The 72089-nt window shown below is 44.7% G+C and overlaps 1 protein-coding gene across 2 annotated transcripts; it reads left to right on the plus strand.

The window, feature by feature from the left end:
* Positions 1-213: 213 nt before the first annotated feature.
* Positions 214-59036, plus strand: LOC120937549 (sulfotransferase 6B1-like). 2 transcript variants are annotated; one of them, XM_040350864.1, is made up of 7 exons: positions 214-466; positions 33149-33258; positions 38635-38724; positions 42882-43008; positions 46382-46476; positions 57373-57529; positions 58850-59036. In XM_040350864.1, the coding sequence occupies exons 1-7, from the start codon at positions 262-264 to the stop codon at positions 58978-58980; spliced, it is 915 nt and encodes a 304-aa protein (XP_040206798.1). In that variant the 5' UTR covers positions 214-261; the 3' UTR covers positions 58981-59036. The 2 variants fall into 2 exon arrangements, with proteins under 2 accessions (XP_040206798.1, XP_040206799.1); XM_040350865.1 differs by lacking the exon at positions 38635-38724.
* The last annotated feature ends 13053 nt before the right edge of the window (positions 59037-72089 follow it).

Consider the following 72089-nt stretch of genomic DNA (forward strand, 5'->3'; position numbering starts at 1 on the left):
TAAAAAAAACAATGTAAAATAATCTGTTTGTTCAAATAGAAAATACCTGGTTAAAAAAAAAAGACTTTGTGATGTATAATAATGTATGACGGATAATCTTTCATCAGTAATAGGGTATTTGTTACCTTGGCAAAAAGACAGCATTTTTGGCACCTGACCCTGGATAGCCTTGTCCACATTGTACAAACACACCCTTTGCCTGTATAAACAGGGAGCACCACGACTGCTGACTATTCCAGGTATTATTCACAACAGTAAAACATGGCTCAATCTAAGCAGAAAACAGATCGGGAAATGTTACTGGACGCATTGCAATCAACCAAAAAGACATCAGCTGAGGATTTGCTGTTTAATTATAAAGGGATTCTATACCCCAGCACCATCTGCAGTAAGGAGATGTTTGGGGCACTGGAAACATTTGAAGCCAGAGATGACGATTTATTGATTGTCACCTACCCCAAATGTGGTGAGTAGACTTTTTGAATGAAACGACATTACATTATAAAGGCTCAGTTTTACCTTTAAAGCAGTATTAAACCCATAAGCAAACATTTGTTATATTGCAGCTTACCAATTCTAAAGCCTCGTACACATGATCGGACTTCCTGCGGACAAAGCCTCAGACTTTTGTCCGAAGAGCAGTGGCCGTGAACTTGTCTTGTATACAAACGGCAAACGGTGTTTTTTCAGCTCTTTAGCGCCACCCTTTGGGCAACTTCTGCTAATGTTGTGTTATGGTTAGCATTGCTTCCGAGCATGCGTGTTTAGGGTTGCCAACTCATCCCTTTAAAACAGAACACATATTAATTACACAGGTTATGAGGATAATTAAATGCAAATAAGGCACCAAGTGAGTTTAATTACCTCCTTAACCACTTGACAACTGGGCACTTAAACACCCTTAATAACCAGACCAATTTTCAGCTTTTGGTGCTCTCACGTTTTGAATGACAATAACTCAGTCATACAACATTGTAACCAAATGAAATTTTTGTCCTTTTTTTTCCCACAAATAGAGCTTTCTTTTGGTGGTATTTGATCACCTCTGCGGTTTTTATTTTTTTTGCTATTAATGAAAAAAGAACGAAAATTTTGTAAAAAAATGAATTTTTCTTCATTTCTATCATATCATTTTGTAAAAAAGTAATTTTTCCTCATACATTTGGCCTAAAATGCATACTGCTACATATTTTTGGTAAAAAAAAAAAAAAAATTTGGATATTATTTAGTCTGGGTGAAAGTTATAGGGTCTACAAGCTATGGTACCAATTTCTGAAAATTGAACAATTTGATCACACCTGAATTACTGACAGCTTCTCTCATTTCTTGAGACCCTAACAAGCCAATAAAGTACAAATACCCCCCAAATGACCCCTTTTTGGAAAGTAGACATTCCAAGGTAGTTAGTAAGAGTCATAGTTAGTTTTTTGAAGTTGTCATTTGTTCCCACAATTCTTTGCAAAATTAAGATTTTATTTTTTTTTTTTTTTTCATACCAATATTGTCATTATAACAGGTTATTTCTCTCACATGGCATGTATATTCCACAAATGACACCCCAAAATATATTCTGCTGCTCCTCCTGAGTATGGCGATACCACATGCGTGAGACTTTTACACAGCGTGGCCACATACAGAGGCCCAACACCGAAGTAGCAACTTCAAGCATTCTAGGAGCATAAATTACACATCTAATCTCTCAACCACCTATTACACTTTTGAAGGCCCTGGAGCACCAGGACAATAGAAACGCCCACAAAGTGACCCCATTTTGGAAAGCTAACACCCCAACGTATAATCTATGAGGCATAATGAGTCTTTTGAACAGTTCATTTTTTTCCAGATGTTCTTGGAAAATGTGGAAAAAAATAAAAACGCATTTTTTTTTACAGAAAGTTGTCCATTTATAGGATATTTCCAACACATAGCATGTACATAGAAAAAATTACACCCCAAAATATATTCTGCTGCTCCTCCTGAGTATGGCGATACCACATGTGTGAGACTTTTACACAGCGTGGCCACATACAGAGGCCCAACACCGAAGTAGCAACTTCAAGCATTCTAGGAGCATAAATTACACATCTAATCTCTCAACCACCTATTACACTTTTGAAGGCCCTGGAGCACCAGGACAATAGAAACGCCCACAAAGTGACCCCATTTTGGAAAGCTAACACCCCAACGTATAATCTATGAGGCATAATGAGTCTTTTGAACAGTTCATTTTTTTCCAGATGTTCTTGGAAAATGTGGAAAAAAATAAAAACGCATTTTTTTTTACAGAAAGTTGTCCATTTATAGGATATTTCCAACACATAGCATGTACATAGAAAAAATTACACCCCAAAATATATTCTGCTGCTCCTCCTGAGTATGGCGATACCACATGTGTGAGACTTTTACACAGCGTGGCCACATACAGAGGCCCAACACCGAAGTAGCAACTTCAAGCATTCTAGGAGCATAAATTACACATCTAATCTCTCAACCACCTATTACACTTTTGAAGGCCCTGGAGCACCAGGACAATAGAAACGCCCACAAAGTGACCCCATTTTGGAAAGCTAACACCCCAACGTATAATCTATGAGGCATAATGAGTCTTTTGAACAGTTCATTTTTTTCCAGATGTTCTTGGAAAATGTGGAAAAAAATAAAAACGCATTTTTTTTTACAGAAAGTTGTCCATTTATAGGATATTTCCAACACATAGCATGTACATAGAAAAAATTACACCCCAAAATATATTCTGCTGCTCCTCCTGAGTATGGCGATACCACATGTGTGAGACTTTTACACAGCGTGGCCACATACAGAGGCCCAACACCGAAGTAGCAACTTCAAGCATTCTAGGAGCATAAATTACACATCTAATCTCTCAACCACCTATTACACTTTTGAAGGCCCTGGAGCACCAGGACAATAGAAACGCCCACAAAGTGACCCCATTTTGGAAAGCTAACACCCCAACGTATAATCTATGAGGCATAATGAGTCTTTTGAACAGTTCATTTTTTTCCAGATGTTCTTGGAAAATGTGGAAAAAAATAAAAACGCATTTTTTTTACAGAAAGTTGTCCATTTATAGGATATTTCCAACACATAGCATGTACATAGAAAAAATTACACCCCAAAATATATTCTGCTGCTCCTCCTGAGTATGGCGATACCACATGTGTGAGACTTTTACACAGCGTGGCCACATACAGAGGCCCAACATCCAAGAAGCACCATCAGGTGTTCTAGGGACATAAATTACACATCCAATTTCCTTACAATCTATCACATTTTTGAAGGGCCTTCATATTTCTAACAGCATGTACATACCAAGAATTACACCCTAAAATACATTCTGCTGAGTAATGGGTAAAAAAAAAAGATTACCTGTGGTTTTAGTAGTGCAATTGTCCACAGAAGGAGAGCCCCGATCCAGGCAGCAGGCAGGGACGTGGTCACTGGTCAGCGACAGTGAATGGAATTGTCCAGGCAGCAGGCAGCAGGCAGGAATATTGTCCATAGTCAGTACAGTGCCAGCAGTGGCAAAATATTTGTCCTGGTAGGAACATGGTCCAAGTAGCGGGCCATGGGTAGGGGAATGGGGACAGGGGTAGAGGCTTCTCCCACCCAAATCTCTTTGAAGCCTCCGGGCAACCAGACCCTAATCCGGGAATGAGAAAACTAAAAAATTAGTTTTTTCATCCAGAAAAACAATTCTGGAGCCCCTCACATATGTGAGACCCCTGTGTTCCCACTAGTATAGCAGGGTAAAAGATCAATCCAAGGGGCAGGCAAAAAACGTGGTCAAACAGTCCAGGGTCAGTTCCAGAGCAGGCAGAGGTAGGTACAGTTTAGGGTTAGGCAAAAGAGTGGTCGTATAACAAGCCAGGGTCAGTTCCAGAGAAGGCAGAGGTATGTTTAGGGTTAGGCAAAAGAGTGGTCGTATAACAGGCCATGGTCGGTTCCGGAGAAGGCAGAAGTATGTTTAGGGTTAGGCAAAAGAGTGGTTGTATAACAGGCCATGGTCGGTTCCAGAGAAGGCAGAGGTATGAGTGCAGTGGCATAAGGGGTGTGGGGGGGGGGAAAGTACAGGAAATTAGAATTGCGTTTACCATACGTCCCTAATAATGAAGAAACGTATGGTAACGGCGGAAACATGTTCCAATACAGAGGCCTGGTTGGGAAGGACAATCGGGACAGTAATATGTGGTGTCTTTTCGAATTCCTCTTCTGGAGCACACCCGGCACCTCTTCTGATGTCTGTTGCCTGTTTCACGGGAGGGGGTTTGCTCAGGAAAGTGACGCTCGTGCAGTCTGCTCACAGAATCAGAGCGAATATTTTCCGGTGGGTTTTCAGGGTACAAAAGGGCGGTGATGACTTCTTCTTGATAGTCCAGATATGATACGGGGTTCTCGGATGATTTTTTGTAAATTACATAGGAATTGTAGAAGGCCAAACTAAAAAAATAAATGGACACTTTCTTGTACCAGTGGCGGGATTTTCTTGTGGGCAGGTAGGGTTCTAACATCTGGTCGTTGAAGTCCACTCCCCCCATGAACAAATTATAGTCATATATGCATTTTGGTTTTTGGATTGGGCCGGTTCTTTTGGGGACTTCCACGTGGGTGTCATTGTGGATTGATGAAAGCATGTGGACGTTCCGTTTGTCCCTCCACCTGACAGCCAATATCTCCTGGTTCCTCAATGCTGCAGACTCCCCTCGTCTGAGCTTTTGATCCACCAGTTTTTGCGGGAAGCCTTTCCTGTTGGGTCTTATTGTGCCACATGCTGGGGTATTCTGAAGGTAAAGACAGCGAAACAGGGGCAAGCTGGTGTAGAAATTATCCACATAAAGGTGGTATCCCTTTCCAAAGAGTGGATACATCAGATCCCAGACCACTTTTCCGCTGACTCCCATATACTCTGGACATTCAGGGGGATGCAGTTGGGAGTCCTTTCCTTCATACACCATGAATGAGTAGAGGTACCCTGTGGCTCTGTCGCAAAGCTTGTACATTTTGACCCCATATCGGGCCCTTTTGCTGGGGATGAACTGCTTGATGCCCAGCCTGCCTGAGAATTTGACAAGGGACTCGTCCACAGATATGTTCTGGTCAGGGGTATATAATTGGGGAAATTGTTGAGCGAAAAAATTTAGAAGTGGCCGAATTTTATATAGCTTGTCAAAAGCAGGGTCATTTCGGGGAGGGCACTGGGCGTTGTCGTTAAAGTGGAGGAACCGCATAATTATTAAATATCGGGATCTTGGCATAAGGGAGGAGAAGAGTGGCATGTGGTGAATGGGTTTGGTGGACCAGTAGGAGTACAATTGTTTTTTTTTTGAAAGTGCCATAGTAAAGGTTAGGCCTAAGAACATTTTAAATTCGTCCACGGTTAGTTCTCTCCACTCAAAGGGGCGGGCATATCTGGAACCAGGGTTACTTCTTACGTACTGTTGTGCGTAGAGATTGCACTGGGCCACAATGGAGGAAAGGAAATCTTCGGTGAAAACTAAATTAAAAAAATTTATCATAGAAAAGTTTTCTGTGTTCACCTGGACACCTGGCTGGGCAGTGAAGGGGGGGATATTTGCTGCTCCGGAATTGGGGGGAAGCCACAGGGGGTTTTGAAGGCCATAGGGAAGGCTGGCATGGCCCCTATCCCTTTGGGGCTGAGATGACACCCTACTGGTGCCTGGGCTTTGTTGCAGTGGCACATCGCTTGAGGTGGACGGCACAGCTCTTGAGGTGGACGGCACAGCTCTTGAGGTGGACGGCACAGCTCTTGAGGTGGACGGCACAGCTCTTGGGGTGGACGGCACATCGCTTGGGGTGGACGGCACAGCGCTTGGAGTGGACGGCACAGCGCTTGGGGTGGACGGCACATCGCTTGGTGTTGTAGGCACAGCGCTTGAGGTGGACGGCCCTGCGCGTCTGGGAGTAGGCCGCTTCTCCACGCCAGCACCCCTTTTTTTCCTGGGCACATGTTCTTCTTCAGACTCTGAATCGGACCCACTGTCTATAACGGGTTCATAGGCCGAATCAGAATCGGACAGAGACTCCTCGCTGCTCTCATCGCTCATGGCAAGTAGAAGATGTACGGCCTGCTCGCCGGTAAAGAATTTTTTTGCCATACTGGTGGCTGGTGAGGCTGTACTGCAGAGTATTGTGGTGGCACTGGTGGACACAGGTGGGCACAGGTGGCACTTATGTGCACTGTAGTGGCACGGGTGTGGCTCTGGTGGGCACAGGCGGCACTGGTGGGCACAGGCGGCACAGGTGGCTCTGGTGGGCACAGGTGGCTCTGGTGTGCACCGATTAGCAGCACTGGTGGACACAGGCAGCACTGGTGGGCACAGGCAGCACTGGTGGGCACAGGCGGCACTGGAGGGCACAGGTGGCCGTGGTGGCACAGGCGGCACTGGTGGGCGCAGACGGCACTGGTGGGCGCAGACGGCACTGGTGGGCGCAGACGGCACTGGCGGGCGCAGACGGCACTGGCGGGCGCAGGCGGCACTGGTGGGCGCAGGCGGCACTGGTGGGCACAGGCGTCACTGGTGGGCACAGGCGGCACTGGTACGGCACTGTTGTGGCAATATTATAGGACTCTGGTGACTGGTGCGGCTCTGGTGACACTGGTGCGGCTCTGGTGACACTGATGCGGCACTGTTGGGCACTACTGGGCACAGATGTGGCACTGTTGGGCACAGATGTGGCACTGTTGGGCACAGATGGGCACAGATTGGGCACTTTAGGCACAGATTGGGCAATTTAGGCACAGATTGGGCACTTTAGGGCACAGATTGGGCACTTTAGGGCACTTTAGGGCACAGATTGGGCACTGATGTGACACTATGGGCAATGGAACACTCACACTTTATCTCCTCTTCTCTCCCGCTGATACTGTGTGAGGAGAGGAGAGGAGGTAAACTTTCCCTGACCTCCTGTGTTTACATTGTGATCGCGCCGTCATTGGACGGCGCGATCAAAAGGTAAATGACCGTTGTTGCTGGTCATTTAACTAGATCTGTGTAGCGCCGGGTCTCATAGACCCGGCGCGCACAGAAATTTCTGTGTGCGCGCCCGAGGCGGCGCGCATTGCTGCTTCTGCGGGGCGCCGTTTCAGAACGGCGACCCCCAGTTAAGCAACCACCTTGCCGCCGTTTCCAGACGGCGGCTGGTGGCGAAGTGGTTAATCAGCCACAGAACCTGTGTAATTCATATGTGTTCTGTTTTAAAGGGATGAGTTGGCAACCCTATGCGTGTTTGTACTTTGGAGTTTTGTGTGACGGACTTGTGTACACACGATCAGATAATCCGACAACACACATTTGTTGGTGGACAATTTTAAAGCATGCTAGCCCACATTTGTCCGTGGAAATTCCGACAACAATTGTCCAATGTAGCATACAAATGGTCGGATTATCCGACAACAGCCTGTCATCACACAATTTCCATTCGATTATCTCATCGTTGTGTACGAGGCTTAAGATTTAATGGCTGTATTAACCACTTAACGACCGCCGCATGTAATTATACGTTGGCAAAATGGCACGGGCAGGCAGAACGACGTGCCCGCACGTCGCTGCATTGCGGCGGGTCGGGGGTCCGATCGGGACCCCCCCCCCCGGTACATGCGGCGGTCGCTAAGCCTCAGGGAGCGATTCGGGATGAGGGCGCGGCTATTCGTTTCTAGCCGCCCCCTCGCGATCGCTCCCTGGAGCTGAAGAACAGGGAGAGCCGTATGTAACCACGGCTTCCCCGTGCTTCACTGTGGCGGCTGAATCGATCGCGTGATACCTTTTATAGGGAGACCCGATCGATGATGTCAGACCTACAGCCACACCCCCCTACAGTTGTAAACACACACTAGGTGAAGCTGAACTCCTTCAGCGCCCCCCTGTGGTTAACTCCCAAACTGCAACTGTCATTTTCACACTAAACAATGCAATTTAAATGCACTTTTTGCTGTGAAAATGACAATGGTCCCAAAAATGTGTCAAAATTGTCCGAAGTGTCCGCCATAATGTCGTAGTCACGAAAAAAATCGCTGATCGCCACCATTAGTAGTAAAAAAATAAATAAATTTTGCGCAAACCAATCGATAAACGCTTATTGCGATTTTTTTTACCAAAAATAGGTAGAAGGATACGTATTGGCCTAAACTGAGGAAAAACATTTTTTTTATATATGTTTTTGGGGGATATTTATTATAGCAAAAAGTAAAAAATATTGCATTTTTTTCAAAATTGTTGCTCTATTTTTGTTTAGAGCGCAAAAAATAAAAACCGCAGAGGTGATCAAATACCACCAAAAGAAAGCTCTATTTGTGGGGAAAAAAGGACCTAAATTTTATTTGGGAGCCAAGTAGCACGACCGCGCAATTGTCTGTTAAAGTGACGCAGTGCCGAATCGCAAAACCTGGCCTGGGCATTTAGCTGCCTAAAGGTCCGGGGCTTAAGTGGTTAATTTCCCTTTTTAGACTCCGTTCCCACCTATGTTTTTTTTTTATGCTTTTTGCTTTTTGGAGGAACACACTACAGTCCATTTAACATGGTTTCCTATGAGGCATGTTCACATCAATGCTTTTTTCAGCTGCTGCGTTTTTGGAAAGGGTCAGGGACTTTTTTTTAAAAGCAAAACGGTGTATTTTTGGTTCGATAGACTTCAATGGAGAAGCTGCAGAAAAGCATGTAGTGCGTTTTTCCCACGATTTTCCCACAATTTGTGTTTTTTTATCTGCTCAACAACAAATTGGCAAAAAAAAAAAAATCTCTCCTTAGCACCGGCATTTCAACTGTGGGCACCCGACTGTGACAGCTTGCGCTTCACAGCCTGGTGCGTGTCCTGAATGGTCCGGCAGTCATCTGGGACCAGATGACTGCAGGGAGGGAGGGGGAAAGGAGAACTTCTGCTCGGATTGCCTGGATGAGCCAAAAAAAAGTGGGAGTGGGTACCTGTGAAAAGGTAGGTACCTGCCCCCCCCCCCAAAAAAAAATGACATGCCAAAAGTGGCAGGGGAGGGGAGGAGGAGTACTTAATAGGGAACTTCCCCTTTTTGATGGAGCTCTGCTTTAACACTTGCAGGGGTGATTAAAATGATCAACTTTTTTTATTCATGTAAAACCTTTATCCCAAATGAAAAAACATGTTGCTGTAACTGATTACAAATGTGAGCTGGAGTTTGGTTTCAATTTTAGTGGTTTCAAATCTGCTAATCCATTTAACACCCCACACCCCCCAGACTGCCAATGCTGCTCTCTGCTGTGCCTCCTGTGTTCACTTATCCAGAGATGTGTCTCACTAATATTGGAGGTGTGTTAGTGGTCGGATCACCAAGTAAAAATAGAGGGGAAAAAAAACAAAGAAATTTAAACTATTGCAGCCACCACTTCTAATGATTGGTAAGCTGCAATCAGAGGCGGCTCTCGAATTAAGGCAAATTAGGCAGTCACCTAAGGCCCCGCACTCACAGGGGCCTTGCGACTGCCTAATTGAAGAGCCGCCACTTGTGGAAACAATACCGCTGCGGCGGCGCTGCATTCTGACGAGCAGAGGGTTAATGTTGTGGCTGCCTGTGAGCTCTATGGCCAGGCAGTGGAGACTGGAGAGAGAGGATGGAGCCATGACTCTGTTTGTGTCCTGGGGAGGAGGCGGGGCCAGCACTGTGTCTGGGGGAGAACAAGCGGAGGAGACTCATTCAAGCAGCAAAATGTTAAAACAATGATTCCCACTACTCTGGGGATGCAAATCGCCCCCGTCACCTCCCCCCACTGGAGTGCTGTGCTGAGCAATCCCCACACACCCGGAGGATGGCATACGGTGTCTGGTAAGCAGAGGGGAAGAGGAGGGCCCTGCCGGGAGGAAGCCTCACCAGTCACCAGGGCCGTATGGGAGGTAGGAGAGAAGAGGTGTCTGGGCTGCCCCTCTCTGGGGCTGTCAGTCAGGGTGTGGGGATTCGGGGCTCCAGCTGTAGGGAGAGGCACAGCTATCATGCCACAACCCCCTTCTCCCCTTCTGCAGCCAGCTACCGTCATCAGAGAGAGAGTGTGTAAAAAACGTAATAAATAAATACACATTTCTTTATCGTACATCACGGGACACAGAGCGGCATATTCATTACTATGTGGGTTATATGGAGTACCTTCAGGTGATGGACACTGGCAATCTCAAACAGGAAGTCCCCTCCCTATATAACCCCCTCCCATAGGAGGAGTACCTCAGTTTTTTCGCCAGTGTCTTAGGTGTTGGTCATGGAATAGCTTTGCCTCCACATCCTTGGGATCAAGGCAGGCTAACCGGATCTGTCCAAAGTGCCTCAGTGCCAAAGTGGACAGTACCCGGGCCCCCAAGCCGAGGGGTTTTGCCTATAACGCTTCTCTCTTTAGAGAGCTGGACCCTGGGCCCAGGACTTAGAGCCTTTTTTGTTAAAGTGCCTAAAGTAACCTGTTTGCCAGGGTGCTGTATAGGTCCAGGACAGTGGGTTCCTTCCAGGACCCCAGGGCCTGAAGGTCTAGTACGCTACCCACGGAGATGGGTGAAGGTTGGACCGCTTGCTGTGCAAGGTCCTGCGGCATGGAGCAGGTAAGAGGGGGGGCCTGCGGGACTTGGTTTAACAGCGGGCCCTCCAGGGATCTATGGGGAGGTTAGCCTGTGTATGCTCTGGCATTGGCAGTTGGGGCCACTATGTCTAAGAAAGACAGGATGGTCTGGGTATTTTACCCCCCAAATATTGGATTCCCTGGTCTGTTTGCAGGTAACCATCTGGCTGCGCGCTAGGTGGGTAAAGCAGGGGCTGTGGGCCTATACCTTTCCCAGAACTTAAGTGTTAACTTACCAAGAGTTCCTACCTGGCTGGGTGTCAGGCCGCAGGCAGCTGAAGATCTAGGCCGCTCTGTGTCCGGTAAAGGGATGCTTCAGAAACGTTCCCCTCTGGGCTGTAGCATGTATCCTGCATAGCAGGACTCCTGGTGTCTTCCAGCATGGCCCCCCCTGATGCGCGCACACGAGAATATAGCAAAATTTCGCGCCGTTTCGGAGGGGGGGGGGGGGGGGGGCGGGGACATCAGGTTCATAGGAGGAAGGGGCGTCCCTTCCTCTGTGATGTACAGCTCATTCAATCTGAGCTTGGACAGAGGACACAGAGCGGCAGCGCTGCGGCTGAGGAACAGTGACACCCGGTGGCGCAAGCGAGTATTGCAGTTCTGGAATTCAGAACTAGCTTAATTTTGTCCAGCCTAAAAAATCCTTATGGCAGCAGGTGGATACTAGCAATTTTTTTTGTGGGGGACAGTGTGCTTTAAAAAAAAAAAAAAAAAAAGAGAATATATATATATAATAATTGAAAAAAAAAAAAAAAAAAAACTTTTCTTTGAAAAAAAAAAAAAAAAAGGAAAAGGAAAAAGCACTGACTGGATCCCCCACCAGGTTTTTGGTCATCAGTAGTACTGCTGTTCGCTAAACCACATATATTATCCCCTGATTACAACAGTTAGTTGTTGTATACGGGGGTACCTCGGTATTGTACCATGGCTCCCAAAGGCTCGGGGTCAAAAGGGGCAAAAGGGGTCAAAAAACCAAAGGGTTCCCCCTCGGATTCTGAGGATACGAGTCAAGCTATGCCGGTACTCTCCCCACCTGTCAACCCAGTGGTGGGTGCCTTGGTTGAGCCAGTAGGGGGGTCTGGTGCTGAGGCTGGCCCAGATCCACCCAACCCTGTGTTTATCACAGAGGAGATGCTAGCCGTCTCCCTAGGAGGGCTAGAGGAAAGATTGGCAGCTATGATCACCAGATCCATGCCAGGCAAGAAGCGGACTAGATCCCCTTCGCCTAAGTGTGTATCCTCGGATAATGAGGTTCTCTCCCCGGAGGAGTTAGAAGATCAGGAGGATCAATTGGACCAGAACCTAGGGGGTTCAGAGATTGAGGAATCTACTGTAGAGGAACCATTTTCAGCCTCCCAAGCGGAGAGTTTATGGATACAGTATTTGACAGACATGGTCCGCTCGGCCTTTAAGATGCCCTTACCAGAGCCTCAGCTTCCGGAGGTTTCCTCTTTGGGATCCTTAAAAGCGCCCTTGAGCAACGCAGTTTTTCCGGTCCATCCTCTGTTAGAGGAGTTAATCTTCCAGGATTGGGTACGGCCGGACAGAGTTTTTCTGCCGCCTAAAAGATTCTCTATTATCTACCCTATGGAGGAGAAATTTGCCAAAAAATGGGCGCTCCCAGCCGTGGACGCAGCCATCTCCTGTGTGAATAAATCATTAACTTGCCCGGTGGAAAACATACAAATGTTTAAAGACCCGGTGGATAAACGTTTAGAATCACTTTTGAAAGCCTCCTTTGCTACGGCAGGAGCAGTGGTACAGCCAGCAGTGGCTGCTATCGGGGTCTGTCAGGCTTTAAAGGACCAGACAAAGCAGATGCTTAAAGACATTCCTGCCCAGCAGGCAGAGGAGTTATCTGATATTCCCAGAGCTTTGTGCTTTGCGGTAGATGCTATAAAGGACTCCATCCAACAGGCGTCTCGTCTGTCTCTATGTTTGGTGCATATGAGGAGGCTCTTATGGTTAAAGAACTGGGCGGCCGAACCACCATGCAAGAAACTGCTGGCGGGGTTCCCCTTCCATGGAGGGCGACTCTTCGGAGAAGATCTGGATAAATACATTCAGACTATTTCAAGTGGCAAAAGTACCCTTCTACCAGTAAAAAAGAAGTTCCGGGGGCCTGCCTTTAAAAGGCAGCTTTCCCCTATGCCGAGTACCTCAAATTCCAGGCAGTATCGACGGCCTCCTGCGCGATCCAACTTTAACAATAAGTCGCAGGGACAGGCCCCTGGGGGCAAGAAGCCATGGTATCGCAAACCAACAAAGCCAGCCCCTAAGTCGGCTTTATGAAGGGGCGCCCCCACTCACTCGAGTGGGGGGAAGGCTTTGTCTCTTTGCAGAGGTTTGGGAAGCCAACATCCCCGACAAATGGGTCCAGTCATCTGTGGCCACAGGCTACAGATTAGAGTTTCAAAAGTTTCCTCCGCCTCATTTCCAGGAATCAAGGGTTCCGAACGATCCAGCAAAAAAGGCCTTGCTGCTAGCGGCATTGGATCGTCTGCTTCGCCAGGGCGTGATAGTAGAGGTACCAGCCCAAGAGAAAGGGCTAGGTTTCTACTCCAATCTGTTTGTCATACCAAAACCCAAAGGCGATGTCAGACCAATTTTGGACCTAAAGAGTCTAAACGTTTACCTAAAGGTCCAGTCATTTCGGATGGAATCCGTTCGGTCAGCAGCCGCCGCGCTCCAGAAGGACGACTTTCTGGCGTCTATAGACATAAAGGACGCTTACCTTCATATACCGATCTTTCAGCCACATCAAAGATTTTTACGCTTCACGGTGGCCCAGCGTCACTTCCAATTTGTGGCGCTCCCTTTTGGGCTGGCTACAGCCCCCCGGGTATTCACGAAGGTCCTGGCTCCAATTCTAGCCAATCTAAGAATCCAAGGGATCACGGTCCTAGCATACTTGGACGACCTCTTAATCATAGATCACTCGGCTCCTTGCTTGGAGCGAGCAGTAGCCCTCACGGTTCAGTACCTGGAGAGGTTCGGTTGGATCCTAAACCGAGAAAAATCAGCATTTCAACCCTCAAAACAGTTGGAATATCTCGGCATGAGGTTGGACACGGCTCAGCAGAAGGTATTTTTGCCCCTGGTAAAGGTCAAAGCTATCAAAGAATTGATTCGATTGGTTCTAAGCAAAAGAGAGCCAACCGTTCGCCTATGTATGCGTTTACTAGGCAAGCTAGTGGCCACGTTCGAGGCGGTACCTTACGCACAGAGCCATACTCGCGTCCTACAGGCAGCCATTCTAACAGCTTGGAACAAGAAGGCCCAGGCCTTGGAGTTTCCTTTAACTCTATCATCAAGAGTCCGGCAAAGTCTGGGCTGGTGGTTAAACCCTCAGAATCTGCTAAAGGGAAAATCTTTCTCCCCCATAGCCTGGAAGATAGTGACCACAGATGCCAGCCTGAAAGGCTGGGGAGCGGTCTTGGATGGTAGCACTCGCCAAGGTACTTGGGCAGAGGCGGACAAGCAGCTGCCCATCAATATCCTGGAGCTCAGAGCTGCTCGGCTAGCCCTCGAGGCTTGGACAACCAAATTGCAGGGGTCCCCGGTGAGGATACAATCAGACAATGCCACAGCTGTGGCATATATAAACCACCAAGGGGGAACCAGGAGTCGCGCCGCTCAAAGAGAAGTGAGCTTAATTTTTTTATGGGCAGAAGCTTATGTACCCTGCATATCGGCGATATTCATTCCCGGAGTGGACAACCTGCAGGCGGACTTCCTAAGTCGCCAAACTCTGTCGCCAGGGGAATGGTCTCTACATCCCCAAGTCTTTCGGACAATCTGTCAGAAGTGGGGTGTGCCAGACGTGGATATCATGGCATCAAGGTTCAACAAGAAACTAGACAGGTTCATATCCCGGACAAGGGACCCGATGGCCTGCGGAACCGATGCGTTGGTGTGCCCTTGGCATCAGATCAAACTTCTGTATGCCTTTCCCCCGCTACAGTTACTACCCCGCCTGTTGCGCAGGATCAGGGTGGAGCACAAACCAGTCATCCTGGTAGCTCCAGCATGGCCCAGGAGGGCATGGTACTCACTAATCCTAAAGATGGCAGTGGGAGACCCTTGGACGCTTCCTCTACGGCCAGACCTACTCTCACAAGGCCCGATCCTCCACCCTGCATTACGGCGTCTAAATTTGACGGCCTGGCGGCTGAATCCCTGAGTCTCAGGGGTAGAGGGCTGTCTAGGCAGGTAACCTCTACCCTGATCAGGGCTAGAAAGCCGGTCTCCAGGGTGATTTATTACAGGGTCTGGAAGACCTACGTAGGCTGGTGTGAGTCCAAGAAATGGCTTTCCCGCAGGTATACCATTGATCGAGTGGTTAAGTTTTTCTCCAGCTAGGAGTGGATAAAGGCCTGGCATTAAGCACAATCAAAGGACAGATTTCAGCTTTGTCAGTGTGGTTTCAACGGCCGCTGGCCATCCACTCGCTGATTAAGACCTTCATGCAGGAGGTCTTGCGTATTATTCCTCCAGTTAAATCCCCGCTTTGTCCGTGGGATTTAAATCGTGGTCTGTCAAATTCACAGAAACAACCTTTTGAGCCACCCACTCGCTGGTTAAGACCTTCATTCAGGAGGCCTTGCGTATTAATCCTCCAGTTAAATTCCCGCTTTGTCCGTGGGATTTAAATCGTGTTCTGTCAAGTGTACAGAAACAACCTTTTGAGCCGTTGGCTTAAATTCCTTTGGTTTCACTGACAAGGAAGTCAGTATTTTTGGTCGCCATAGTTTCCGCCAGAAGAGTATCGGAGCTGGCAGCCTTATCCTGTAAGGAACCATATCTTATTTTGCATAAGGACAGGGTCGTTTTTCCGCCCTCATCCTTCATTCCTACCAAAGGTTATATCCAGTTTTTCATCTAAACCAGGATTTGGTATTACCATCCTTCTTTCCTAAACCTACTTCCAGAAAGGAAGGGTTGCTGCATACCTTGGATATTGTCAGGGCCATGAAGGCCTATCTTAAAGCTACAGAGAAGATTTGAAAAACAGAGGTGTTGTTCATTTTGCCAGATGGGCCCAAGAGAGGGCAGGCAGCTGCAAAATCCACCATCTCGAGGTGGATTAAACAGTTAAACACTCAGGCCTACGGCTTGAAGAGGTTGACTCCTCCTTTGTCAGTAAAGACTCATTCTACCAGGGCCATGGGCGCCTCCTGGGCAGCACACCATCAGATCTCTATGGCTCAAGTTTGCAAGGCGGCAACCTGGTCTTCTGTCCACACGTTTAATTTTTTTTTCCAGGTGGACGTTAGAAGGAATGCTGATACAGCCTTGGAGCAGGCGGTGCTGCAGGCTGTGATTTAAGACCCTCAGAATCGGGGGCACCCTTGAGTTAAAATTCAAATTTAAGTTTAATTTTTTCTCGACTAAGTTGGATTTATTATTATTATTTGAGTATATCTCTAAATTAAATCCTGTTGTCTTGGGAAGATGTCTCCCTCCCCTCATTAAAGCATTGCTTTGGGACATCCCACATAGTAATGAATATGCCGCTCTGTGTCCCGTGATGTACGATAAAGAAAAAGGGATTTTTAAATACAGCTTACCTGTAAAATCCTTTTCTTGGAGTACATCACGGGACACAGAGCTCCCACCCCTCTTATGGGGACCATTTTGGGAGGCATACTGCTTGCTACAAAACTGAGGTACTCCTCCTATGGGAGGGGGTTATATAGGGAGGGGACTTCCTGTTTGAGATTGCCAGTGTCCATCACCTGAAGGTACTCCATATAACCCACATAGTAATGAATATGCCGCTCTGTGTCCCGTGATGTACTCCAAGAAAAGGATTTTACAGGTAAGCTGTATTTAAAAATCCCTTTTTTTTACCTGTAAATATATGTGCATCTATTATTTTTTTACTTCATACGGTAATAAACCCAAAGACAAAAATTTTATATATTGCAGCCAGAGGCGGCTCTAGGCTTTGTGAGGCCTTAGGCAAAACCTAGACATGAGGTGATGGTGTCAGCGCTCTCTATCTCGATGGTGGTGTCAGCGCTTTCTATCTCAGTGCTGGTGTCAGTGTCTCTAACTCAGTGCTGGTGTCAGTGTCTCTAACTTAGTGCTGGGAGATAGCCAATCAGCAGGCAGTGCCAGCACAGGATGAAGAGCGCCTGGCCCACCACAACTGAGGATCAGCTATGGCCTGGGTTGGGACTAGGGATGAGCCAGATGTTCGAGTCGAACGTAAGTTTGACTCGAATGTCAGGTGTTTGCCTGTTCGCCGAATAGCGAACAATTTGGAGTGTTCGCTATTCGGAAGCCGCGGAACATCCTTTAAAGTCTATGGGAGAAATCAAAAGTGCTAATTTTAAAGATTAATATGCAAGTTATTGTAATAAAAAGTGTTTGGGAACCTGGGTCCTGCCCCAGGGGACATGTATCAATGCAAATATTTTTTTTTTTAAAACGCAGTTTTTTCGGGAGCAGCAATTTAAATAATGCTTAAAGTGAAAAAATAAATGTAAAATATTCCTTAAAATTTCATACCTGGGGGGTGTCTATAGTATGCATGTAAACAGTCCCTGCACAAAATGACATTTCTAAAGGAAAAAAGTAATTTAAAACTACTGACGGCTATAATGAATTGTCGGGTCCTGGCAATACAGATAAAAGTCATTGAAAAAAATGGCGTGGGGTTCCCCCCAAAAATCCATACCAGACCCTTATCCGAGCACGCAACCTGGCAGGCTGCAGGAAAAGAGGGGGGACGAGAGAGCACACCCCCTCCTGAACCATACCAGGCCACATGCCTTCAAAATGGGGAGGATGTCCCCATGTCGGTGGGGACAAGGGCCTCATCCCTACAATCCTTGTCCGGTGGTTGTGGGGGTCTGCGGGCGGGGGGCTTTTTGGAATCAACAGGGACCCCCAGATAGCAGCCCCCCTATTGTACATTGTACCCCTACCATTTCACCCAAAGAAGTGAAAAAAATGGTAAAAAAAAGAGTCCTTTAATAAAAAATCCAGCGATGTAATCCTTCCACGACCTGACATACACTCCGCCACGATCGATTCCGCCTTCATGGGAGACGCCTACCGAATGACGCGAGACCCGCCATGACAGCTCCTAAACAGCCGAGGGCGGGGCCGCCCATGACATTTATGGGTGACCTCGCCCCCTCTGACGCAACAGGGGTTTCCGGCGGTTTCCCTGTGGCCGTCACAGCGGGTCTCAAGTCATTCGGTGGGCATCCCCATTGAGGCGGAATCGATCGTGGCGGCATGTATCGTCGGGGATGCGCAAAGTGGGGGGGATAGGTAGGGGATGCACTGGACATCTAATCTTACAGATACAACAGGCCCTTTTGAGGGCAATCATAATGCTGATGCGGCCAGGGCTGGATTAACATAGGGGCTATTGGAGTTGCAGCTCCAGGCCCCTTCCTCAAGATAGGCCCATCCCCCCCCCCCCCCCCAAAAAAAAAGATTGACTTCAAAGGTTGTAGCTCGACGACCTGGGGTCACAGAGACCACAAAGTGGGGGGGGGGGGGGTTGTAGGTAGCTGACCTACCCCACAACTGGTCAAAATGTGGGGCTCCTATCATTTATGGTTCTGAAGATAGGGGGATGCTTGCGCAGCCTATCAAAAGCTACATACAGAGCGGCCAGTTAAAATACAAGCTGGCACACTCTGCAGCACACTAAAAGGATGAACTCACAGTGCTTATAATAATTATTTGTATATAAAACTTATACCCAGGCTAATTCTGACACTTCTGTCCTACACAGGGGCATCGGGAGGGGGTGGCTGAAGCCCCAAATGTGACCCCCGAAAAGCCCTGAGTCTCATGCTGGCAGGTCTGCATTGTCAGCCCCGAGTGAGCAGCGAGCGCTGGGACCGATCTGATCCCGAACGCCGCCGAATGTGGCCGAGTGCGGCTGAGTGCCATAGCAGGTCTCATCTTCTGGAGCCTGCGCAATGCCTATGATGGATGTCCCACTGGTCCAATGCCGGAACCGCGGGACATGTGATGTCCATCATAGGCGGTGCAGGCTCCAGAAGGCGGGAATTACAATGCGTCTATTGCACCACATCCCTTTCAGCGCTCGGGCGGCTCTCCTCTCCTACCCTCCTCAGCTCTCCTCCGGCTCCCCCCAGGCTCCTCGGCTCTCCTACTCCCCAGGCTCCTTGGCTCTCCTCCAGGCTCCTCGGCTCTTCTCTCCTCTTTGGCTCTCCTCCTCGGATGATTGACAGAATGACTGACTACCTGCAGTGACACTGCACACACCGGCTGAGCTGAGGTAGGTCAGAGACAGACAGTGTATGCAAATGTCAGTGTAGGTAGGTCAGTGTATGTAGGTCAGGTAGGTCAGTGTATGTCAGATAGTTCAGTGTATGTAGGTCACTACTGTCAGTGTATGTAGGTCAGTGTATATCAGGTAGGTCAGTGTTTGTAGGTCAGGTAGGTCAGTGTTTGTAGGTCACTATCGTCAGTGTAGGTAGGTCAGTGTATGTAGGTCACTACCGTCAGTGTAGGTAGATCAGGTAGGTCAGTGTATGTAGGTCACTACCGTCAGTGTAGGTAGGTCAGTGTATGTAGGTCACATTTGGACTTTGGGCTGAAGCCCCTGGTCTTTTTGCCACCTAGCAACGCCCCTGCTCCTACATGTAAAAATCATCTTTTTTTTTGCTAGAAAATTATTCAGAAACCCTCAAACAATATAAATAATTTTAGCAGACATCCTATGGAATAAAATGACAGTCATTTTAACTTTTTATGTTACACAGTATTTGCGCAGCAATTTTTCAAACATGTTTTTTTTTTTAAATAAACTGTTTCATTCATAAAAAAAAACACCAAAGTTAGCATGATTTTTTTGTATACTAAGCGATGCTTTCAATTATTTTTTTACAGGTTACATGTTTAGAGTTACAGAGGAGGTCTAGTGCTAGAATTATTTATCTTGCTCTAACGATTGTGGCGTATGTAACTTGTGTGTATCTGGCTCTGATACTAGCCAGGGCCTTCCCAGGGACTGACTAGTATCTCTCCCTAGCCTGTCCCTCACACACCCTCGCACCTGCTGACCTGTGAAAGGGGGAATCACTCCTGCAGTGTTATTGTGTTCTGCCAATAACTACAATGATCAGTGTTGCTAACTATAGCTGGCAGCACTGATTGTTTCGGGGAAAACCTGATAGGCTGGTTGTACTCAAGTCGATTAATAAAATGACTTGTGTAAAACAAGCTAGCCCATACATAGATCGACTATGGCTGGCCTCTTCTTAATTAACCTAATTTCAATCCATGTACAGTATGTCCCGCTTAACCACTACACAGTTCCTAAACATCCTTCCACAAACCTTTAAAATTTTCCTTCCCAGATTCCTTCATTCTCTTCCCCTGTACATAGTGCCCGCTGTCATACCCTCCACACTCCTCTCCTGTACATGCTGCTCACTGTCATACCCCCCCCCACACTCCTCTAGTATACATTGTGCCCGCTGTCATACCCTACACACTCCCCTCCTGTACATAGTGCCCGCTGTAATACACTTCTCTCATGTACATAGTGCCCACTGTCATACCCTCAACACTCCTCTCCTGTCATACTGCTCACTGTCTTACCCTCTACACTCCTGTCCTGTACATAGTGCCCACTGTCATACCCTCCACACTCCTCTAGTATACAAACATGTCCTTTACAACCTCTTTCACACTTATACGACTTGTCATACGATTTTGTACTGCAAAATCGTATGACAAGTCATTCTCCATGATTTTCAATGAACACCATTCATATTGGCACAACTTTAAGTAGTGCCAACTTCAAAGTAGTCCCTGCACTACTTTGATCCAACTTCCGTGCGAGTTGACGTCCATAGACCTCAATGTTAAACCCTCAAGTAGCATGCAAATCGTACCTGAATAATTTAGACACAATTTCAGTACGATTTCAGTACAATTTTGTAAGCACAAGCAGCTTTTTGACCCTTGTCCCACCCAATCCTTTCAGTATAGTAGCACCTCCCAAGCACATTTTTCCACCACACATTCACTTCCTGGTTATTCCCTTGGGAACAATGTGCTCCAAACAGGTAAAAAAAAAGAGACATCCTTGATAATGAGCAAATCATTCGATTTAATCACCAATATAAGAAGCATTCTTCCCACTGACCACCAATATAAGGAGCATTCTTCCCACTGACCACCAATGTAAGGACCATTCTTCCCACTGACCACCAATGTAAGAAGCATTCTTCCCACTGACCACCAATGTAAGGAGCGTTTTTCTCACTGACCACCAATGTAAGGAACATTCTTCTTACTGACCACCAATGTAAGGAGCATTCTTCATATCATTAGTCTGTATTGTGGTTTGAAAACTGTCACATGATATTAAAAAAAAGTATCAGTATTCTGTATCAGTGAGTACATGAAAAAAAGTATCGGTACTTGTATTCGGTCCTAAAAAAGTGGTATCGGTACAGCCCTAACACTAACCCCTATAAACCCTAGGCTAACCCTAACCCCCACAAAACCCTAACCCTAGCATAGCCCTAACCTCTTCCAAACCCTAGTCGATCCCCATTACTATTACTTGCCATACCCTATCCCTAGCCCTCGCCTAACTTTAACCCCAGCCTAATCCTAGCCTATCCCTAGCCCTTGCCAATCCCCAAACCCTAACTATAACCCCTGCAAAACCCTAACCCCTCCAACTATGACAGAGAGAGGCAGGTGTGGAGATAAAACTTACCTCAATGTAATAATTAGTCTTTCCACAGGTGGAATACTTATTCTGAACCTAATATTAAGTCGCTCTAGACGGCTAGACACCAAGCCAAGTAGCTCATCAAAACTGAGAATCAGAATAAGAAAAGGTGGCCATTAGCAACATTCAACGTGTGAACAACTAGTGCACATGGACACAGATGTTCTCACCTGTTAATTGACATCTGCGTATAGTTAAAAAAAATGTCATTATGTGCACAAAGATCATTTTAGAGGACCCAAAATTGACCCCTATCTTCACGATTGGCAATGATGGGATGTACCCAATATCGACGTCTTCTCCGCCTCCGCTTCTCCTCCTCTTCTTCCTCATGCACTGCTACTGCTGCAGCAGCAATGACAACTGCAGTTGCAATATATTGAGTAGCAAACATTTTCTGTCACAACACACCACACCACAACAACCAGGAAGCAAACAGGAACTGGAAACAACTAGGGCAATAAAAGAAATTGCCTCACACCATGTATGTTTTCATTGGTTAATGCCAAAGTTGTGGCAAAGTCGAAGTTGTACTGATCCCAAATCGCGGTAAAATCGCTGCCGCAAAATCGTGGCAAAATCACACAACTTTGAAGTCGTATAAGTATGAAAGGGGCCTAACTGGTCCGACACAAGTCAGTCCGACTTTGAAAAAAGTTCCTGCACTACTTTGGTCCGACTTTGATCCTATTTCAGCCTATTGAATATCATTGAAGTTGGATCAAAGTAGGATCCTTGTCCCAACCATCCGACTTGTGACATCCGACATTGTGATTAGAGCAGCAGTAAAAGGAATTTATCTCACACTGGGATTGTTTTGATTGGTCAAAGAACAAGTCAGACTATCACAAAGTTGGATCAAAGTAGTATCCTGTTCATGAAAGTCGGATGGATGTCCGACCAATGTAAGACCAATTTAGGACTGATGTCACAGAGCAAAGTAGGATGAAAGTAGTATGATTGTTGTGTCGTACCAGTGTGAAACCCGGCCTGATGCCGCGTACACACCATCACTTTATGTGATGAAAAAAAACGTAATTTTCTGTGAAGTAAAAAACGACGTTTTTGAAACTTCAATTTTCAAAGACGAAGTTGCCTACACACCATCGTTTTTTCACAATGCTCTAGCAAAGCGAGGTTACGTTCACCACGTTTTTCCATTGAAGCTTGCTTCATAACTAGCTCCTGGGCATGCGCGGGTTTAAAAACGTCTTTTTTTTAACGTCGTTTTTGCTACACACGCTCAATTTCTGTGAAGTAAAAAACGACGTTTTGAAAAACGACACATAAAATTGAAGCATGCTTCAATTTTTTTTTGTCGTTTTTTACAAGACATAAAACAACGTTTTCCCCCACACACGGTCATTTAAAGTGACGTTTTTAAAAATGCCGTTTTTTTTCATCACATAAAGTGATGGTGTGTACGCGGCATTAGAGTTGGTTGAGGCTGGGTTCACACTGATACAACACGGCAGTCATCCGACTTTCATCCTACTTTGCTCTGCGACATCAGTCCTACATCGATCCTACATTGGTTCCGACATCCATCCGACTTTGATCCGACTTTGTGACAGTCTGACTTGTTCTTTGACCAATCAAAACAATCCCAGTGTGAGATAAATTTCTTTTATAGCTGTTGTAATCATCATTTTGGATGTCAAAAGTCGGATGGTAAGGACAAGGATCCTACTTTAGTCCGACTTCAATGATATTCAATGGAGTGAAGTAGGATCAAAGTCGGACCAAAGTAGTACAGGCAGCATTTTCAAAGTCGGACCGACTTGTGTAGGACCAGTTAAGACAGCTCTCATGGGGAAACATTGATTTTCACACATCATGCGACATGAGCTCCCAATGTAGGAGCGTTTGTCTGACTTGTGTAAACCCAGCCTCAAGGAGTGCTGAAAATAATTATTCCACTAAACAATCATTCTTTATGTAAAAATTGTTTCTTGACTAGCTACAAACTTCATTAATTTTGTTTGCAACATTTGTTCTGCTAGGTATATGTGTGTACTATGTTCATTACTTTGTATATTTAACAGATATTGTGTGTTCTTGTGAATCGGTTGTTGGAACGGAACAAACAGTACTCAAGTTCATCAACTGGTTGTTGATGATGGGTTCTCTGCTCTGCCACAAAGTTGCTTTGTCCCTACTGACACACCTGGTTATAAAGAGAAAGCCCCTCACACCTGTGGAACTTAAAGTGTTTTTTATCTTAATACATTCTATGCATTAAGATAAAAAGCCTTCTGTGTGCAGCAGCCCCCTTCAGTCCTCCAATACTTACCTGAGCCCCATCTCGATCCAGCGATGTTGAATGAGAGACTCGGCTGTCTGGGTCTCCTCTCTTTATTGGCTGAGACAGCAGCAGGGCCAAGGCTCCATGTCATAATGGACACAGGGAGCTGTGGCTCGGCTCAGGTGCCCCCATAGTAAGCTGCTTGCTGTGGGGATACTGAAAAAGAGGGAGGGGCCGGAAGCACTGAAGAGGGACCCAAGAAGAGGATCGGGGTTGCTTTGTGCAAAACCATTACACAGGGCAGGAAAGTATATCATGTTTGTTATTTTTAAAGAATAAAAAAAAAAATTAGATTTTAGTATCACTTTAAGTGTTAATATGCTACCAGTACCACTGTATAACACTGCACTGGAAATAGGTCAAACAGTTGATGGTGAGTTAAATGTGGATGTATTAAAGCAATGCAGTAAACAATGCATAAATCATTGAACAGGCAATTAAAAACAGATTTCAAGAAGCTGTATTACATAAATGGGCACTGATCCATAAGCTGGCAGTCCAATTGAACATCAACACTCTGTGGATGTAAACCCGTATTTTTTTATTTATTTTTTTGCTGTCACAATGTAGAGTATAAGATTTCCTATCATCTGTGCCCAGTCTTGCCACAAAGAGTTAATCCAGCTCTGAGCAATCCTCTTTTCTTTTTTCAGTGAGATAAACCAGTGGTCATCAACCTTGTCCTGCAGGGCCCACTAACAGGCCAGGTTTGCAAGATAACTGAAATACATCACAGCTGATATCATTTGCTCCTCAGTGATTGCAGTATTCTAGACTCCATCTCCCCAAGGTAATACATAAAACCTGGCCTGTTAGTGGGCCCTGCAGGACAGGGTTGATGACCACTGAGATAAACGGACAAACTGGAGAAAACGTTTGTCCATTCTTCCCCCTTGCTGTGAATGACAAGTTATTTACATATCTCATGCACTAGCTTGAGACAGGCATTCTTTTTTTTAATTCCCACCCTCATTCGTTTTCTGAAGTCATGTGGTTGCTTTTCTAGATTTTGACTGGATGTTAGTGATGGTGGGTGGGAAGCCTACTGACATCACAACTCCACCCACCGAGCTCCAGACAACATATCCACCCACATAATCTGCAGTTTTTCAGTTCTTATAACAGACAGAGGGGAGACATTTGACAGGTAAGGATACATGCAGGAGGCATGTATATCCTTATAGATCAGCACTATGGCAGTAGTTTAGAAAGGATGAGAGTGGGTTTACATCCACTTTAAACCAAACTATAACTGGTGCAAAACAAGTTAAAATATAGGCATGAACTAACCTCAGGAAAGTAAAGGTACTCCTGTGCACATGCAGCCCCAAAGGCAGGTGGACGTTTGCGTTCCTGCCAAAGGGGTACCCTTGGATGTGGTTGCAAAGTATCTGGCACTTAATCATCAGTGTTGATTGGCTTTCGATGGGGCATTTCTGTGGGTGAAGCACAAGTAGCTGTCCCTTTATAAGTGTACAGATAGCCAGTGGGCTGCTAAACGAGGGAGCAGTCTCTATTTGATAAACTGTGTTATTTGTTGAGATAAGCACAGATGGTTCAGCTCAAACCCTCGTGGTACACAGGGATCTGGCCCAGATCACTTGGTGGTCTGCTGTCCTCTGAAGTCAGGTCCTGACAGCTCAGTCTCTTAGAAGATCCGGTCCTCAAAGACTTGCCTTTGGTCACTCAGTACACGGGACTTAGGTCCCTCTGGCCCCTGTGCGGATGGGTTACATTTGCTCAGTCCTCAGGCCCTGTCTCCCTGGTGCAGCTGTGGCAGGTCCAGCACAGGTCTGCTCACCTTCCCTTCTTATCGCAAAAGACCCCACTGTACTTCGATTTGCCCTGGAAAACTCTTTCCTCTACTCCTCTGAAGTGCAGAGGATCCTGTGTAGAGAAGTCCACAGTCAATTAGCTTCCCTTGACTTGTATTGTGTGGTGCTTCTTTAAGCTCAACAGTTCCTATGATCCCTGGTGTCTGCAAGGAAATTCCTCCTTCCCCCTAATTGGCTCTCCAAAGCTGCAAGATGGGGGGGGGGGGGGGGTTGAAGAAGCGAGCGGGTTAATTTCACACAGAGCCCACTTTAGCATCAGCTATCAGGGAAGCAAGGGGTGAGAGGAAAAGCCTGCATCTTGTAGACACACATCCTCTCTCATCCTTTGCCAGTGGTATGTGTTAGTGCTCTTGTAGTAGTTGCCCCTCCTTTGGTGATGAAGTTGGTGGGGTCAATGCCCCTTTAAATGCCAGTTGTGGGTGGGATACAGTGGAGTTGGGGTACAGGAGCAGCATACCCCTGACCAGTAAAGATGTAGTGCTTAACTACCAGGGTGAACACATTGGGGAAACCTTGCCACCCCTGACCTTCATCTAACAGGTCCTGTGGCTAGATTTGGAATGGCCTCTGGGCCCAGGTGAGGATTACCCCATGTGTGTGTGGAGGGAACACCCAACTGTGAACTATCTGCAAAAGGGAATACAAAATCTGGGAACGTGGCTGAATTGGTACACTATGATAGTATTAAGTGTTGTAGCACTACCCCGTAGGAGCTGCTGGATACAGTATCTTGATTCCCCCTATTCCTGCACAGCCAGGCAATATGAATTTCCAACTTACTCCTGGACACAAGTAATCAGTCCATTTGCTTGTTTTTGTTGTTTTATTGGGGAAAACAACTTGGATAGGGATTATGGGATGCCTAATTTGACGAACAGCAGATGAGAACAAACTTCCTTCTCTATGTCCAAAAATGAAGAGCTCTCAATGTACAAAAATTAAGATCCTGGACTGTACTCCCTCCGGTATAAATGCAGTCTGTATGGATCAGTGACAAGATCCTTTACGGACCAGGCTCTCTCGGTCCCCTTTGGTAAAATAGCACAAAGTTGCAAACTGTATGTAGAGGTATCCTGTCTCCTCTGTAGAACTTCACCCACTCTGAGGCTTGCAGATACTACCAGCCTACCTGGCTGCTCAGAAGAAATCCCAAGGATTAAGGGATCAGGATTTAGCACAACGCTTTCCTTGGAAAGTATGCTACATCTGGCAGTCTTTACCCTTGGTGTGCTGAGATACTCACACTGTCCTTTGCTCCCCGCTGCACTGGGCAAGACTCCTGTTCAGGCCTCTAACTGATCAGATCTTTTAATGCCAGCCCAGATGTTTAAAAGGTAATGGATACTCCTCTTAGACTCCTTTCACACTGGGTTGCTTTGCAGGCACTATAATGCTAAAAATAGCGCCTGCAAACAAACCTGAAACAGCCGCTGCTGTCTCTCCGGCATGAAAGCCCTGAGGGCTTTCACACTGGAGTGGTGTGCTAGCAGGGCGGTAAAAAAGTCCTGCTAGCACCATCTTTGGAGCGGCGAAGGAGCGGTGTGTATACCGCTCCTCCACCGCTCCTGCCTATTGAAATCAATGGGGCACCGCGGCTATACCGCCTCTGCAGAGGAGCTTTGTGGTAGTTTTTAACCCTTTCTCGGCCGCTAGCTGAGGGTAAAGGTGATGGACTGGCCAAGCATGTCTCCAGACCTAAACCCTGTTGAGCATCTGTTGGGCATCCTTAAACGGAAGGTGAAGGAGTGCAAGGTCTCTAACATCCATCAGCTCTGTGATATTATCATGGAGGAGTGGAAGAGGACTCCAGTGGCAACCTGTGAAGCTCTGGTGAACTCCGTGCCCCAGAGTTTTAAGGCAGCGCTTGAAAATAATGGTGGCCAAACACATCTTTTACACTTTAGGCCCAATTTGGACATTTTCACCTAGGGGTGTACTCACTTTTGTTGCCAGTTGTTTAGACATTAATGGCTGTGTGTTGAGTTTTTTTGAGGGGACAGAAAATTTACACTGTTATATACAAGCTGTAAACTCAGTACTTTACATTGTAGCAAAGTGTCATTTCGTCAGTGTGACAAACTTTTACCCTTAATCTCCATAGGCACCGTTTAAAAAATTATACAGGTTGCATGATTTGACTTGCAGAGGATGTCTAGGGCTAGAATTATTGCTCTCGCTCTAACGATCGGTGAAACCTCACATGTGTGGTTTGACACCGTTTGTCATATGCAGGCGCTACTCACGTATGTGTTTGCTTCTGCACGCAAGCTTGTTGGGAGGGGGCGCATTAACATTTAAAAAAAAAAATATAATTTATTTTACTTTTTATTTTAAATTTGTACACTGTTCTTTTAAAAAAATTGTGTCACTTTTATTCCTATTGCAAGGAATGTAAACATCCCTTGTAATAGAAAAAAAAGCATGACAAGACCTCTTAAATATGAGATCTTGGGTCAAAAAGACCTCAGATCTCATATTTACACTAAAATGCAATATAAAAAAAAATATTGTTTGAAATAATAAAAAAAATACATTGAATACAAACTAAAACTCGCACTTAGTGGAATAAATGTGAACTAAAATAAACAAACAAATAGAAGACCGCAGCAGCTGTTGCAAAGGTGTAAAAACCTTAATGAATGAAATATATAAATGATAACAACGCTAGCGGAATAAGATGCTAACATATAACAGAATAAACACAATGTGAGAAAAAATATTCATAAAGTGCTAGGTGCTTCCAACAGTAGGAGATATTGGTGAATATAGGTTTCCAGTTTTATGGTCTCCCCACTCATGACCCCACCCACCAGAGTTAATGGACCCTCAGTTTTGCAGTCCAGGGGTCAAACAGGCTTAGGATTTTGGGAGATCTAGTATGAATATCCAAATTTCCAAAGATAATTTCACAAATCTCAGAAGAATCGAGGGAGGTAGAACATACCAAGGCAAAGACAAAGGAAGGTACAAATGTGAAGTACTGTCTGTTTGAAAAACACTGCGCTGCTAACATATGTCACTCACGAGACAGCTTAGGCAAGACAGGAATCAGCGTGTTCCGGGTTCGCATCAACGGCGTGCGTTCCAGGGACAACGGAAGTAGCGTCACTGGTTCACAAAACCGGAAGTACATTGACGCGTTTCGCCCCTCCTCCAGGGCGTCATCAAGGACATCACTTCTGGTTTCGTAAGAAAGAATTTATATACATAGGGGCCGTCACCTGCCAGCTAAATAGCCAATGGTGTAAACGAGAACCTTCTGGTGTAATTAAACACCTACTTCCCTTCAAATACATCCCTTCCTGTTTTTGCCCCAAAAAAATAACAATTTAAAACATTAAAATTACATAGAATTAAAAATATGTTAAAAAACAAGAATTCATTGATCAGAATTATTCATAAGACTAAACAAAATCATTTCATGGAAAATGGCAGTCTCAAAATAAGAAAAAAGCAAAACAAAAATAAAATAAATAAAATAAAATGAAAATAAATAAAATTAAATTGAAATTAAATAAAATGTAAATAAATATAAAATTAAAATGAATAAAAATAAAAAATGACTACCAATTTGACAAAAACAATTTAGGTCACGTTTAATATTAAGGCCATGTGGACTTAAAGTACCCACCCTATGTATCCACTGGGTTTCGTTCTGTAAAATAGCTTTCTTAAGGTTGGAGCTCCTCCAGTGTGCCTCAACCCTATCGATTCCACAAAACTTTAAACCCCTTGGGTCACTATTATGGAATTATTTGAAATGATTGGACAAACTGTGGTGTTTAAAACCTTTTTTATCCTGTTCACATGTTCTCATAACCTAGTGTCTAATTTTCTAGTGATTCTACCCACGTATTGAAGCCCTTAACGGCAGGACAGAAGGTAAGTCACATGGTATCACAAGTAATACATTTTTTAATCTCATAGGTTCTGCCCTGATAAAAAGAAGTGAAATGTGTGGTCTTTCTGATCCTATGTCTAGAGGTTTGACAAACCACACATTTACCACAACTAAAAAAATGTGTCTGGTCCAAAAAGTGCAAGATTTCTTGGGGGGTTTACAACATTGTGTGTCAATTTTTTAGTGTAAATAAACTCCAGCCAAGCTGGTAAAACACTACTGAATTCTCTATCTTTAAGCAACAATGGCCAATGTTCTTTGATTATTTTCTCAAATTCTGTCTTCCAGGCTGCGGGCATCCATGATTCAAAAGCCGCGCCTTCTCCTCAGACTGTTCCGTGATAGGCGGAACACAAATTTTCCCAGCAGGGCCTCTGTTCAGTGTTCCACCGATCACGGATGTCCTCTCGTCCGAGGATGAGAAGGCATCCGTGATAGGCGGAACACTAAACAGAGGCCCCGCTGGAAAAATTTGTGTTCCGCCTATCATGGCACAGTCTGAGGAGGAGGCGCGGCTTTCAAAGCATTGATGCCCGCAGCCTGATGGAGTCACGAAGACTGTCCTCGCCGTATAAGACGACCCCCGACTTTGGATGCATTTTTTTGCATCCAAAAAGTTGTCTTATATGCCGGAAAATACGGTATGTAGGTCACACACACATATGTAAACAGTGATCTCAGCACACATGTGAGGTATTGCAGTGAGTGTCAGAGCGAGACTAGCACCAGACCTTCTGTTTAACTCTAAACTTGTAACCTGTAAAAACTTTTTAAGCATCACCTATGGAAATTTTTAGTTACTGTAGCTAGTCGCCATTCAATGCATGTGAGCAATTTTAAAGCGTGACATGTTTAGTTCCTATTTACTTTGTGTAACATTATCTTTTATATTTTACTAAACAATTGGGTATTGTGTTGTGTTTTTGTGCACTGAAATTCATCAAAGTATATTTTTTGATAAACTGCTGCCCAAATATTGTGCAATATAAAAAAAATTGCAAAAAACATCTTTTTTTTTCTCCAGGGCCATTTCAGAAAATATATCATGTTTGGGGTTCCAGATAATTATCTACTTAAAAAATACAAAATTCTATGGCCCAGATTCACAAAGTAGATACGACGGCGTATCTCCAGATACGCCGTCGTATCTCTGAGTTGTGCCGTCGTATCTATGCGCCTGATTCTTAAAATCAGTTACGCATAGATTTCTATTAGATCCGACCAGCGTAAGTCTCTTACGACGTCGGATCGTAACTGCATATTTACGCTGGCCGCTAGGGGCGTGTACGCTGATTTACGCCTAGAAATATGTAAATCAGCTAGATACGCGAATTCACGAACGTACGCCCGGCCGACGCAGTACAGATACGCCGTTTACGTTAGGCTTTTCCCGGCGTAAAGTTACCCCTGCTATATGGTGGTGTACATGCGGCGTACCGATGTTAAGTATGGACGTCGTTCCCCCGTCGAATTTTGAATATTTTACGTTGTTTGCGTAAGTCGTCCGTGAATGGGGCTGGACATAATTTACGTTCAAGTCAAAACCAATACGTCCTTGCGGCGTATTTGGAGCAATGCACACTGGGATATGTCCACGGACGGCGCATGCGCCGTTCGTGAAAAACTTCAATCACGTCGGGTCATGGTTATTTTACATAACACACGCCCCCCTGTTTCAAATTTGAATTAGGTGGGCTTACGCCGGCCTATTTACGCTACGCCGCTGCAACTTACGGAGCAAGTGCTTTGAGAATACAGCACTTGCCCGTCTAAGTTGCGGAGGCGTAACGTAAATCAGGTTACGCCCACGCAAAGATACGCGGATCTACGAGAATCTGGCCCTTAGTGTGGTCAGCAAGAGTCTGAACATTCAACTGAGGAAAAAAACACAGAAAATACATTTTGGTATTTGTACAATTCTACATAACATTTTAGAGAGCTTTGAAGGGGATGAAAATGTGATATGCCTGTGAACAGTTCAGTGTTAGAAGATGATCCTGATAATTATAGATGTCAAAAACAGGATTAAGTTTCTGCTTGGTAATGGAATAAGGTACAGGTGCGCTTGTAAAGCATGGAACGGTTATGCAATATTATTCCTTTTTTTTTTTACCACCCTTTGTATCCTCCTTGGGAACATTTCACATCCATTTTCCAGTCCTGCTCATCAAAAAGAAACAACTCCAATATAGCTGTGCCACTAATATCGCAAAGTAGATGATTACAAAAATCTGAATGTCCATAAACCCTAAACCTAACACATTTATAAAATACACAATGAAGTTGATTTTTTAAAATCAAATGGGCTGTTCACTCATATTTACTACAACCTACTATCCCCATAGTAGGAATAAAAGTTAGGCATACACTGGTTAGGACTATTAATTATCATTAAAATTGCCCTGATATTGTCCAATGTTACACTACTATATCCTCTACAGCATCTTAAAAGTAAACAACCTGCATGTACTCTTTGGGCCAGATTCAGGTAGAAGTGCGGAGGCGTAACGTATCGTAGATACGTTACACCGCCGCAAGTTTTCATCGCAAGTGCCTGATTCACAAAGCACTTGCGATGAAAACTACGCCGCCGGCCTCCGGCGTAAGCCCGCGTAATTTAAATGGGCGTGTGCCGTTTAAATTAGGCGCGCTCCCGCGCCGGACCTACTGCGCATGCTCCGTTTTGTAACTCCCGCCGTGCTTTGCGCGAAGTGACGTCATTTTTTTCAAACGGCGACGCGCGTAGCGTAATTCCGTATTCCTGGACGGCTTACGCAAACGACGTGAATTTTTAAATTTCGACGCGGGAACGACGGCCATACTTTATACAGCAATACGATTGCTGTGTAAAGTTAAGGCACCAAAAACAACGACTAACTTTGCGACGGGAAACTAGATTAGCGGCGACGTAGCGAACACGAAAATCCGTCGTGGATCGCCGTAACTCCTAATTTGCATACCCGACGCTGGTTTACAACGCGAACTCCCCCCAGCGGCGGCTGCGGTACTGCATCCTAAGATCCGACAGTGTAAAACAATTAGTCGGATCTTAGGGATATCTATGCGTAACTGATTCTATGAATCAGTCGCATAGATACTCTGAGAGATACGACGGAGTATCTGAGATACTCCGTCGTATCTCCTTTGTGAATCTGGCCCTTTTGTTTCTAGTATATTCCAACAGATACTCCCTTATTAAAAATACTCTGATACAGGTGGGCCACTATTAGACTGCTGTATTATCTGCAATCTTGGAATTCTTATAGAGAGTTTGTTAGAAATTGGCCAGAAGCAAGAACAGAGAAAACCTTAGCAAACTACTGGCCCAATGTCTATCTGCTGGTAAAAGCAGACATATTACCATTTGATGACAAGGTATGTGTTTTTTTTAATTTTTATTTTTGCATTGGTACATGTTCCCCATAGCAGTGCTCAGTTCCTTATGATTGTTTCTTTTTTACAATAGTTTGCCTGTCTGCCTTAAAAATGTCCAGAACTTACAAACAAGATTCACCTCTAGTAGACTTCATTGGGATTCACTGCTAGACCAGATGACTACAGAGGAAATAAGGAAAATCTTACCAACAGAGACACCAACAACAACAAAAAAGCTTTTAACTGTTCTCTATTCTACTTAAAAAGATTTTTATTTTATTTTTTACTGAGACCACATACTATCTCCCCAATGGCTCCTCCACAAAGGGTAATAAAAATATATAATTTAGTATTTTGATGTTGTTATTCCATTGACTTTAGGAACTAACTGGGCTGTCCAAATATTACATGAAGTTGTGAGCGTGATTAAAAATCAAGAAGTAGTCCTAGACCAACCAATGATTGAATTTGGAAATCCACAGACGATAGAGGTTGGTATAAACTAGTGATACATTTAATTATTTATGTAGTTAGATAGATGTACTGTAGAAAATAGTTGGAGGATGTGTACCTAAAATATATATTTTTCCTATTAATTGTTGCATGCTTTCATTTCTTCAGTTGCTATTTTTGCTTTTTCAGTTTAAGAATTTAAAGGGTATCTATCTTTTTTTCATTTTGGATAGAGTGGGAAACGTTAAAATCCCTGTCAGGATTTTATTACTGTCTTCATTTCCACTGGGGAGATTCACCCTTTTTATTTGTCCTGGTTCCAAAATAAAGAATCAAGGTGAGGGAGAATTTTTTTTTAATTTTGAATTGTCACTTGACCAGGAATAGAAAAGGAAAATCTTCCATTAAGGACACTTATTCTGGAGAAACATGTCTAAAAGAGGATTTCCCTTCCTTCAGGGAGATCTCTCGGGGGAGAATGTAAAGAAAATCCTCCCCAGTAGGACACAGACAGAAAAATGTATCACATGTAACAAGGGTTTAAATTTGAACCTTTACCAAAAAAAAAAAAAGTTTTGACATTAGATGGGTTCCTTTCACACTGCTGGACCGTTCAGGTCCGCCTGTCAGTTTTTTCTGCAGACCTGAACGTCCACTCCATGCCTCTCTATGGAGTGTCGGATGTAAGCGCTGACATGTCCGCTGACATCCGATCCGCTAAAGATACGTCGCCATCTGTCCATGGCGGATCAGATCGGGTGAGATCTGATGAAAACGGACATGCTGCCTGTTTTCGTCCGATCTCTCCATAGGAGACAGAGGCGATCGACAAGCCCCTCCCCGCTCAGTGAGCAGAGAGGGACCTGTCATCCGCTGGCTCAGCAAGGATCAGCAGATCCGCCCCGTGTGGAATGGGCCTTACTTTGAGGCATACAGAAACACATTTTTGATGAAGACATAATGAGAAATAATGAACCCTTATTTTATTCTATTAGTATCCATACTATAAGGATGAATAGCTTCTAACTAATTTAATTGTATTAATACTAAAATGATTTTATTATTTCTTTTATTTATTAATTATTATTAATATAAAAAGGTGTCCACAAAAATCTACAGTAAAGAGTGGGTACTTTGCAATGGGTTAAAAATGCAACAATCCTTTTTGCCTTAATAAAGACCAACCTTGTTGCTAAAAAATGCAACAATCCTGCGAGCCACCACCACTCAGCTAAGGTATAGAAATAAAATTGCTAGCGTGAAACGCGTCTCATAAATCGTGCCAAAGACTAAATAAAATGAACAAAACGCAGCGCTAATGAAATGATAGTGCACACACCACTATACAAAGTTAGGGGGATATGTGTCCAGTAAGTGATGTAGATATGTGCAAACAAATAGTACAAGTAAATACTGTATATATAAATAATGATTAAAAAAAATATAAATTACATCAAAAAAATCGTAAGATTAAATAAATCACATCACACTAAGGTGCATAAGTGCATAAACATGCATAATAAAAAATAGTGTAAAAACAGTTGAATCCTTAAAAATTACACACAAGTCCATATACAAGTATTCTAAGGTGCTTCAGTGTGGATAAAAAAATGAATGAAAAATTCCACAGTGCTTTAGTACATGTAATCAGTAGCAGAAATCCAAGGGTGATGTATAATACAGTTCATACAACAACACACGGCCCAGTGAGGGATTCAAAAGTCATGCCAAGGTGTAGTCACACAGGTGCTCCCCTATGGTAATGGACGCTCACCTTAGAGCGTGCGACCTTGCAACTAAGCTTGGTCTGTGCACGCTTATGAACCACACCTGGGTTCTAATGGATAATCCTGGGTTCCTGGTTCCTTGGCAGGCAGCTCCAGATCATAGAATATATAAGAAAAAAACCCGGTTGGTGCAAGTAACGTTTTAACAATATTTATTTAAATAAAAAGAGAGATCCCTTGCCGGGGTGCTCACATACTGCAGGTGCAACAGTGCACCACTCTATAACAGGCTCGTAGCCAGATGTACAGATCGGGATATGGTAAAAAGTCCTCTCAGCCTCACACAGACTCTCCTGCCATCCTGTCCTCTCCACTACGCGTGACGATACAGGGGGTGTCATATCTTCTTCAGAGGGTAAATGGGTTGCCATCTCCTAAATTAAATGTAAAGCCCAATCTGGGAAAAAAAAGGCTCCTTTTACACTGATACAGTGCGATTTGACCACACAGCGGGTGACGTGCAAGAGTTTGCATGCAGGAGGTTTTGTGTGCTTTCGGAAAGTGCACCAAAACCATGGGATATAATAGAACTCTATAGGAAAACACAGCTAACCCTCGTGAAACCTGCAGGTACACTTCTTCTCCCAGCTCCCCCCCCCCCCCCGCCTGCCTGGCTATGGGAACATATGCTTTGATGGGTCACAACTGATCTATATTAATACTCTGAGGGGGAAACCTGATGCAGAGGGATACAATGATGGGACCCCTGATGTAATGGGGCACTCTGATGGGGAGCCCTGATGTAATGGTGCACTTTGATAGGCACGCCTGATGTAGGGGGATACTCTGATGGGCACACCTGAAAGGGGTACTCTGATGGTGCCATTTGATGTAACAAGGCACTCTGATGGGAAAAACCTGATGTAAGAGAACACTCTAATGAGTGCAACTGATGTAAGGGGGCATTCTCATGGGCACACCTGATATAAAGGGGCAATCTGATGGGCGCACCTGATGTAAAGGGGCACTCTGATAACACAAACTTGAGATTCTGACCTTTGCTGAAAGAAAATTGTAGCGAAAGGACATCTTATTCAATACCCCTGTTCTAGGAGATGGTAAAACCACTTTTACTAACCTGATCCTCTGCTCCCCTAAGAAACAGTGCTCCCCTGCACTCAGGCACTGGACTTTCCCTTGACATCTGTCCAATACAGGGCTACGGTTCTGCATCAACCTTGATGACATCAGAGGCATCTGACTATAAGAGTGCAGGGGTAAATAGACAGGCCCGGAAGTGGAGGAGCTTGCAGGAGTGAAGGATCCGATAAATAAGACAGTTTTACCCAACTAAACACAAACAGGCAGTTAACCCTTATAGTGCAGGAGTTCACTGAGTTGTTTTTTTTTTAACAGATAAACTTTATTAGCACAATTACAGCATTACACGTGTACATAGTAATATGGACAATCATTACAGTACAAGTACATAGATCAGAATTTGGTAGCAAGTGAAACATCACCTGCAAGATATGGTTCTACACATTTCGTAGATCTCCAGTAGTCCTTCACATGCAAACAAAGAACAAACCAAACTTAATTCTTTAGTATAGCACCTCAAGCTAAACTTCAGTAAAACATATCTCAAATCTTTGAGTGAGGAGTAGCACACAAGGGGTGGGGGAAGAGATAGGGTAGGGAAGTAGGAGGGTGAGAATGGGGACCATAGAGGGGGGGAGAAAGCAAAGTAGGATAAGGGATGGGGGAGGGAAGGGGGGTAGGGCACCCAGACCACTGGTATTAAGAGTAGGATAATAGTGGGGTTCGGTCTAAGGGAGAGAGAGGGTATGTAGTAGGAAGGAGAAGATTGGACTCCACTCCGCTAAAAAATTGTGAACACCACTTATGCATCAAAGGTAAGACTTCTATCATCTACCCATGTTGACCAGATCTTGTCAAACTTATTTGGGCAGTTGTGCCCCATGTAAGTGAGTCTGTAAAGAGGAAGCACTGCATTAAGCATGAACCCCCACGCTGCCACTGTCAGGATCTACTAACTTTGATTTGGAGAGAATTGTTTTACTGGCATAATAAACCGTCTAGAATATAAACAATTTTTAGTGCACTGAAGCCTGCAGATTATCAGTTATACCCAACAAGAGAATTAAAGGGTCCAGTTTAATTTTAACCGCACCTAGGGTGTTTATGTCAGCGACCACTGCCTTCCAGAAATCTTGAATGTACTGTATGAGCAAGACCAAACCAGAATAAAACTTCCCACTTCAGTTTGACATTTGGGACAATGTACTTGTGAGGTATAATAAATGGCTGACAGACTCTGGGAGGTATAGTAGACAATATGAAGAAATTTTAGCTGCACCAGCCTATCACGGGCCGAGACTATCAGGGGTACGCACTGTTGGATACCTGTAGCTCAGTCCTATATGATTAGAGTGGGTAAATCGCCATACCACTTCTGAAATAATTGGTCCGTCTTAAAGTCATCATAAACAATAAGTCTAAGGCATATAGAGGACAATGGCTTATCAATATTACAAGCTGTTAACAGTTTTTCCACCTAGTGATAATTCAGGGAAATATAATTAGGAAACTACACCTGTACTGCATGCCTTAGTTGTAAGAACCTAAAGAGCATCCAGGAGGGTAATTGAAATTAATGTCTTATCTCATCAAAAGTTAAGAGATGAGGCTCAGGCATATTATGACGCAGGGTCCCGATGTCGTGCCTCTTCAGAACTGCAGATCTGGGATTGATCTGAAATGGGGTAGAGTTTGTTACCTCATAGTGGGGTATGAAGAGACATAGTATGGGCCTCGCTCGATGCCTTAGTCACTTGGTGGTCTTCATAGGGGGAGTAATATTAGGATTAGATCGGGTTCCCCTATAGACAAGATTACTGAGCTCCGAATAGGGACCCAACAAAGCCACCTTCAGGTTAACCACCGGGTTGGATTTGACTTTCTCAAACCACCACCGAACAGTTACTAAGACTGCCGCCCAGTAATATCTCTTAAAACAAGGCTGAGCCAAACCTCCCTCAGTCAAAGGTAACTGTAAAGTAATTTTGGCTATCCTAGGGACATTACCTGCTTAGAGAAAAGACATGATGGCTTGGTTCAGTTTCCGGGAAAAAAGCACCAGGCACAGGTATATGTCAAAAGATATATAGGAATTAAGGAAGATAGGACCTTGACCAGATTCATCTTACCCACCAATGTAAAAGGCAAAGACTTCTAGATCTCGCATTTCTGTATAAATCGATTTAAAATAAGGTATATTATGTCAGAGTTCACAGAGTTTAGCTTTATCCAGGCCATTAATTTATAGGCGATCATGCCCTAAGTAAATAATTATTCGGGCTATACAATCCACAATACAGAATATAATGAATGTGCATGTACAACAGTACAGTCAATGGCAATCAATTGCTACATGCAAACTGTACTAATCCATGGTAACAGATTATTAATTTACTATAGTCATAGTAGTTAAGAAGAATGTTGATGAGTTACAGAAGTTAAGATGAATACTTATGTACTGTATTTCCATGTAGTATGGCAGTTTGGACAAGGTCAGGGGACTTTGTGCTGCTTTAATGAACAATCCTTTACATTTGTAAACCAGAATATTTCACCTAAAATATTAACTTTTTATTATTTTGGTAGAGACTTAAAGAACAATCTTCACCAAGGATCATGACGTCACATTTGGGGTTTCATGTGATACCAAAGTCTTTCATTGAAAAGAAAACTAAAGTACGTGCTATTTTTTGTAATTAGCTGCTTCCTGAATTCATGAAGTGATGCACAGTACATTCATTTATCTTTAATGCAACTGTACTGGACTGCTTGACTGATACTGCCACCACATCTATATACAGTGCCTTGAAAAAGTATTCATATATCGTTTACATTTTTCACATTTTGTCATGTTGCAACCAAAAACGTAAATGTAATTTATTGGAATTTTATGTGATAGATCAAGACAAAGTGGTACATAATTGTGAAGTGGAAGGAAAATGATAAATGGAAAAATTATTTTTTTACAAATAAATATCTGAAAAGTGTGGCATGCATTTGTATTCAGTCAATACTTTGTAGAACCACCTTTCGCTGCAATTACCACTGCAAGTCTTTTTGGGTATGTCTCTACCAGCTTTGCACATCTAGGGCCAGATTCACAGAGCAGATACGACAGCGTATCTCCTGATACGCCGTCGTATCTGTTGTTCTATCTATGCGACTGATTCATAGAATCAGTTACGCATAGATAGCCATAAGATCCGACAGGTGTAATTGTTTTACACTGTCGGATCTTAAGATGCAATACCGCGGCCGCCGCTGGGGGGAGTTTGCGTTGTAAAACAGCGTCGGGTATGCAAATTAGGAGTTACGGCGATTCCCGACGGTTTTTCGTGTTCGCTACGTCGCCACTAGTCTAGTTTCCCGTCGCAAAGTTAGTCGGTTTTTTTAGTGCCTTAACTTTACACAGCAATCGTATTGCTGTATAAAGTATGGCCGTCCTTCCCGCGTCGAAATTTAAAAAATAACGTCGTTTGCGTAAGCCGTCCGGGAATACGGAATTACACTTCGCCTGTCGCCGTTCGAAAAAATGACGTCACGGCGCGCAAAGCACGGCGGGAGTTCGGAAACGGAGCATGCGTGGTAGGTCCGGCGTGGGAGCGCGCCTAATTTAAATGGCACACGCCCATTTAAATTGGCCCGCCTTGCGCCGGAGGCCGCCGGCGTAGGTTTTCATCGCAAGTGCTTGGTGAATCAGGCACTTGCAATGAAAAATTGCGGCGGTGTAACGTATCTATGATACGTTACACCGCCGCTCATCTACGTGAATCTGGCCCCTAGAGAGTGACATTTTGGCCCATTCTTATTTGCAAAATAGTTCAAGCTCTGTTAGATTGGATGGAGAGAGTCTGTGAACAGCAATTTTTAAGTCTTGCCACAGAATATCAATTGGATTTAGGTCTGGACCTCAAATGGGCCATTCTGACAAATGAATAAGCTTTGACCTAAACCATTCTATTGTAGCTCTGACTGTATTTTTAGGGTCCTTGTTCTGCTGGGAGGTGAGCCGCCGACCCAGTCTCAGGCTCGGCTCACATATGAGCCTCATGCGTCTCACAGCAGGGGGCTGAATTCGGACCTGAAATGGACCAAAATACGCACAACGTTTTTCTGCAAAACACACCGGACCTGCTGTGGAGATATGTGAACCGGCTCCATAGAGAGCCGGTCAAAATCCCACATCCAATTCGCAATGGTGTGAACTCAGTCTTAAGTCTTTTGCAGACTCTAAGAGGTTTTCTTCTAAGATTGCCCTGTATTTGGCTCCATCCATCTTCCCATCAACTCTGACTATCATCCCTGTCCCTGCTTAAGAAAAGCATCCCCACAACATGATGATGCCACCACCATGTTTCACAGTGGGGATGGTGTGTTCAGGGTGTTGTGCAGTGTTATTTTCCCGCCACACATAGTGTTTTGCTTTTAGGGCAAAAAGTTAAATTTTGGTCTCATCTGACCAGAGCACCTTCTTCCACTTTTTTTCTGTGTCCCCCACATGGCTTCTTACAAACTGCAAACAGGACTATTTATGTCTTTCTTCCTGCCACTCTTCCATAAAGGTCAGATTTGTGGAATGCACGACTAATAAATGTCCTGTGGACAGATTCTCCCACCTGAGCTGTGGCTCTCTGCAGCTCCTCCAGAATTATCATGGGCCTCTTGTCTGCTTCTTTGATTTATTACGTTCTATGCCCGGCCCTTTCAGTTTAGGTGGATGGCCATGTCTTAGTAGGTTTCCAGTTGTGCCATGCTCTTTGCAATTTTTCAGATGATGGATTGAACAGAGCTCCATGAGATGTTCAAAGCTTGGGATTTTTTTTATAACCTAACCCTGCTTTAAACTTCTCCACAACTTTATCCCTGACCTGTCTGGTGTGTTCCTTGACCTTCATGATGCTGTTTGTTCACTAAGGTTCTCTAACAAACCTCCTGATGGCTTCACAGAACACCTGTAAATATTCTGAGATAAAATTACACACAGGTGGACTCTATTTACTAATTCGGTGATGTCTGAAGGCAATTGGTTCCACTAGATTTTAGTTAGGGGTATTAGAGTAAAGGGGGCTGAATACAAATGCACGCCACACTCTTCAGATATTTATTTGTAAAACATTTTGAAACCCATTTATCATATTCTTTCCACTGCACAATTATGTGCTACTTTGTGTTGGTATATCACATAAAATCCCAGTAAAATACATTTACAAAATGTGGAAAATTTCAAGGGGTATGAATACTTTTTTCAAGGCACTGTACAGCATACCTCGTTTTTAGCAGTACAGAAGTGGCATGTATTTACAAAGTACAGTGTTCCATAAAAAAGATATTTCATTTTACTATATTCATCAAAATAGTTTGGGATTTTCTGCTCTGGGCTATAATTAGATCATTGTTGTTGGTGTGTTTCTTTTGTTCATACTAGCCCCTGTGCTCTTAAAAGTAGAAGGCAAGTCAAAACCCAACTAAACTTAAGGCCAGGTTCACATATCTCTGGCTGTCCCTGTTCCCGGGTTCAGGTGCGATTCAAGTCTGAATTTTTGCTTGAATTCGCACCTGAACTGGAACCAAAAGACATACAAGACCCTTCTGCAATCTGGGCTGCGGCCACCGGGAACCTGAGTGAACTGGCTCCATTGAGAGCCGGTCACACTCACGTGTCATGTGAATTGGATGCGGACAAAGCCGCATCCAATTCACATATATGTGAACTCAGCCAGAATCTACTCCCACCTCCATTCTAAGCCTATTCTATCCTGTAAAAGGAAAAATGCCTATGCTTACCTATTCTGAAGTCGCTCTGGTCCTATCAGATGATCTCTTCAGCACCAGCTTCAGTGAAGAGGACAGATCACTGACAATGGCTGCAGAGCCTGGTTGATGACATCACCCAAAGGCTTACTTTGGGGCTGTCTCTCCTCTACACTGAAGCCAGTGCTGGAAGTAAGTATAGACATCTTTCCTTTTACAGGGTTTACAGAATAGGCTTAAAATGTGAGTGGAAGTGGATTTAAGCTTAGTTAGGTTTTTGTCTTGCCTTCCATTTTAAGGCAAGCAAGCCTTAAAGTACTTGGTTGCTGTCAGGTACACACTGTTATGGTTCCTGGGTACATGACACCGAACCTGGCCAAAGTTAATAGAAAAGGGTACCTGTTGTCAGGAGGCAGGTTGGGCCTGGGCATGTGGCAGTACTGGAAAGTCAAAACTCAGGTCTGACTGCGGGCAAGCATATACTAGCACACATTACTAAGGTCAGGGCTGGCAGTGGGTAGGCATAATCCAGAAGATTCTTCCAAGGACAGGGCAGGTGGCATATAAGCATAGACCAGTATACAGTCCAGGGTCAAGGCAAGTGGCTATCTGAAAGTACAGATAATAATGCAAGCATTACAGTCATCACAGTGTGTGTGCTGTCCTCATTGCCTAGCAATAAGGGAGGGAGGACTGCCAAGAGTGGCCAAGCTATGGTGACCTAAGAACACTCATAATATGGGCTTTATAAGAATTCAGAACCATTGCAAACTATAAGCTGCTAGAAGTCATCATCTATCATCTAAATCCCATTGACACTAATCAGGTGTTAATAAATCAAAAGCAGGTGAGTTAATGACAATATACCAGTTAAAGTGGATCCATAGTGGGTAAGTTTAATGTGATTTCTGAACAGCAGACAACTTATAATACATAATTGACAAATGTTTATTTATTTACTGTTTGGCCTGTAAAAGCTGAATATGTTAAAGCTAAAGATTTTTTGCCCTTACTGACCGAAGAAAGGTTTATGGTAATGATAAAATACAAGTTAATTTACGTTATTTTTTTTTTTTCTACAGATATTGATGATTATTCGCAACCCAAAAGATACAGCCATCTCCTTTTTCAACTTTTATAAAAGCATGCCTGTACTTCCCACTTATGAATCTTGGAACTTATTTTTTAAGGATTTCATCCATGGGAATGGTAATGTATTAGTCTTAACATATTTAAAGTTTCCTTTTTAATAATAAAAAAAAAGTAAAGGCTAATCACCTTTTCCTTTTAAAATCAGTGGAAATTTTAACTGAATTTAGTCATCATAAATGTGTAACAACTAACAGGGAGATGCTGGTCATACTCGGGGGGGGGGAAATGGTGAAAACTTAGGTCCTCTTTTAAGTTTAGTTTTTACAATGGGAACGCTTTTATTTCTCGGTAAGGTAGATATGAGAAATATAATAATGTCTAGCTTCAGTACAATACATTTACTTAAAATGGAACTTTAGTTATAAAATTAAAGTGGTTGTAAACCCCTCCTTACAACTTGCACCTACAGGTAAGCCTAGATTAAGGCTTACCTGTAGGTGCAAGAAATATCTCCTTAAAGCGGGAGTTCCGTGGGAAAACGTTTTTTTTTTAAAGACGTTTTTGTAAAGCTGATGGTACAACGAAAATTGTACTCACCAGTCTCCTAGTCGCAGCCGCTACCAGGATGATTTCCCCCAAAAGTAGATTTTATAAAATCTGATGATGGACATTGCCATCTTAACTGCTGGCACCGTGAATCCCTCCTGTATTATCTTCCGGGATGCAGTGTTTCCTGAGAATCCCAGGAGACGCGCCGTGTTTGAAATCTCGCGATATCTCGGGGGTCACGTGACTAGTCACAGCGGGGAGTGTCCTTTTCAGGACGCTGCCGGACGTTGTCCTAGCGACTATGCAGTGTGATGGCGAGCCGCGCAGTCAACACTGCATAGTTGCTAGGACAACGGCCGGCAGCGTCCTGAAAAGGACACTCCCCGCTGTGACTAGCCAGACTAGTCACGTGACCCGCGGGATTTCAAACACAGCGCATCTCCTGGGATTCTCAGGACTCACTCCCAGGAGACATAGCGCTGATCGGGGATTTTTCGAAACCACGCCCACTCCCGCGGGGAAATGTGAGTGACAGCTCACAAAAGGCCCTCATTCCAAGGTAAGGAGGCCTGTTAAAAAAAAAAAAAAAAAACGGATAGATACAGTACAATGGCTGCTGGTTTTAACAAGCAAAACTTTACAATTAGGGTGAACCACCGCTTTAACCTACACGGTTAAGGAGATATTTGCAGTAAGGACTGCACCGATGTCTAAGGCCCCGTACACACGGTCGGACAAAACCGATCAGAATGGACCGAGGTTCAGTTTCATCGGTCCAAACCGACCGTGTGTTGTATAGGCCATCGGTTTGTTTTCCTTCGGTCCAAAATGTTAAAACATGCTTCAAAACCGAACCGATGGACCGCTGCCCGATCAGTCCAAACCGATGGTTAGTACAGAAAAGCATCGGTTCAAAAACCGATGCATCGGTTCAAAACCCGCGCATGCTCAGACTAAATGAGGGGACGGGAGCGCTCGTTCTTGTAAACCTCGCATTCGTTTTTGAGATGGCACATTCTACATTTTTAAAATGAGTGTTCCGTTTCTTGCTGAGCATTTGTTTCTTCGCTCTATAGCTAGAATAAACACGTTGTTTAGCTGATGCTATTTAGCCAGTGTTCTCCCATACAGAATTCTTTTCTTTTTTGCTTGTGATCTCCTTTTTTTTAATCCTTTTTCCCTAGCCAGATCTCCAAAATATTTCTTTGTAATCCACAATTTATTTTTGTTTTTTTTGTCAAGTTATCACACCAATGTTTTATATATTTTATTTTTTGGGTGAGATATTTTTTTTGGAGTTTTAGCCTTTTTATGTATTTATTTGTGTCAAGTTATCACACCAATGTTTTATTTTTATTTTTTTGGGTGAGATAATTTTTTTTTTTTGGAGTTTAGGCTTTTTTTTTTTTTTTTGTCAAGTTATCACACCAATGTCCCCCCCCCCCCCCCCAAGGAGGTTGTGTCCTTTGTTAATTACACATTGTATTTTGGAAATACTTGATGGCTATTCACCAGAAAAACACAATTTACAACATACATGCAGACTTTATGGATACCAAAGGCACAGTCCACCATGATCAAGGACAAAATAAACAACATCAGGAGTCACAATGTGCTACACAAATCACAGAGCTCAAAAGCACCAGCAAATGCCATAAATGACCCCAAGCTGTGATACTACACCAAGCTCAGTTTTTAGAAAAATCACGCTGCTCCATCATGGCTTCAAACCGGTCGGCTGGTCAGAACGCACTTCAAACAGAAAGCACCCCCAAATCCAGCAATACCTGTAAAGAACGCACTGCACACAGATACGAGCGGACAGGACGGCACTGCAAAGCAGAAACGACCCGAAAGCCAGCACTGAATGACAAATACGAACCCACACACTGAACCCGAGAATACAATCTGAAAAGGCATGGAGACTGAAAAGCGTGAATCGGCTCTCACCAATCTTTCACTAACACGCGGTTACACGGAATTAGCAAAAGCGGACTCAAGGGCGGCGACGAAGGCTTTGGCCTACCCCTTTATAGTGACGTCGTACGTGGTTTACGTGTCCGCGTTCTGACCCGATCGGATTTTGGACTGACGGTGTGTACGCATATCAGGCCGCCAGGGCACTTCTGCGGTGAACCGATGAAAACGGTCCGTCGGACCATTCTTATCGGATGGATCGACCGTGTGTACGGCGCATGCACTCTGGATACAACGGTGCATGTGCACTGAGCGTGCCGTTTTTGTGAATGGGGCAATGAGGGGGTTAATTCCGTAATCCCGCGCATGCACAGGGATCTGCCGGTCCCACTCGCATGAGCGGGAGTGTCGTCATCGCCGCTCCAGACAATCGCAGAGCCTGAGCGGCGATACAAGGAAAAAGATCGTTGGAGACATGGCGGCTGAGGAGACCGAGGAGAACTTCGGGGGCTTCGATCTCAGGTAAGTCAATCATAATGAGCTAGTATGCTATGCATATTAGCTCATTATGACTTTCTCTAGCAGGGTTTAAAAAAAAAAAAAGTTGAGGGTTTACTTCCTCTTTAAGTCCTGCTAGATCTCTTCAGGCTGGCCCCTTCTGTAGGTATAGCTATGCAAAACATTACAAATAAGTGCCTATACTGTTTAAAATCCAGTAATACGCCATCTTAACCTGCTCTGCACATGCTCAGCTGCCCTCTATTTTCAGGCACTGTGCCGCATTTGTAGAGGACAATCTTCTGATTTACTGCTGTTCAGGGACTCTGGGCTTTAGCAAAATGGCAGCATCTAGCAAGAAGAAATAGTAACAATGCTGAGGCACACACTAATTATGGTAGCATAAATATTAAGGTAAAATGTATGTTCCTTGCTAAACAGCATTATTTTTATTAAGTTGTTATGGTTAAAGTTCCACTTTATGATTTTATTTTGTGTGTCTCACAAGTTTTTCTATGCGTTTTAGTGTGTTTTGGATCATATTTTGATTATATAGTTGAATGGAACAAACACGTTGATGACAAAAAAGTGATGGCAGTTACATTTGAAGATATGAAAATTGTAAGTTTGATTCTTACACATTTGTTTTTTTTTGTTCTGGAGCAAATTGGATCATTCTTGTTTTTGTTTTTTGGGCTTCTATTGGATTGACTGTGGATATAGGATTGTGCATATGGAGGTTTTTGATTGTGTATTTTATTTCTCAGTTGGTTGAATGAACTTGTGTCTTTTTTCAAACAGATTAACTTTGTAACTATGTAACTATGTTCTCTCAAACTAATTCACTTCCTCACAACACATTCACTTCCTTGTGTAAATGTAATCATTGTTTGGGATGAAGGAATTAATGTACTAAAGGCATATAGGCCAACCACTTTGCGAAGGAATTTTCGCTTAGCTTAGTGAAAAAGACAAAGTTCTACTGGTTTTCTTGATACAATCAGATGCAAGCAAAAATATGTTTTCTAACATATATATCATATTTCCTGAACTAATCCAAAAAACAATGGCTCGGATTCACAAAGCACTTACGCGGCGTATCTCGAGATACATCGGTGTAAGTGTAAATATGCGCCGTCGTATCTATGCGCCATGCCCATAAACTGAGATACGCCTGAAAATAGGCTTCATCTGACCAACGTAACTTTCCTACGCCGGCGTATCGTTGGCGCATATTTACGCTGGTCGCAAGTGGCGCTCCCATTGTTTTCCTATGCACATATGCAAATGAGGGAGATACGCCGATTCACGAACGTAGTTGCGCCCGGCGCATAATATACGCGGTTTGCGTAAGTCGTACGTCCGGCGTAAAGTTATTCCCCATATAGGAGGCGCAACTCATGCAAAGGTATGGACCAGGGAACACAGCCGTCGTATTTTACGTCGTTTACGTAGTACGTGAATATGGCTAGGCGTAGGTTACGTTCACATCGTAGGCAGTGATTCGACGTATCTTAGGCAGTTGTTTCGATGTGATTCTGAGCATGCGCACTGGGATGCGGCCACGGGAAGGCGCATGCGCCGTTCGTTTTAAGTACTTCTATGGCGCTTGGCCCATCATTAGCATGGGGTCACGCCTCATTAGCATGGCTCACATCCACTTCCACCTACGCTGGCTTACGCCGAGGAAACCCAGCGTAGATTTGAGAGCGAGTGGGAGCAAGTGCATTGTGAATACTGCGCTTGCCTCTCTGCGCTGCGTCGGCGTAGCGTAGATTCGATACGCTACGCCGGAATAAATATGCGCCGATGTATGTGAATCCGGGCCAATGTGTGCTTGCATGTTTGCTCAAATAAAAATATTGGCTTGAATCTGTCAAGTGAAAACTGTCCTTTCTAGACCACAATATTGCTTCATGCATTAAAGCAGTAGTGAACAACATGTTATATACACTTCCTAATACAATTATAACTATTCCGGCACCATTACTGCTTTTGCCTAATTTCAAAAATGATCTACCGGTATCTTATCTTTTTATAAGGTTAAAAAGTCCTGTCATATGACCATATGTCTCCTTTTCTTGATAGTGGAGGGTGGGGTACAGGACACTTAGGGGAATTTACTAAAACTGGAGAGTGCAAAATCTGGTGCAGCTCTGCATAGAAACCAATCAGCTTCCATGGTTTATTATCAAAGCTTAACTGCTTGCCGACCAGCCACCGCAGTTATACGGCGGCAAGTCGGCTCTGCTGGGCGAGATCACGTAGGTATACATCATCTCGCTGTTCAGCCAATAGGGGCGCGCGCGCCCCCCGCTCGCCGCTGACGCCAACACGTGTGCTCGGCGGGCGCGATCACCGCCGGGCACCCACGATCGCTCGTTAAAGAGCAAGAACCGGGAGCTGGTCCTGTCAGGGGGAGAAATTACTTATCGTCTGTTCATACAATGTATGAACAGCGATCTGTCATTTCCCCATGTCAGTCCCACCCCCCCTTCAGTTAGAACACACCCAGGGAACATACTTAACCCCTTCCTCGCCCCCTAGTGTTAACCCCTTCCCTGCCAGTGGCATTTTTATAGTAATCAATGCATTTGCATAGCACTCATCGCTATAAAAATGCCAATGGTCCCAAAAATGTGTCAAAAGTGTCCGCCATAATGTCGCAGTACCGATAAAAATCGCTGATCGCCGCCATTACTAGTAAAAAAAAAAATATTTATAAAAATGCCATAAAACTATCCCCTATTTTGTAAACGCTATAACTTTTGGGCAAACCAATCAATAAACGCTTATTGCGATTTTTTTATTTTTTTTTACGAAAAATATGTAGAAGAATACGTATTGGCCTATCGGCGATATTTATTATAATAAAAAGTTAAAAATATTCATTTTTTTTTTCAAAATTGTCGCTCTATTTCTGTTTATAGCGCAAAAACTAAAAACCGCAGAGGTGATAAAATACCACCAAAAGAAAGCTCTATTTGTGGGAAAAAAACTGACACCAATTTTGTTTGGGAGCCATGTCGCACGACCGTGCAATTGTCAGTTAAAGCGACGCAGTGGCGAATCCCAAAAAGTGGCCCGGTCATTGACCAGCAATATGGTCCGGGGCTTAAGTGGTTAATTGAAACATTTGAAGTTAGAAGCTGATCGCCTACAATGCACAGCTGCCCCAGATTCGGAGTGCGCCAGTTTTAGTAAATCTCCCCTAATGTGCCTGTATTCAATAGACTGTTTAGCCTAAGGCAAGATACAGGCTGTGCTTGAGCAGGGGGCATGTTCAAAAGAAAGGCTGGGATTTGTAGGGGGTGTGTGACAGAGGTAGGCTGTGATTGGTTGAGGGGTGAACAAACCACTCAATGCAGGCATGCTGTGTGTCTGCACATTGTACTGTACCTCTGAATGGCCAGCCAAATTACTAAAACTGACTACGCTAACACAGATCAGCTCCTGCGCATTGTGTGCTCAGCTTAGAACAAGGGAAAAAGGTGACCGGCAGGATTAAACAGGTACTTCAGGCAGAAGAAGTACATAAAAATAATAGAGACTATTAAATCTAAAATTTGCATATGTGAACAGACAAAAAAAAAAAAAATATTTAAGGTTAAAATAATCTCCAATAATGGAACATAAACATTAAAGGGTAACTCCACTTTTGTGCAGAAAAAAATAGCAAATAAAGGAAAAATAATATAGCATGTACAATTGTTATACAAGTCATATTGTAATTAAATGTTATTAAAAATTACCTTTCCTTTTTAATCTGCAGCTGCTGTAATTTTCTGAAAATGCAATATGACTGCCTGGAGATGTTCTGGGCACATAATGTGTACTGACTAACCCCCAAAAACATAATTTCCTACTTGTGTAATTGGCTCACCAATTTTTGCAGAAGTCTGCCTAAGGTACAAGTCAGATTTGAGGCATCCCCTGCACCAAAAAAGTTCATTTTTGGTAAGATTCTCCCAGTAGGAGCACATCTAAAGAGATACAGGCCCTGCAGATTTCCTCATTAGTGCCCAGAAGTAGAGTTGAGCGGACACCTGGATGTTCCATTGAACCCCATTGAAGTCAATGGGGACCCAAACTTTTCAGTACTAAAATGTCTCTAAAAAACGAATGTGGATAGGGAAATAACTTAAAATAATATAAAATACATAAAAATAAAAAATAAATAATCTTGACCTAGGAGGACGAGGTCTATATGGAGTAGGAGTTTGAGGTGGCGGTGGATGTGGCGGTGTAGGTGGAAGCGGCGGTGGAGGACGAGGTAGACAACACAGGTTTTTGTTTTTAATTTATTTATTTTTTGAAATTAGGGTACACCCCAAAAGAGTGAGAAAGATCAGAAATACAAGAATGGCTGGGTAAGGCCAGTATACGTGTCTATTCTGCACAAGGTACGGACAAGTCCTGTGGGGTCCATGCCTGGTTCATTTTAATGAACGTGAGCTTGTCCACATTGGCTCTGAACAGGCGGCTGCGCTTGTCTGTGATAACGCCCCCTGCCGTGCTAAATACACGTTCAGATAATACACTGGCTGCAGGGCAGGCCAGCACCTCCAAGGCGTAAAGGGCAAGCTCAGGCCATGTGCCCAATTTGGAGACCCAGAAGTTTAAGGGGGCAGACCCGTCATTCAGTACGTGTAGGCGTGTGCACACATACTGCTCCACCATGTTGCTGAAATGCTGCCTCCTGCTAAAACATTCCATATCAACTGGTGGTGCTGTTTGTTGTGGCGTGCTGACAAAGCTTTTCCACATTTCGGCCATGCTAACCCTGCCTTCTGAGGTGCTGGCGGTGCCCCGGCTGCGTTGGCGACCTCTTCCTCCTCCTCTGCCTTGTGCTTCCACTGTGCCCCCGCTGTCAGGTAGGAATTCCACCAGCAGCGCGTCTACCAGCGTGCGCTTGTACTCGCGCATCTTGCGATCACGCTCCAGTGAGGGAATTAAGGACGGTACATTGTCCTTGTAACGGGGGTCCAGAAGCGTGGCCACCCAGCAATCAGCACCTGTTAAAATGTGGGCAACACGGCGGTCGTTGGGGAGACACTGCAGCATGTAATCGCTCATGTGTGCCAGGCTGCCCAAAGGCAACGAAAAGCTGTCCTCTGTGGGAGGTGTATCGTCTGTGTCCTCTGTATCCCCCCAGACACGCACCAGTGATGGCCAATGAGCTGGTCTGGGTGCCACCCTGCTGTGAACATGGTTCCTCCTCCTCCATCTCCTCATCCTCATCCTCCACCTCAACATCCTCCAGAACTGTGCCCTTATTGGACAATTGTGTACCAGGCGTTTGTTGGTGCAGGAACCCACCCTCGGAGCCAGTTGTGAATGACTGCCCTGAAAGCCTTGGAAATGATCCCGATTCCTCCTCCTCCTGTGCCACATCCTCTTCATCATCGCCCAAAGCCTTTTTTCAAGTAGGCATAGAACTCGGATAGTAACGCTGAGAACAACGTAATCGGCACTGGCCATGTTGGTGGAGTACTCGAAACAGCGCAACAAGGCACACAGGTCTCGCATGGAGGCCCAGTTATTGGTGGTGAAGTGGTTCTGGCCAGCATGTGCAAGGTGGAGTTCCACCTTGTGGGCCACGTCACATATGAGGCGGTGAGAGGGAAGGCTGAAGTTACGCTGCAGCGCTAACAGGCGATCAGCAGCAGGATGAGAACGCCGAAAGTGAGCACAGACGGCCCGCACTTTCTGCAGCAGCTGTGGCATATCGGTGTAAGTTTTAAGGAACCTCTGCACCACCAAATTCAGCACATGCGCCAGGCAAGGGATGTGCGTCAAACCGGCTAGGCCCAGAGCTGCTACGAGATTTCGCCCATTATCGCACACCACCAGGCCCGGCTTGAGGCTCACTGCCGACAACCACTCATCGGTCTGTTGTTCCATGTCCCTCCACAACTCCTGCGCGGTGTTGGGTTTTTCCCCCAAACAGCAAAGTTTTAAAACTGCCTGCTGGCGTTTACCCATGGCTGTGCTGAAATTGGTGGTGAATTTGTTACGCTGACTGGATGAGGAGGTGGTAGAAGATGAGGAAGCGGAGTAGGAGGAGTTAACAACAGGAGGCAAACTGAAGCGCCCTGCAATCCTCGGTGGTGGAAGGAAATGCGCCAAACTGCTATCTGCCTCAGGCCCAGCCGCCACTGCATTTACCCAGTGTGCTGTTAGGGAGATATAACGTCCCTGACCGTGCTTACTCGTCCACGTATCCGTAGTTAGGTGGACCTTGCCACAGATGGCGTTGCGCAGTGCACACCTGATTTTGTCCCCCACTTGGTTGTGCAGGGAAGGGATGGCTCGCCTTGAAAAGTAGTGGCGGCTGGGCACGACGTACTGTGGGACAGTCAATGCTATCAGGCTTTTAAAACTCTGCGTCTCCACCAGACGGAATGACAGCATTTCAAAGGCCAGGAATTTTGAAATGCTGGCATTCAGGGCCAGGGATCGCAGGTGGGTAGGTGGGTACTTCCTCTTCCGCTCCAGTGTTTGGGAGATAGAGAGCTGAACGCTTCCATGGGACATTGTGGAGATGTTTGGTGACCCAGGTGGTAGTGTTGCTTGCCGATCCTCTCATTGCGGGGTGGCAGGTGCCACTGTCACTACATAGGTGGATGAAGAGGCCGAGACTGAAGCAGAAGAGGAAGCAGGAGGAGCCAGAGACCTTTCTTGGTTTTTGAGGTGTCTACTCCACTGCATCTCATGCTTTGCACTTAGATGCCTGGTCATGCAGGTTGTGCTCAGGTTGAGAACGTTTATGCCTCGCTTCAGGCTCTGATTGCACAGCGTGCAAACCACTCGTGTATTGTCATCAGCACATTGTGTGAAGAATTGCCATGCTAGGGAACTCCTTGGACCTGGCTTTGGTGTGCTCAGTCCCTTGCCGTGTTGGGCAGTAGCAGGCGTACTGTCTATGGGACGGACGCTCCGCTTTTGCACCCTGCTGTCACGGAAGCATGAATCAGACGTACAACAACAGATAAATGAAATAGGAAGGCTTTATTAAAAACCAAACAGCAAGGTTAAAGTCCAAACGGATGATCAAACAGTGCAGAGTCTTCCACCGGAGCCAGGGATCAGGAGCCAGAAGGATAGTCCGAACAAAGCCAGGGATCAGGAGCCAGAAGGGTAGTCCGAACGAAGCCAGGGATCGGGAGCCAGAAGGATAGTCCGTGGAAGCCGGGTCGGTAACCAAAAGCAGCAGCACAATCTCAGGAGCATGTGAATACAAGAGGACCAAGCAGGGAAATGAAGCAACAGACCTCCTATATATGTGCAAGGCATCCAGCTCCTCCCAGTGGGAAGGAGGAGCCGCAGGGTGTGGTAAGTTATAAGAAGCCCAGGAACCAATATGGCCGCCAGCACATGTCAGATGAAAGAAGTCTGCAGAGAGGTAAGACCATGACACCTGCTCCCTCTTCTGCTGTGTTGGTGTTTCTATGCGACCACCGCCTCTTCCTCCGAACTACACAGGTCACCTGCATGACGTTGATTCTAAATTTGGTTCGAGGACCTCATCGTCCTCCACATCATCTTCCACCCAGTCTTCACCACTGCCCTTCTTGTCGGTCTGCACAATTGCGAAAGCAGCAGCAGTTGGCAACTGTGTTTCTTCATCCGAGACGTGCTGTGATGGTCCCCCATGTACTCATCTTGAAACATAAGTGGTTGGGCATCGGTGCACTCAATCTCTTCCACTTCTGGGGCAGGGCTAGGTGGATGGCCCTGGGAAACCATGCTAAAAGTCATCAAAAAGCAGAAGAGACTGCTGCATGATTTGGGGCTCAGACTGCTTGGCTGATTTGCAAGGGGGTGAGGTGAAAGACTGATGGACATCGGCTGCAGGTGACAACTCTGATCTTTCAGCACAAGACTGGTTAGGAGACAATGTGAAGGAACTGGAGGCACTGTCAGCAACCCAATCTACTATTGCCTGTTCTGCTCCTGGCCTCAACATTCGTAGAGCTGGATTAGGCCCGACCAAATACCGCTGCAGGCTCTGTCGCCTACTCGCCCCTGAGGAAGGTGTTTCACTTGTGCGTGTAGCTTGTGCGTGTAGCTGGCACAGATCGACCATGTCTTCTCCCTGCAACAGGAGCTCCACCAGCAGCACCACGACCAGGGCCACGTCCCTTATTTGACGTTCTCCTCATATTTCTCAAATGTAGGATCTTGCCCTAAATGGGTGTTTTGAATAGCACAATAGAAGAACACTATCTAAAGTGTGTATCTCACACGTACAGATATGCAGGAAACGCACCAAAAAAAATGATTTGCCCTAAATTGGTGTTTTTTGAATAGCAAAACAGAAGAACAGTAGCTAAACTGTTTATCTCACACGTACAGATATGGAGGAAACACTGCAAACACTGGAGGAAACACTGCAAAATATTTGTTTTTGCCCTAAATGGGTGTTTTTTGAATCGCAAAATACAAGAAAAGTAGCTAAGGTGTTTATCTCGCACGTACAGATATGGAGAAAACACTGCAAACACTGGAGGAAACACTGCAAAATAGATGTTTTTGCCCTAAATGGGTGTTTTTTGAATAGCAAAATAGAACAAAAGTAGCTAAAGGCCTAGATACACGTAGGGCGGTGTATGTTTGAGCCGGCGTAGCGTACCGTATTTACGATACGCCGCCGCAAGTTAGAGAGGCAAGTGCTGTATTCACAAAGCACTTGCGTCCTAAGTTACGGCGCTGTAGCGTAAATGTGCCGGCGTAAGCGTGCCTAATTCAAATTGGGAAGAGGTGGGCGTGTTTTATGTTAATAAAGCATGACCCGACGTAATTGACGTTTTGAACGTACGGCGCATGCGGCGTCCGTAGACGTATCCCAGTGCGCATGCGTCGGATAGAATGCCTAAGATACGTCGAACACTGCCTACGACGTGAACGTAACTTATGCACAGCCCTATTCGCGTATGACTTACGCAAAGGACGTAAAAAGATACGCTTGTTCCGACGTCCATACTTTGCATGGGCTGCGCCACCTAGAGACATGCTTTATCTTTACGCCGGCGTATGTCTTACGTAAACGGTGTAACTAATTGTGACGGGCGTACGTACGTTCGTGAATCGGCGTATCTTGCTCATTTGCATATTCAACGAGGAAAACAACGGAAGCGCCACCTAGCGGCCAGCGTAAATATGCACCCTAAGATATGACGGCGTAGGAGACTTACGCCGCTCGTATCTTAGCCTAATTTAAGCGTAACTGATTCTAAGAATCAGCCGCATAGATACGACGGCTCTCATTCGGACTTACGACGGCGTACATGGCGCTACGCCGTCGTAAGTCCTTTGAGAATCTGGGCCCTTATGTTTAAATATACGACGGCGCAGATTCTGACTTACGACGGCGTATCTACTGATACGCCAACGTAACTCTTTGTGAATCTGGCCCAAAGTGTTTATCTCACACGTACAGATATGGAGGAAAAACTGCAAACACTGGAGGAAACTCTGCAAAATGTATGTTTTTGCCCTAAATGGGTGTTTTTTGAATAGCAAAATAGAACAAAGTAGCTAAAGTGTTTATCTCACACGTACAGATATGGAGGAAACACTGCAAAAAAATTTTCTTCCCTAAATGGATATTTTTTGAATAGCACAATAGAAGAAAAGTATCTAAAGGGTGTATCTCACACGTACAGATATGGAGGAAACACTGCAAACACTGGAGGAAACACTGCAAATTTAATTTTTTCCCTAAATGGATGTTTTTTGAATAGCACAATAGAAGAAAAGTATCTAAAGGGTGTATCTCACAGAAACATATGCAGTGCTGGTGTAATTTGATTTCTGAAGCAGGACTGACTCCTATTTCTCTCCCTAAAAGCAAAAGCAGGCAGGAACCTTTCCCTAAAGTAACTATCTAAAGCAGAGTGACTTGCACATATGTAGATCGCTGAGTAATTTGATTTCTGAAGCAGGACAGTCTGACTCCTATCTAATTCTCTCCAGCAGCGCCATCCTTTCCCTACCCTATCTAAAGCAGAGTGACGTGCTGTGCTATGCTATGTGCCTCTAGCTCAGTGGTCTCAAAGTACCGGCACCGCGGGCCATTTGCGGCCTGCGGACCAGTTATAAATGGCCCGCAGGCAGGGCGGAAGTGGGGGGAGCAAAGAGGAAATTTTTTTTGTGAGCTGGCGCCATCTGGTGGTGAGCCATTGGAATTACAAGTTATTACCACCAGATGTGAGCTGGCGCCATCTGGTGGTGGCCGTTGGTATTACAAGTTAAGCATTACAAGTTAAACAGCAATTCTAATGTCATTTTACACTATTTTCACTGCCATCTTCTTCCCTCTAATTAGAACCCCCAAACATTATATTTTTTATCCTAACACCCTAGAGAATAAAATGGCAATCGTTGCAATACTTTCTGTTACGCCGTATTTGCGCAGCGGTCTTACAAGCGCACTTTTTTGGGAAAAAAATACACTTTTTTTAATTAAAAAATAAGACAACAGTAAAGTTATCCCCATTTTTTTTTTATATTATGAAAGATAATGTTACGCCGAGTAAATTCATACCCAACATGTCACACTTCAAAATTGCGTCCGCTTGTGGAATGCCGACAAACTTTTTTACCCTTTAAAATCTTCATAGGCGACGTTTAAAAAAATCTACAGGTTGCATGTTTTAAGTTACAGAGGAGGTCTAGTGCTAGAATTATTGCTCTCGCTCTACCAATCGCGGCGATACCTCACATGTGTGGTTTGAACACCGTTTACATATGCGGGTGCTGCTCTTGTATGTGTTCGCTTCTGCGCGCAAGCTCGTCGGGACGGGGTGCGTTTTCTGGCTCCTAACTTTTTTTAGCTGGATCCTAGATTCCAAGCAAATTTGTCAAACTCTGACTTACACCAGTGCTGGTGGTAATAATGCACTCGCTGACACCAGTGCTGGGGGTTAATAATGTGTTCGCTGACACCAGTACTGTTGTTTTTGAAGTTTGAAAGTTTGCATGCGGCCCCCCATGGCATATGAAAACTTGTCTTGTGGCCCTCAGGTAATTTGAGTTTGAGACCCCTGCTCTAGCTTATATAGAGGTTGGGTCACATGCTGGGTCACATGCTGCACTCGCCAATCGCAGCCATGACATTAGTAGGCATGGCTGTGATGGCTTCTAGGTCACACAAGTAAAACAAACGGTGATTGGCTGCCCTGCAGCGCGCCATTACATTGCCGAAAACCGAACCCGAACTTACAGTAAACTTTACAGTTCGGGTTCGCTCAACCCTACCCAGAAGTTGCACAGCTGATTGATAATCATAAAACCACTCCCATTAGACCCACAGAAACACAGAGAACTAAACAGGGATTTCTTCAGAATAACAAAATGTAGGAATCTGCAACAAAAGGTTGTTAAAATCCTTGCAATGTACATAGATCACCCAGGGGGGGATGTTTTTTTTCTCAGCAAAAGTGGAGTTACACTTTAAGAATGTTCATCATTCTACCACAAAAACATATATAATTTGTTTCTTTTCACTTTAAGGATTTTCCAACACAACTGAAAAAAATATCAGAATTTTTTGAACTTCCTTTGACAGAGGAGCAAATCTGCACAGTACAAAGTCGAACTTCTTTTAAGTCTATGAAAGAGAAATCTGAAGACACACATGGGAAGCTTGGTGATGCTTTCTTCAGAAAAGGTAGAAACAATTCTAAAATGTGCAGAGAATAGAATAATACACAGGCTGAGTCAGGGATGGACTGGCCATTGGGACTACAGGGAGTTTCCCGGTGGGCCGATGGCTCAGTGGGCCGGCTTCAGTGACAGCGGGCCGCCGCCCCCCTCCGCTCCTCTGTCTCTCCCTTCCTGCAGCGCTCACCTCCTCTCCATCCCCGCATTGCTCACCTGGGGGGAACAAAGAAGCAGGGGGAGGACCAGAGGAGCAGGGGGGATGACAGAGGAGCATGGGGGAGGTACAGACTTCTGACTCAACAGCTATGGCCTGGGAGTTTCTCACTTCTGCCTAATCTTGTCCCATAAGGGGGGGGGGCACCGAACTGATTATTTTCCCCGGGTGAAATGATGTCTAGCTTCCCCACTGGTACTTCCTATAAGAGTACTAGTACCAGCCGTTCTACTCTAATAAAGTAGAACAGCTAGTGAATGGGGAGGGGTTGCGGGTGGCCGGGGGGGGGGGGTGGTCGTTGTCTTGTCGCCATGGGAGAGACCTGTCAAAGTGGGCCAGTCTGGATGAAGTCCAGGGCCAAATTTTTGTCCCAGTCCAGCCCTGGGCTGAGTTCCTAGGTTTCAGTCTTTGCATCAGAGGAGCTTTAACTGAATATAAATGAGATAACTTTTACTGCTATTTTATTGTTATTAAATATACTCATGAAGGTGATAATGTTACAGCTGAATGCCAAGCAGATATAAGCAACACAAATTAAAGCAGTTCTGTAGCATGGCTGGATCTAGGGGGGGGGGGGGTGCTCGGGTGGGCCACACCTTCCCCCTAGATTTCAGTTGTGCCTTCCCAACAGCGAACTGCACCCCCCTTTCCTGCCTCCACCCCAGCCGCTGTGCCCATCTGCCAAACTGCTCCCAGGGCTAGGACACAGCTGGTGTAATGTGGAGTGGATTGGGCATTAGTATTGCTAGTAGTGGGCATCCAGGTATTGACTGGCTACAATCTCCGGCTCCTGCCTCATCCCTTCCTACCTACATTACCATATAGTAGAGCTGCACGACTGATCGCTAAAAAATCTTGATCTCGATTCAACCCTCCTCACGATCTCTATGCAGAATTTCCCGATTCATTTAATATAACAAGTGCAGAGAGTTTCACAACTTTGTCCGTGCTTGTAGATAAACTGAAAAGGTTTTACCTTGCCCCAATATTATTGGTACTATCACTGAAAATGACCTAGGTAACACAGACAGTTCCTACATAGAAATCGCCTGTCTCTCTTTGTGATGTTTCATGATAAGAAATCTAGGAAATCGTTTTTGTTTTTCTGAATAGGACAAATTGGAGACTGGAAGAACCTCTTCACTGAAGAACAGAGTAAAGAAGTGGATACAAAATTCCAACAATATCTTGCAGGGACAAAGTTGGGAGAATTGCTGAACTATGCAAAATACTGCAAAATGTAGATATTCCAGAAAATTAATAAAGTGTAAAGCTGAACTATGGGAATTAATGAAAAAAAACCCACCAATTAATGTAGTTCTACTTGCTATCAGTCTCTTTTAACCACCTGAACAGCACCACTAAGATTGAAAGGGGGTGGTTGGGACTAGGAGCCAATCAAGCCATTTGAGCTGGCATCCTTACATATTTTTAATCTTGATTGGTCACGTGAGGGGGGAGAGAGAACGTTTTTAAGAATAATTAGAGTTAGCCTTTATCTTCCACTTTCTCTCCAGTAGAGAAAATCTAGTCCCAAACCTGGCTGTGCTGTCTGGTAGCACTCTATACCTGTATCTTCGGACTAGCTGGACAAATATACAAATATACAAATCCTTATGCAGGTAAAAAATATTCATAACACTATTTAATTGTGTATTTATCTTTTTGCCTGGAGTTCAGCTTTTAATCAATGTGTAACTACAATGATACTTGATTTAGCAGGTTGCATATCTAATTTGAAGTATTCATTGATGAGCTATAGTAAATGTATTTTAACATATCTGGATTGTGAACTAAAATAAAACAAATTCGAGCTGTAAAGTTAGTTGTGTTTTGCTTCAGCTTGGAAAATCTATTTTAAAATCTGGTTAACAGTTTTACATAGAAATGTCTTGGCAATGTATTATCTCTGTATTCTGCCTGAGAATTTTTATACCCAATAAGTGGTTTACTATAAACCACTGAATATTTTAAAGACCAAGTTCACCTTCTGGGAAAAAATGATACATGTACATATTTTTGCTGAATAAAAATGTTAATTTATTATATTTTTCCTGAACTATCCTGCAAAACATTGCACCAGTGATCAGTGGATAGTGGGTGCAATATCAGATTCCTGCAGACAAGCCCTGCAGCTGTCAATGCCCTCCCAGTTCATTAAAAGAGAAGTCCGCTCTCTGCTGATGTAACAAAAGTCGGTCCAGGCTCCACGTCATCAAAACCACAGAGACGGCGATCTGGTCCTGGCTAACGAGCTGGTTCCTGTAAGGACTGCGCAGGCGTAAACCTTGCCGACGGAAATCTCCGAACCTCGGCCGGCATCCAGGGCGACGTGGAATTTGAGGAAAGTGGCCAGTCGCTTAGCCTCCTGGCTCTTTTTTTAACATCCTCCAATCCACGGGGATGTTAAAGAATGAGCCTGGATGCCGGCCGAGGTTCGGAGATTTCCGTCGGCAAGGATTGCGCCTGTGCAGTCCTTACAGGAACCAGCTCGTTAGGGGAACCTTAACAACAAGTCACCAGGAACCGCCATTTTCCTGGACCGACACCCTGATCAGCCTCTCAGCGAGCCGCTGAGAGCCTGAGCCGCCCGCCCCTGCCCTTGTCCTCTTCACAGCTCAGCTCTCCAAAGAGCGAGGAGGAAGCAGAGCAGAGAATTGTGACAGTCTCCAGCTCTCTGGTCGCTTCCACTGTAAAGGTGGCAGGGGACGGGTAAAGCATTCGCACCGATGCTGCATCCACCTAGGTAAGTATAATTCAAGAAAATAAAATAGAAAAACACTTATCTTTTAAGAACTACAAGCCACAGTGGAAGATGGGACTTGTCGTTTTTCATTCACATGTTCATGTGAATAGATGACACGGCTGTGAGGGTCGAGCTGTCTTCATCCACTGTCACATAACAGAGAGAGGATCCCTTTCAAGGAAAGGAGGGGGGATTTGTGTGTGTGTGTGTGGGGGGTGTTAAGGGTGACATGGGACACGTGACACAACTATGACAACAAGATTGTATGGTGAAGCCGGGAACTTTCCGGTATCCTGGCAAACAACTTTCTGAGCACTGAGCTTTTGGAACCTAACAGAAAGCAACATGTTGTATTATATATGGAAGTTCATTAAATGAATCTATAAAACTAAGAAACTTCTTCTATGGTTGAAACGTTTTAAGTGATGTGCCCTCACCTCTATCCTACTGTTATCAGATAACTCTTTTTCTCTTTTTCTATGGACTGTGGACTTCAACAACTCTTTTTTCTAAAGTCCTCTGGAAATCTATTTTTTGGGGGTTACAGTAACTAGCAACATTTTTTCCTGGTTAGCTTATGACTTGGAAAGTGTGATTTTTTAATACTGTGAGCTACTCTTATACCTAAATGGATTTAAAGCCAACGTATTATCTGGTATATTCACATAACAATGGATATTTATTTCGTGGAATTTTAACAGTGCCGAAAATATAACAAAAACATATATACTTGACATGTTTTGCCACTCAAAAAACAGAACAATCAATAATAAATTACACATAATACACAATAAATTACACATAATAAGGTACCGTATTTATCGCGCACTTTTTTCCCCTTAAAATAAGGGGAAAATCGTGGGTGCGCTGTCATGGTCTTACCTCTCTCCTGTCTCCTTCGTTTGACATGTGCTGGCGGCCATCTTGGTTTCTGGGTCTCTTGTAGCCTCCCACCCTGCGGCTCCTCCTTCCCACTGGGAGGAGCTGGATGCCTGGCTCATATATATAGGAGGTCTGTGGCTTCAGTTCCTTGCTTGGTCCTCCTGTGTTCACATGCTTCTAAGACTGCTGCTGCTTCTGGTTCCGATCCTGGCTTCGTCTGACTTCCCTGCTGGTTCCTGATCCTGGCTTTGTCTGACTTCCCTGCTGGTTCCTGATCCTGGCTTCGTCTGACTACCCTTCTGGTTCCTGACCTCTGGCTTCGCAAGACTCTGCTTCGGTTTCACCATCCGTTTGGACTTTTGCTTTACAGCTTGATTTTCAATAAAGCCTTCTTATTTTCACTTATCTCTTGTTGTACGTCTGGTTCATGGTTCCGTAACATGCGCGATATACGCCGATAGCCGCTTCCCGCGCTCAGTTTGAATTCCTGCGCCGACATATACCGAGTGCAGTACACTCGGGTACATTCGGCTAGGCTCAGCTTCGCTCGTGCTCACGCATAAACGTCACAAAGCGTGAGCGCGAGCGAAGCCGAGCCTTGCCGAATGTACCAGAGTGTACTGCACTCGGTATATGTCGGCGGAGGCGTTCAAACTGAGTGCGGGAAGTGGGAACTCGACTTGAGGCGCACGCTGGAGAAGCCGGGAGGACACCACCGAGGCCGCAGACGGACGCCGGACCGGACGATGGACGCTGGGAAGACACCAAAACTGTAAGTAATAAAATCATATAACTTTTTTTTTACAGGAATTTCGGGGGCAACTTTAGGGGTGCGCGGTATACCGCGATAAATACGGTAATTACCTTATTATGTGTAATTTATTATTGATTGTTCTGTTTTTTTATATAGTAATTGTATTAACAGTGGTTTCCAAGTCCCCTGAAGAAGCCCCCAAGTGGTGAAATGTCAGGAAAAGATACCACACCACCAATATTAGTAAATACACCAATTATAACCATGTAAAAGACAAGTTGTTGGATTCTAATATGTTGAAATACATTTTTAATGGTGTTCTAATAACACTTGTTTGTTTTTTACCATAAAGTATATTTTTGGTATGTGAATATCTCATTCCGTCGGAAAAAAATCCACATTTTTCTTGTCGGAATTTTCGATCGTGTGTACGCGGCATTAGAGATATGAAAATGTAATGTCTACCCTAAAGGAAAATGTGGGAGAAAAAGACTCTTACGTAATTCTTGCTTTATCTTAGGGCAAGATGAGTCCTCACCATGCGGGGAATAGTTCGGATAGTTGATAGTGTTGATTTTGGCATATGAATAAATCTACACATGTGCATTCGTTTTCGTTAGAATGCATTTTCGTCCGAAAATCTGTTTTTTTCGTTATCGTTTTAACAAACGATAACGAAAGTGCAAGAAACGAAAGCCAAAAGATCCGACATAAAAAATGCTTTATTTTCGTTTTCGTTGCGGTAAAAATTTGATATAGAGAGATTCAACATTATAGGGAAAAGATTCGACATTATAGAGAAAAGATTTGACACTATAGAAATAATAGATTCGACATTACAGAGAATAGATTTCGATTTATGAGAAAATAGATTCGACATTATAGAGAATAGATTCGACATTATTACTAGTCATACAACATTAGAATTCTTGTAGGCGGAATATTTGAACGGAAATGTACGATTCGGCGTAAAGATTCGACGTCCCGTCGAATATTTTTTGACCATTAGACAGAAACCAACAAAGATTCGACGTTCCGTCGAATATTCTTTTGACCATTCGACAGCAACCAAGTATTATTGGATTTTCGGACGAAAGCTATTCCCCAACGAAAAACGAAATAAATCAAAACGATTTTTGGGGATTAACTAAATAAATTTATTTTCCAAACGAAAACGAAAAAACGAAATGAAATATTCCAGTCTGCACATGTCTATGAATGACCTAGATTTTTAGGACTTTTTTTCTGTAGCACCTTACCAGATCTCACACAGCCTTACCTGATTTTTCTCATTTTTCCAGTTAATTAATGTAGAATCAAATTCAAGTTTCCAATTACCTAACCCATTGCTATGGAAAATCCCAACATGTGTTGTAAACAAAATCCCATTAACAAAAACATGGTTCAGAACACCAAACTGGTTAATAAGATCTTCATTTCCTTTTTTTGTACTGACCTTCGCATGTGACATTTTTTTCAAGTACCAGTTAAAGCGGGGGTTCACCCTATCAACGAATTTTTTTTTTTTTTTTACCATAAAATCAGGCATTGTAGCGCGAGCTACAGTATGCCTGTCCCGAATTTTTTACCCCCGTACTCACCTTGTACGCGTAGATCGAAGATACCGGGGAATGGGCGTGCCTATGGAGACGGAGGATGATTGACGGCCGGCTCTGGCGCGTCACGCTTCTCCGGAAATAGCCGAAATAGGCTTGGCTCTTCACGACGCGTGCGCATAGCCTGTGCGCAGGCGCCGTGAAGAGCCGAGACCTACTCCGGCTGTCTTCGTGGAGAGTGACGTGCCAGGGCCGGCCGTCAATCATCCTCCCTCTCCATAGGCACGCCCATTCCCCGCGGGAGCCGAAATCTACGATGTCAGATTACAAGGTGAGTCCGGGGTTAGAAAAATCGGGACAGGCATACTGTAGCTCGCGCTACAATGCCTGTCTCGATGGTAAAATCGTGTCGGGGGGGGGGGGTGAACTACCGCTTTAAGCTGCAAAGTAAAAACATTGCTTATTACATTACAAATCAGGGTTATTGAATTACTATATTAGTGCAGAGATTTCGCGCTCTCTCCCGGGGGATTAATCTGACACGTTTAGACCATGAATTTTCATTATAATTTGACTTTGAATACAGCACACTCCCGTGGTTGAATGGAGTCGGGGCTCATTGGTTTATTGAACATTTCAGAGTATATTATCTTATCTACTCACCTTTCTTAAAGGGCTATTTGTTGCCCTCAGCGGTCAGTCGTATTTACTTTCCCCTGTGTGAAGTTACAACTCGAGGATATCTTTATCTCTAATCTAGAAAACCACTGGTCCCCTTGACTCTGTGTTGTTAGAACTGCGCTCTCTTTCTGAGAGGCTACGTCTTTTCCTGTATTGGGTAAATCTTTAGCTACTTGCTGATCAAGACTAATTTGTTTGCAAGATGGTGAGACCCTCTTTTTTCTTGCTCTTGCAATTATTGAATACTGAATGCGTCCTGAAGAAGCCCAACAGCGAAACGCATTGATTCACTCGGGCTCACATCATATACCATGTATTCTATGTGTGTGATTTTTAATTAGCTTGTGTGTCCTTTTGTATACCATGTATGGCCCGGATTCACAAAGCACTTACGCCGACGTATCTCGAGATACGCCGCGTAAGTGTAAATATGCGCCGTCGTATCTGTGCGCCGTGCCCACAAAACTAAATACGCCTGAAAATAGGCTTCCTACGACCGACGTAACTTGCCTACGCCGTCGTATACCCGGGCGCATTTGCCGCTTCCATAGATTTTCTATGCACATATGCAAATGAGGGAGATACGCCGATTCACAAACATAGTTGCGCCTGGCGCATCATATACGCGGTTTGCGTAAGTCGTACGTCCGGCGTAAAGTTATTCCCCATCTAGGAGGGGCAAATCATGCAAAGGTGTATGGACCAGGGAACACAAGCCGTCGTATCTTTTGTCGTTTACGTAGTACGTGAATATGACTAGGCGTAGGTTACGTTCACATCATAGGCAGTGATTCGACGTATCTTAGGCAGTTGTTCTGACATGATTCTGACCATGCGCACTGGGATGCGGCCACGGGACAGCGCATGCGCCGTTCATTTTAAGTACTTCTATGGCGCTTGGCCCATCATTTGCATGGAGTCACGCCTCATTAGCATGGCTCACGCCCACTTCCACCTACACTGGCTTACGCCGAGGAAACCCAGCGTATCTTTAAGAGCGAGTGGGAGTGAGTGCTTTGTGAATCCAGTGCTTGCCTCTGTGCGTTGCGCCGGTGTAGCGTAAAAGATATACGCTACGGCGGCATAAATATGCGCCAATGTATGTGAATCCAGGCCCCTGTGTCTATTTTTCTATTAAATATTTATATTTTTTTACATCCTTGTTGTTTACTGTGCCGTTAAATTCCGATTTGGGATTACCTTCGGGTTCCCTCCCTCCCTTTTTTTGTAATATTATTATTAACGGATGTGGCAATGTAAGTGCTGTCTTTTCATAATTACACTAGGTAGACGTAAACCCGGTAACTAAAATAGGTTCACACGTTAATAGCATTTCAAAAGTCAATTTCAATATATATTTTTTTTATTGAATTTCAAACAAATATAAACACTGCATAGCAACATAATTACAGTGCAAAACACATAGATACAAATGATAATTGTACAGTGTTATAGTATACAAAGAACAAAGTATGGACACTGCAGAAAATTAAACAGAGTGAGAATCAGTGGTGGACCGCCCATTAGGGGCGCAGGGGAGACGCCACCCCATCCATGTGTCCAGCCCCTTAATCTACATGCGGGCTGCCGGATTTCAATGTTTTTTTTTGAAGCACGTGATTAGAGCCAGAGACTGAGACTTCATAGAGGCTTTAAAAAAGGGTGGGCTTGGGGGGCGCACAATAGCCAATGTATATTCACTATAGTAACACTCATTCTCCTCCCGATCCAGATTGGATCGGATTGGCCGCAAGGAGGAGGAGGGAGGAGACACAAAGAAGCAGATAGAGAGAACAGCCCAGAGAAAAGCCGCCCGAGAGATGGGGTAAGTGCAGGACCCCGACTACTGACTGACTGACTGACCCGAGGGTGTGGGGGTGGCCCCTGTGACCTGGCTGGCCGACCAACAGAGCGTCCGAACAGGGTGGTTGGGTTCTGAGTGCCGTCCGTGATACGACCGATGGGAGGGGGGGGTTGTTTGGTGGGTGTCGTCCGCGATCCAACCGACCAGGGGGGTGTTGGGGGTTTTGACTTCTGGTGGATCGTTTGCCCCCTCCAAAAAAAACACCATCCGCCACTGGTGAGGGTGGGTGGATCGTTTGCAGCCCCCCCCGGAAAAAAACCCATCAGCCACCAGTGGTGAGAAAGTTGTTTATTGACCAATGTGCTCCATGATTGGAAGAATTTCGAGAACATAAGGGCATTAAATGCTAAAATACGCTCAAAAATATAGTTGGAGTTGACCAGATTTAATACCTCTGAGACGTTGGGGGATAAGTTTAGTTTCTAAAGTCTCAGGATAGTCTACCTTTCTGCCGCCACAACATGGGCGACAACTGGCCTATGGGCAGGAAGGTAGAGGTCAAAACCAATATTAAGTACATAAAATCACACACATAGATTGGACTTGTGTCTTACTTTCAACCTCGGCTACTATGTAACTATGTAACTATGTAAGTAAGTCAAGGGCAGGCTGAGGTTTGGTTAGTATGCTAGTGCAAGTGGCTAAAAGTTGGAACACCCATGACCAAAAGCTGGTAAGGCTAGAACAGGCCCATAGGACATGTATAAGGTTGCCTACTTGCCCACATTTTTTTCAACAATGTTGGGGAGTTGAGGAGGAAACGTTGTCGGTATATTTTCTGGGGGGGCAGTCATTCGGTCAGCAGCTGAGCGCTAACCCCATCTATGGTGTTGGCTTCCTCCTTTTGCTCTGGTACACGGTGGCGCGGCTTCCCCTGCGTGATGTCTCTTCCGCCTAGTCCAACAGGATTGCTTCTCCTTTTGGCCAATCAGGAACCGGGTCTCAAGAATCAGTGTGACAATAGCGGAAAATGTATTCGCTATTGCCACACAACTGGGTGGGCATGGGGGCAGAGTACTCTGTGCCTTGAGCCCACCCTTTTGTGAAGCCTATCAGAGCCTCTGGCTCTAAAAACCCATTGGAATCTATGCGTCTGGCGCCCCACATGTAGATTAAGGGACTGGACGCATGGATAGGGGGTAGCTCCCCTGCACTCCTAATGGAAGTTGGCTAGCCTGAATGGGGTGTAGTACGACCTGTTGGTAATTTTGATTGACATCTCACGGTGGCTAGCGCAGTGGAAGGCTTTGATTATAGAGCCGAAGGCAGCACGCCACTGTGCGGGAGAGAAGGAGGTGCCAAGGTCAGATTCCCACTTTAGCATGGAGCTAGATTTGTTAAAAATGTATGTATCCTCTAAAACATAATAAAAAAGTTAAATCCCTTTAGATTTTCTTAGAGTGTGGGCAAAAATGTCCCAGGTATCAGGGGTGGGGGGGCATAGAGAGCGTAGGGAGGGGATTTTGGGCTATAAAGTGCACCACTGGGTTTTTTTTTTTTGCTAAGTAGAAAAAATAAAGTAATTTTTGTTTTTGTGTATTATGTTCACTGATGAGGCTGCACCGATTTTCCTTCACAATTATGTGACACTTTGTGTTGGTCTCTCACATAAAATCCCAATAAAATACATTTACGTTTTTGGTTGTAACATAACAAAATGTGGGAAATTTCAAGGGGTATGAATACTTTTCCAAGGCACTGTACCTGATATTACAAACAGTTAGCTACAAGTTGGTCACCTCTCACAAATCGTGAATCATTGACACATCTCCACTGAAGGATTCTAATAAAGGCCTCTCCTATTGTTGACAACATTTACGCTCACCTTGTGTCTGTATTTTTCTTTATTGTCTGCCTGACCTTTAAGAGAAGAATAATTCTGGGATGAGTACAGACCACGCAGACTGTTTTCCAAGAATTCCACCGCGTAATACACGGGATCTGTAGTCCTGTTAGATGAATAATCTAGGTAAATGCTCCTGACCCGTACAATTGTGAAGAGAAATATGATAAATATCTTCATACAAAGTATCTTTTTTTTTTTTTTCCCGACGAGCAGAAAAGTGTCGTCATCCACAGATTTTCAAGTAACTTGTCTTTTGGGCGGATCATTGGATGGAAACCATCAACAAAATTCTTGAAATTCTTATCGGCTTCGGACCAAAAGTTTAAGGATAAGCTACAATTCAACATCACCGGATAGTTTTCTATAAGAACAATACTTGAGGCCCAATTGGGTGTGAGGATCAATGTTATGTCCCTGAATAATCTTCTCAGTGAGGATTCAAATATTAAATCATGATATGTTCCACAGAGTATGACCACTTTTACCGCTGATTTTTTAATGGCGCTATATGTACTTTCCAAAGCACGACTTTCAGGCTTTGATACACTGATACCATGATTTACTATAAAGGCCACACAGATTTTAAATTCTGACAAAATGCTTAACAACAGAAACGATGCTCTCTCCCCACTTTCATCTGCAGATGTTATTATTCCAACCCAAGTCCATCCAAAAAGTCTGATAAGTTCTGATATATAACGATAAATCATAAAGTAGTCATTAACTGTACTGTAAAGAGAGGGAAACAAAGCTCTTTCACCCATTGACCCAAAAGTGACCTAAAATAAAGGGAGACGTCTTTCAACATTGAGGCAAAAAACTTACAAGAGATGCCTAAGCTTCAAAGGATTTAGGTAGACATGGCTTTCTAAAATGTCATCTTGTCCCCTACATACTGGAATGCCCATCAGTACGTGGGTCACCAACCAAGAAAATTGGTGACTAGATACATTAATAAAGTTTTTGTGAAAGCTTCACATTTTCTTTTTTTAAATAACAGCTAAGATATACTTACCTTCTCTGTGTAATGGCTTTGCACAGAGTTGCCCTGATCCTCCTTTCCTCAGGTCCCCGACTGTTGCTTACCACTCCTCCCTCATTCCAAGTGTCCCCATAGCAAGCTACTTGCTATGGGGGATGCTCGTGTTTGCTCACTCTAAACCCTGCTCTGTGTCCATTGACACACAGAGTGCAGCTTAGCCTTGCCCCCCCCCGCTTCCTCCTCACAGGTTGTTATTCTCAGCAGCAAGAGCCAATGATTCCCTCTAAAAAAACTTCTGTATATAGCAGGCCCCCAGCACCCCATACCTCTTCAGCGATGTCCACGAATGTCCAAGCCATCCGGGATACTCCTCCTGATTGGCTGAGACACTGGCCATTGGCTCTTGTAGCTGTCAATTAAAGTCAGTCAGCCAATCAGGGGAGAGAGGGGTACTGTGACTTTGCTTCAGTGCCCTCCATAGGAAGCTGCTGACTGTGGGGGCACTTGACAGGAGGGAGGGGCCAGGAGCAGCAAAAAGGAACCCGAGAAGAGGAGGATCCAGGCTGCTCTGTGCAAAACCACCTGCACATAGAAGGCAAGTGTAGCACTACCCCCAAAGGAGCTGCTGGTTTGTTTTGGGCGGTATTGTTACCTCTATTTCCTCGCCGTCTAGGGTACCAGATGAGAGTTGAGAAAAAGTTCATTGTCCACACTTTAGGCCCCGTACACACGAGAGGATCCATCCGCTGAAAAATCTCAGCGGATCGGTTTCAGCGGATAGATCCCCTGGTGTGTACGTTCCAGCGGATATTTATCCGCGGATATTTCCGATTTCCAGCAGATAAAAATTTGTTAGCATGCTAATAAATCTATCCGCTGGAATCGGCTCCAGCGGATCGATCCGGTGGTCTGTACAGACTCACCGGATTGATCCGTCCGAACCCGTCCCTCGCATGCGTCGTAATGATTTGACGAATGTGTGGATTTCCTTATATGACAGCGTCGCGCACGTCGCCGCGTCATCATCGCGGCGACGCCGCGACACGTCACCGCGGTTGAATTCCGCGCAGATTTGGATCCGATGGTGAGTACATGCCAACGGATCCAAATCCGCCAGAGGATTTATCCGCGGATCAATCCTATCGTGTGTACCAGGCCTAAGACTTCTTTTTCTTTGCTTTATGTGTCAAACTTGGTAAAATAATAAAATAGTTGATAGGTTATAGGTTCAGGTCTATAACTTTTGTTCGGAAACACTCCTGCTTCCAGCAACGTAGCTTTCATCGCCACTCTAGCCAGAGAGGGTATTGTACACCTGGATAGGCCTCTCTCACTAACCTAGCAGCCAGGATGTCACACGGAAACTTGGTAAAGTCTCTGCCACAGACCTTTCCAAAGATGGAGGTATATTCGGTCCAGAATCCTCTCAGCACAGGATTAAGCACCCGGATCTCTCCCGAACAACTTGTGAACTTGGAACTGACAGGCGACCATCATCCAGCCTTTCAGTAATGTTGCGTCCTTCGATTAAGTTCAAGGCCTCTCCCGAGATACCAGCCTCGTGCTCGGTGCTCTCCAAGACAGGTTCTTCATCGAGTGGCTTTCTCCCTCAGGACGGACAGCACAGGACCACTCTGCAAGCGTAGACTACCGGGCCTACTTAGTAGATCACAACCCCGGACCAACGTGGTCCCGGAGCCAGTAACACTTGAACACGCACTCCCGGCCAGAAGGGCCACACACGGGGGGTGGTGGGATGACAGACCAAGATCGACGACGACCCCGGACTAATGACGTCTGTCCTTTAAGTACTCCTCCCCAGCATGCACAGCAGGACGATCAACTCCCTCTGATTGGCTGCTGAAGGGGAAACACCCAAAACGCCTTGACCTGACTGCTGCCACCCTCGGCCTGGAATGATAACAACACCCCAGACAACAATAGTGGTCACTCACAGTACAGCCATGGCTGGAACAGAGGCCACAATTTAATGAAAAACATACAGTCTGAGTCAACTAACTCTCAGACTACCCTCTAAATTTAAAGCAGTGCCGGCTAGAAAATAGCAGGCCGCTACATAAGTATAACATGTTTGTTATTTAACCACTAATGGACCACCCGCTGTTGTTTTGCCTCGCTATTTTGAAGAGGAATATCATTGTTTTGGCAGCAGCTAGCTACCATAGCCCCGGTATCTTCTTCTTCAGTGGGCTGTCCGCTTTCAGATAAAAGTTGTCTCTGCGGCGGATTTACCGCAGGATAATTTTTATCGGCGGAGGAAGAGGCTCGCCCTCCCACCGCGCTCTGGTGCCCTCCAACGCTTACCAGAGCCGTCGGTAGCGGCGGAGGCGATCGTGTCCTCTTCCTGGCTTGGTATGGAGACGACTGAGGGGAAGATGGCCCCCATCCGTCTCCATATCCTTGCAGGGCGGAAGCGATGTCAAAACGTCACTTCTGCCCATAGGTCTTAAAGGGACTTTCTTTAATGTAATTTTTTTTGCATTATAGTGTAAATATGAGATCTGAGGTCTTTTTGACCCCAGATGTCATATTTAAGAGGACCTGTCATGCGCCGGCATATGAAAACGGTGTTTAAACCACACAAGTAAGGTATCGCCGCGATTGGTAGAGCGAGAGAAATAATTCTAGCCCTTGATCTCCTCTGTATCTCAAAACATTCAACCTGTAGATTTTTTTTAAACACCTATGGAGATTTTTAAGGGTAAAAGTTTGTCGCCATTCCACGAGCGGGCGCAATTTTGAAGCGTGACATGTTGTGTATCAATTTACTCGGCATATCATTATCTTTCACAATATAAACAAATGGGCTAATTTTACTGTTGTCTTATTTCTTTTTTTTTTTTTTTCACAATAATCGTTTATTAATGAAAATGTTGCACAAACGTGGTACATCGTACAGAGTATTGAACATGGGGTCCATAGGTTACATTATAGATTATAGATTACAAATCACAAATTACAGATTGCAAATTACATTCTGCATTAATGAAGAACAAGAAAAATAAAACACAACAGAACAAT

This window comes from Rana temporaria, chromosome 4 (genome assembly GCF_905171775.1).
Source record: "Rana temporaria chromosome 4, aRanTem1.1, whole genome shotgun sequence".
NCBI classification, from domain to species: Eukaryota; Metazoa; Chordata; class Amphibia; order Anura; family Ranidae; genus Rana; species Rana temporaria.

Bases quoted from the DNA above. Each gene is read 5' to 3' on its own strand.
- LOC120937549 (XM_040350864.1), top strand. From the start codon at position 262: ATGGCTCAATCTAAGCAGAAAACAGATCGGGAAATGTTACTGGACGCA. The intron at 467-33,148 runs GTGAGTAGACTT...CATTGACTTTAG, and splicing joins TGTCACCTACCCCAAATGTG to GAACTAACTGGGCTGTCCAA. The intron at 57,530-58,849 runs GTAGAAACAATT...TTTTCTGAATAG, and splicing joins TGATGCTTTCTTCAGAAAAG to GACAAATTGGAGACTGGAAG.